Raw genomic sequence first — 72,089 nt, 5'->3', positions numbered from 1 at the left:
AGACAGTTACAGTCAGAACTGTAGTAGTTAATGAAATAAGAGATGATTAGACATAAAACTGAAGATTTTGAATTCTCTTTTAATTCATAAGAGCTTAATATATTACATGAATGTCCTGAGGCATCTTCTACACTGGTGCTTTGCTGTATATTTCATGCTTGAGTTGCAAGATAAAGAATTAACAGAAAATTGTAGCTATCCATTATTTAAATAGAAGTGATTCTACAACTCACCTGATAAATTAATTTATAGAATCAAAATAATGTCAATATGCCCTATAGATGCTTACTGTATATGACTGAGTATGTAGAATATCCACCCACTTCATTTCAGGAGGTATTTCTGGAAGAATATCCACCAACTGTTCATTTACAGGATCAGTATGATACTTCTTTCTTTTCAAAGTTATTTTTGCAGCTTGAGGGAAGTAACTGGGGAATGCACAAGGACAGCCCTCACTGTGACCAATATATATGCATAATATTTATAATTATACTTCTTTTTTTGTACCCTGTCTAAAAAATATGCAATGTTCAGGTCCGGAGGTTAACCCTCTGTAACACTCACTAGTGCAGAGTAAGCTTTCGAAGCACTGCCCAGAGATTTGACCAAGTAATTCCAATTTAATATATTACTTGCACAGCTTTAAAATTTGAACCCTAAAGGGCTAATGTGTTTTCTTGAATTTATTATTATTCTTATATCAACACGATGCGTAGAGTAGCATTCGTTCATCACTGCCACCACCTGGTAAAATTCCAAAACCCAATATGCATGGGCACAGGTGTAAAAAAAAGGTAGTGAAGGAGTTAAAGAAAGATCACATCTTGGGGATATTTGTCCTAAATTAATCCAATGGATGTGAATATCCACTTAATAATTTCCAGAGATCTGAGTAGCTTGGGTCTTGGGGGGTTCTTCTCAGGTGTTTGTAAATAGGAGACAAGGAGTGGCAAGTTGAGATAAACCCAGGTAGGGAAGATCAAACTACTATCCTTCAGATACTGGTTGGTCTGCCATRTGTGGCACTGCTCAGTGTTACCTCACTTGATTCACTCTTCATTCCTCCCCTACTTGTCAACCAAGATAATCCACTATAGATTTTTCTTACTTAACCTCAGACCTCTTCCCTCACTTCCTGATACCCAGATAAATCTATTCCTTCAACAAAACTCCTGGGAACACATGGGCTCCTCTTTTATCTTCTGCTTTATATCTTCATGTCACTAATTTTGTACACTCGTATTACAGTCCTTATTCCAACTACATATATACTGTTATTCAGCCAGTATAAGGAAATCATGAGCATCAGCTGGGATTATGAGGTGCCAGCAGCAATGTAGGAGCTGGCAGGTGGCATTGTCACACACAAGAGGGCATCTCCCACAGTCACAGTGGCTTCAGGCCAGTGTCCCCAGCAATACGAGTGTGCTTAAAGCTAGCTGACTGCAACATTGACATGGCATTGACAGACTGAGCAAAGAAGGCTTTGCTTAATCAAGTCTTCCTACAGCTAGACCTCTATTCATCCCACAGCTAGGAAGCTTAGAGTTAATTCAAGTACAATAAATGCATCAAATAAATTGTAGGATAACCTTACAGCTATTAGCATACAAACACCATGAATATATGTCATCACATTCTTCATTTTTTGATGTTTTCCTATAATTTTAATGAGGGAATTTCTGGTGAAAATGGGAAGAAACTATTTTAATGATGACTGAAAACTGACTATTAGCTTTTGYGCTGAGTTTCCCAAAAGAAGATTCTTTGGTGCAGACCCTTTCTGAGGTTCAACTAGCATAGAACATTTCATTCAATTTTAATAAGTGTTATTAAAAAAAATACCATGTTTCTGGTCAACGCCTTCTAATGGGAGGTTGCCATGCAAGATATCCTTCAAGCTCCTGGTCAGAATAGAAAGTAGTCACTATAAATATATTAAACTAGGAAAACTAATCTGGACAGCGAGAAGGTAGCTAAAGTCACTGTTCTGTTCGTGATTTTATTTTCTTTCCTGTTTTAGCTTGGCACTTTTTATATGACTTACATTATCACAACTGTCTCTGTGCCAGGAGGAGTGAAGCACATTTCAGTTCCAAGCTTCTGCTGCTCTAGATAAGCCAACAATAATTATTTCTGAGTGAAACAAAATTAACCCTCACAATGGAGCCTGAGTCCATAGCTATAGTCCAATCTAAGCTGTTTGTCTCAGGATACAATAGCCCAGATTCCAGATGGAAACATTCCCCATAGTACCAAACTGGGTACTTACAGGCTCAGAGTTACACTGCTAAACTAGAAGTCTTGGAACTAATACTATAAGTCTTATTAATATTCTGTGTTGCTATAGCTTCCTAATGAGCATTGTTCTGAATTCTGTCTCCCCATCAATTTGCAGACTAGAGGCACAGTAGTATGCTGTCATTACAGTCCGACGAACTACTTCTGTGAGGCAGGATTTCTTCCATGCTGTTTTGATACATGCAGTCCAAAGAAAGTCCAAGGAACAGAAAAAGCAAAAAAAAAGAAAGATGTAACAGATAACAAAAGATAGTGAAAAAGGCTAAAAGAAAGATAGTAGATGAAAAGTGCATGAAGGAAAAGACAACGGACTAGATGACGTCCTAAAGTTTCTTTAGCACAGTAGCCCACGATTCTGTACCAAATAATAGTGGTTCTTGTTTTGGCAACTCACATTTCCTAAAACATTTCCATTGCCTGTATTTTGACACTATTGTACTGTTAGAAAAGGTACAGCATAGCAGAAACAAGAGAATACCAAGTGAGCCTTATACTTTCAGGTTGACACAAGAAATAAATCTGTACCTAAGCAAGGCAGAAGCTGCCATTTAAAATCAGTATTAATTGAATCTCCTTACAGATTATGAAAACAGTCAAAATAACTGAGAAGGAAAAGAGCAGACAATTCTAAAAGAAAATAAACACTATATCTCAGATTTAAAGTGTCATGTGATGATTACATACACGAACAGATAGAGTGATATGTTTGTCAGTACATCTGGAACAGAGGTGACTGTGGAAGTCAAGCTATAGTACACTGATCTACACTACATATTCCACAGTGTATTAGTAAGTGCAGCTTCTCTGACTGATAAGAAAAAACATTTACTTTGACTCCTCCCACTGAGTAATTCACTAAAGCCACAGTGATAACCGAAAGCATATCCTCATGTGTTACGACAGAGATGTTTAGACAGCCAATAATCCACTGGAATCAGAAGATCTATGCAGAAAGGCGTATGCCCAGCAATAGTAAACCAGGCATCTGTTGACAGCAAGTCTGAATACACCACATAAATATATCTATCTAATCCTTCACACTCATGAGGAGGTCATGTTATACTGCTGCAGTGAGTCCAGCATGGCCCTCTTTGCAGTTATCCACGGGTATGCAATTAGAAGTGAAGTGGGCAGACAGATGTTGAGGAAGCACTGAGACATCACCATTCATCATCAGCTAGCAGATACTGAACTTGGCTGACTACCCCAGTTAGTCGGATAGTTTGGCAAACTGTCTCTCAGCACTAGGTTTTTCACTCATGATCTTAAATTGTACTAAAAATTCATTGTGTAAATCATGTTAGACTGGGGCATGCAATTGGCTTTATTTCTCTCTGGTGAGGAAAATCATTAGAAATTCAGGCCTTTTACAAGCAGTATTGCTGCTCTGTTTGAATCTCACCTTTCATCTCAAGATAGCATCACTGCCTATTTAAAAGAGAAAAGGGCAGTTGGCCAGCTATTAAATTGAATTCCTTTCCTCAATCCTGCATATGCTTAGTCTTGCATATGAAGCACAAAAGGCAAAGCCAAAGGTCTAATAGATGGGACCATAAGGATCTTCACATGCCATCTCTGAGTAAGACAGATCAAATAAAGCTTTTCAGGAGCTCAGAAACATGTCATCATATGTGGTATTTCCCTTGTCAGCAGCAAAGCTGTCTCTAATGCACAGCACACTTAGCAAATCAAGAATGCTTCAGGCCAAATTTGGGTAAAAGCGAAAGCTTTGCCTCCCACAGGTTTTATCTGCAGCTGCTGAAGCAAACATTTCTACCTTCCCTCCCTCACTGAATAGGAGATTGTGTTTCAGACCATTGTTTTCTGTAGACACTTATTAACCCTGTTGAATTTAGAGCAGGGGATTGAACTCAATATCTATTGATTAGCAGTCAGTGCTGCAGTAATCCTTAGGCCTTGATCAATTCAGGCTGTTGACTGTGCCTTGGTACACAGCAGTGCCCTTTTCAGCAGTCATTGATATGCATGCAAGGATGTGGGAGAGGCAGGAGGGAAGGTTAGTGTGAAGTCAAGTGTTTATACATTACAGGAAATTCCTGGTGAGGTGATGGCAGCTTTTATCATACCCTGACACAGTCCAGGGTTTAAATCATGCAAGCTTACATCAAATAAAAACATATCTTGAGACAATGTCAGAATACAGAATTCATTACGCCGTGATTGAAGACAATAATAAGCTTTGCCTAGGTGGAAAAAGGATCAGCAAATTCTCCCAAGCTCATCTCCTTCAATTAACAGCAAAATGATAAACCATCACGGATCATTTGTTTTCTCTCTTTGCTCATTCTTTCTGCTCAGAACTGAATGTGATTTGACATAACACCTATTTCCAGTAGGAAATTGCCTTCTCCAGATCATGATGCCTCTTGTACCAAACACAAAGATGCTTATTTTTTCAGACTAGAGTATGATAGTTCTTTTTTGACACACTGTTCATTTTGTCTTCCTGTTCGTTCTTTTTTTCAGCATAGACTCCAGTCTTTAATTCACAAGTAAAGGTGGAATACTTTGGGAAGACTCTAGAGTTTCTTGCCTCCAGCTGCCCACTGCATTCCCGTTTTAGCTCAGCTGCCTGCTTAGCAGCTACCAAATCATGACTTCCAAAAGCTAAACAAAAAAGCTGTGTGGCCTTTCTTATTTAATATTCCACACCAAAACCAATGGCAATTCAGAACTGCAGATTCAGGACCTGTCTTTCTGGTATGTGAGCATAGACCTCCAGGAGACATGTAAGGCAGACAGCTGAGAACAGGATTACCTACAGCTAACTCCAAATAAGTTTTAAGTTTTATCCCGGCATGAATAAGAGCCATCGAAAATAAAGATATCAGGATATGTAAAACTCCAGGCTTTGATCCTTGAATTTTCTAGAGTAGTCTAAAACACTGGAGATATGTAGTTTAGTATATCAATAATATGCAATTATGTCGGTGTGTTTCATGATGGTTTGCAGGGGGTGAGTCCAATGGATGACTGTGGTTAAATGTCAGTGGAAATAATAGAATCTTTGGTTATGCAATTGATTCCATGGTGACTAGATGTGACTAGAACAACCTGTCTTCTGGGATACCATACTTTTTTTGTTTGTTTGTTTGTTTTTCTATTAAGACTACTGTTTCTGTTTAGCATTAGAAGTCATTGTTTTAAATTCATTTTCTGTCTTACACCATTTTCTACATGTTTCAGTTTGTGTTGGAGGAGAGTCTGATCTCAAGGACCATCTGTAAAGGAAACAGTTTAAGGATAAGGAAGCATCTGCCTATGGATTCTCTTCCATTGGATGACTAGGGCCAAATGACTACACTATCCATACCTATTTACTAGGTAAGTCTTCTTTGGTTGTCGTTTGTTGATAATTGATAGGAGAGAGTCAGTCAGATTTCATTCCTTACCCACATTTCTTCTCTTCGTGACTTGTTTTCTCTGAAGTCTTCAAATCTCTGCTTCATCTAAAAACATGATGAACAAAATCCAAATTCAAAACAGACTGCAGAAAGACAGATGTTTGCTATATTTTCTAGGAAGCAACTCTGAATATAGTGACATAACTAACTGACAAACACGAAGATTCTGGTATGATTTAACCTACGTTTGCTAGACTCTAGCAAACGTGAGATAGTAGGTCAAAATCCATATAGTAAAAGAATGTACTAACAGTCAAGAAGAATAAAAGTGGTCATACAACTACAAACAAATTATATATGCTTATATATTTAATGTGTTTTTCTGAAGCCAAATGTGAACATATCCATTGCACTCTGGGAGGCATAATCTTTCATGTATGATCCAAGACTATATAATATATGTATTCTGTGAGAGATTTCTTGTCCTCCTGGGTCTTCAGAAACAGCTGATGTATTTGGATTTTTCATATAAAGCAAAGAAAAATAGGTACTTATAGAGAAATAAGTTAAAAGAACATAATAAATAAGAAAATTAGAACACAATAAATGCCCTAGTGGGTCACAATGGCCCATCTAGCACGGTTTTCGTTCAGTGGCAGTAGTATGTGATATTAAAGGAGAGAGTGTGATCCTGGCCACATCCTGCAGGCCATTTCTCTCATATTCTCTCAGCACCTCAAGCTGTTGCACTAGAGAAGTTAGAGCATTCATCCCTGCTTGGTTCTTTTTGTGTCTGTTTATGAACCTATTGTCCACAAATCTGTCTAATCCGTTCCTGGCCTTGCTGATACCATTTTGCTCACAATCTCCTGTAGCAACAAATTTCAAAAGATCTCTACCTACTGTGTAAAGTACTTTCCTTTTTGTTTTAAAATGATCTCTTTCTAATTTTATTTAGTGTCTCTGGTGTGTGCAGTGAGGAACTAAGTGAGTTACAGGTCTCCAGTTTACTCGCCACATCTTTCATTTTGAAAACTTTTCTCGTATTTTCCATGCAGTCTTCTCTCCAGATCATTGATTTGAAATTATTTTAGTTTCTCCTCAGAGGCAGCTGCTCTATCTCATTGGCAATTTTAGTTGTCCTTCCCCATGCTTTTTTGAACTCCACTACATTCTTCTTCAGATGAAGAGGCTGGAGCTGCACACCAAGACTTTGTTTAGAAGATAACTCATGTCTTCTAATGTGTTGTCACTACTCCACCTGATGATGCCAAGCATCGCCCTGACTTGCACTGAGATGGTGATTTCAGAGAAATACCAATGGTGACCATAAGGATTCTTTCCACAGACAAAATCATTGGTTCTGAGGTCTGAGGCACCTGATGAGCCAGACATGATTTAGAAGCAAGGCCTTCATTAAAAGAGAAAAAGAAAACAGCAAAAAAGGCCATTTGGATTGTCTTACTACTCAGGATTCCACTCCTCGCTGCTCTCTGTAGGTAGATTTGCCACCAAAGCACTGTGCTTAGCCACACTGAATCATGTGGTACCTGAATCATGCAACCAATCTCCTTCACATATCCAGTGGGAAGTTCACATATGAGCAGTAGAAAAATGGAAAGTTATATTTTAAATGTGCCAAAAAGCCAAAAAAGCAATTTCAGATTTCAGAGTTTTTTTTTCCCCTCATTTTTAATCTTAATTTATTGAAACTGCAGAGTTTACAGAGAGGTATTTTATTGATTCCCTGCTCAGACATGCAAAGCACAACTCTTTACACTTTCACTACAAAACAAATTATTTTCCATATCATATCAGCTTGTCTGTCCCTAAGACTGCATCTTTTTCATGCTACACAGTAGTAGTATCAGTGTGTGGGAAAAATAACATCTGACAATCAAATGTATATCTATTTTCAGAATAAACAAACAAAATCTATAATAAAGAAATCTACCAGAATTTCACAACATTTTCTATAGGAGTTGCAATGCAATCTACAGATCAGCCTTCTTAGACTTCTGTCAGCCAGTCACAGAGGAAGAAAGCCAACTACATGAAATAGTATGAATGTCCTTTTTACACACATAAAGTATATCATGTATCCTCTATTTAAGTAATTCGGACAAATTTTGAGTGCTCAAAGCTTTTCCTGCGTGTCCTTCTCACCAAATGTGAGATTTTCTGGATCACACAACAGTAAGGAAATTTTAAGGGTCTCAATAACCAAGTAAATAGAGTAACACTCTTTAGACTGGAATATACTGCCTCAAAGAAAGGCTGGCCTTTCTTTGAGACAAGATAGGGTAGTATCAGGTCGTTTATGCTCCATGAGGACTTTCCTTTTGATGATATTGATACCTTTAACGAGATAGAGAATGTATGTTCCTATGTAATCACCTTCCAGTTTATGCTTTTTTTTCTTTATTATCTTAATTATTATGCTGTATTTCACAAAAGTAAAATAATGTTCATGAAAGTAAAGATTGCATATATAGTCATCAACATTTGTTAAGAGATTGAATATCTTAGAGCTTATATTAGCATTACTAGTGCAAATTCAGCCAACTGCATATAGATTGAAAGCTATTTGCATCCAATACATTTTTAATGATTCCTGTATCAGTTTGATAATGATATCAGTTAATGAGCTGACTGAATACAGATCTAGTTCCCACCTCATAAATTTTTTACCCTCCTATGCGCTAATTGGCAAAGGTAACAGGTTATCCTAGGAACCTACATTGAATCTTGGTTTTGCTGAAGCTAAAACACCAGAAAAATCATGATAATACAGGAGATGATTGAATAAAATGTACTAAGGAACCTTTTTTTTTTTTTTTCCTAGCTTTGTTTGCTCTTTGGGCATTTGAGCACTTACTCATATCTGTAAGTTCTTCTCTGTAATAGATACATGAAACGAATCAGAAATCCACATCAGGTGTTAGGAACAGTGAGGTGCAAGGACCTCCTCACTTGAAAGGAAATAGGCAGAAGTGAGGCAGGGTAAGCCAGATTCTATAAAACAAAAGACCATGGCCTCCCTTGAGGGGAAGGAACCCCTCAACCTAAGATTTCCTAAGGAACCTAAGATTTCCCTTTTTTAAAAAATTTATTTTTTTATTTTTTTTTTAATTTTAAAGTAGTTATTTGATTCACTTAGTCTCATGAATATTTAGTTTTCTTCAACTTTTATCTTTCCCTTTTGTTTTAATGATAATTTTACATTCAGGTTATTATGGGCACATACATCTCTCGACATGCTCAAGTACTGCATATTTGCTACATCCATGTGATTTTTGCCTTATAAGTCTGTCTAATTTAAATTTATCTACACTTGTATTTTATTATTTGTATTTTATGTGGGGATATATTTAAAATATAAAGCCTTTTAAATAGTCAAACATATATTTTATCTTTTTCCAAGACTTATTGTTGCTACTTTGTAATAGATACCTAAATACCTAGAATCTTAAAAATAATTTCTTCAGTTTCATTGCTTCTTTAGAAATATTTCATATTTCTACTCAAAATATGTCATTTGGGCTTTACATTATTTTAACTACTGGTCAAAATTTTTAAGCATAATTATATATTAAAAAAATCTCTTAATCTAACTAGAATATTTACAACAGCATAATATTACATTTTAAATTGAATATGGACCTTTGCCAACTACAATGTGCAATTAACAGCTGCCACTTCTCTTACAGTCACTTACTGCTTTCTTGAAAATTCATCTTTTCTGGTAAAAATGGTCCTCTACTGATAAAAATTATCAACACACATAACAATCTGCCTTGAGTTTTGCTGCTAATACTTTATTAAAATAGATATGTAAATAATATGACACTGAACAATAAATAAGCAAAATATCTTGTTTTAAAAGAAGTGCCATTTGAAAAGTTTCATTTTGCAATGCAAAGCCTATCACTTTAATTATATCTCTATTATCAGGGGATATGAAAGTGTATATTAAATTAATGAAATGGATTACCTCAGTTACACAATGGTTATTAACAGGAAGAGCTCCCAGTTTCCATATTATGTACATCACTAGCTTTAATTGCATTAGGTTGAGCTAGGAGAGCTATTTTAGGAGATATTTCAGCAGCACAACAATTTCTGCTGGCTTTTTGCCCACTGTAGTTCAAATTCTGAGGGTTCCCTCATAAATGCTAACTTATTATTTCTGTCAGTCATGCTTTAGCAAACACTATCCCATTAAAACTACCCTAAAGTGGCTTCAGTTTTGAAAACTCTCTATTGATGTCTCCATGAGACAACTGGTGCTAGAGGGCTATTTCTCACACTGGGGTTAAGAGATAAGAGTGTTGCAGAGTACAGATTTGCAAAGGACTGATTTGGGGGCCAAATTCAGTAAAAATCATGGACTATGATGAGCTTAGGTTTCCTAAGATGGATGCAGAGCTGCCTGTAATATTAAAACTATTGAAGCAAATTAGCTTTTAAATTACAGTTTGCAAGCACTGATATACAAGTGTAAAATCAATTAGCTGTCAGCTATTGGTTAATAGTGACTCAGTGACCTGTCTTGTTCCTGCTGGGAGTTGTGAGCAGAGGTCTATAATGGGGAAGACGCAGTGTTTTTCCTCCTTCCTCAGAATGTATCACATGCTGAAGTCAATTTATCAGAACTGCCTGTAAAGGGAAGTAATATGCCTGAAATAAGTAGATATTGGAATTGTCAAAATAGTAGAAATTAAGTCCAAATCTACTTTTAGCGAGATGCCATATTATTATATTCAAGCTTCAGGTATTACACTGGTGAGAGATGGTCTGGATAAAATGATTTCCAAAGAGCTACTCTAAAAGCTACTCTGAGACAGGATCATCCCTCATGTTAAGTTTAGGGARGATACTTGTCTATAGTGCACATCTGCCTGCATACATGGAAAATATTTATTCCGATGTYTTTACTAATCTATTGCAATACAATRYAGGATATTGCTAAGTTTAAGAACATTTTCCTTAGATTCAAAGTTTAGAGATAAGATAAAATTCTCCACAAGATCAAGACATTAGGGAAGAGCATGGATAGAACAATGGAGAAATCCCAAAGGGACAGAAAGTGAATTGGTACACTTTCGTACCTCAAAGGACCTGAGTATATCATAGGAAGCCTGTAGGCATTTAAAGTATACAGAGGGAAAGCAACCTCAGCCCAAATCCCGTAGCAAACAGCAGTGTTTGCAGACAGTTATGTTAGCAAGCTGTTATCCTGCTAAGGGGTAAGGGAAGTCTATTGTCTCAGTAACAGTTTCATTTGTGCTCAGCACAACAAAATATATTTTGGCCCTAGGCCTGAAATGGTGTCAGGAAGGAATCAGTAACATGGGATGTTGCTTGAGAAACTGCACTCCYAACTGGAGAGGACACAAGAACTGAACTGCCTGTTTAATGTTCATTTTTATTTAGCCAGTTGCTTATATGCCCTATTTGCTATATCATTTCAGTCAGACGCAAGAATTAGAGCCACAGTCTCATTATTTATATCACGTTCAGTTGGGGAATTTGAACATAAAAGTCAGTTTCACAAAACATCCAAGGTGTCCGTTGTGGGAGATGGGGAAGAATTTAGCACTGAAACTGAAAACTGCAGAAGTGACAACTTCTCATTAACCTAAGTCTCTCAGTACTGCAGTTACCTGTAGTTATTCATTTTTTGTTATTAAGGTTCTGTACATAGCTTAAAGACAACAGCCTTCTGTGGATATACTCATCAATGCCCTCTGGCAGCACTGAATGTCTAAAATAGTAAGTGTACTTATATAGAGAAATAACATAGAAATACACTTTAAAAAAAATGAGGATACAGAAAATTCTTCACACTTCCTGCAGCTGTAAGGCTTTCTTTCTTCATATCTGTTTATACAAATATGTATATACAGTCCTAGTTATGAATGTAGAAGGGTGAGATCTGAGAGCACAGGACAAGTGCTGACCCATTTAGGAGGTGTTCAGGATACTGTGGTTTAAGCTGTGAGATCAAGTCGTTGCTGTGTACATGAGAATGATGAATTGTGTTAGGTGTGCATGACTAGTCTGTAGAAGAGGAAGGATCTATATGGGGAGAAGGATTAGAGGGCACAGATGGTRCTGCTCCAGTGGGAAAGAATGGTTAGAGATCTCTGCCTAAGGTATGATGAAAGAAGATAAATGAGCAAAAGTACACAGATGAAGAAAGATGAAAACACACTGAATGGGAGAAAGAGACAAAGCCAAGTGAGCTGAGYTGTGCAAGTAAAGTTGAATGTCCTTGTAGTGTACCACAGCATAGAGGTGACAAAACTTAGTGAAATCTGTTGAGAATACAAGAATACTTCTCACAAGAAGTCCTAGAAACTTTCAGGTTACTAATGTTCAAGAAAACTGTGTATAAAAATTGCTTTCCAAGATTGACTTGCACTGAGATTTCTGTTAGTTATGGTGATAGTTATTTCTGTTAACCACTCATCCGCTACCCAGCTGAGACCAATATGGCTTTTTGACATTTTTTGACAGATGATCAAAGGATTCCTTCTACTCCTCCCCTTCTATTTTTTCCTTTAAATGAACTCAGGGATTGTCTTTCTGAACTGCAAAGGATCTTTACCTGATATTGTTTCGGAACCCTCAAACTTCAGGCTTCTTTCTTCACTTTTCTTGCTTGCCTGTTCCCACTACTACTAATTTTCAGTGACATTTAAAATAAATTAAAAAATGACTGCTAAGAAATGCTTCCAGGGATTTGAGATGTTTCCACTGTCAGAGGTGACAGTATGAAAACATATCAAGTTTGCTTGTAAAGTATGTTCTTCAACATAAAAATTATTTGTGTTTTTAAGGGTCCAATTTCRGTAGTATTACAGCAATGCTAACATTTTTTATTCAGATTTACAATGTTTGCCACAGGTCACATGCCTCCGGAGCTTTCTCACAGCTTTTGATAATGCATATATTTGAATTCTTAAGCTCAAGACATGCAAAACATGCAACAGTACCACCCCTGAGAATTCATGTAATATGATAAATCTTTTTACTGATTTATCCACATATACATTGAAGGCAGCGGCCATTGGCTTCAGTAGGACCAGAAAAAGTCTCAATCTTGGTCTCTGCTCAGAAGATAAATACCAGTGTGCAGCTTATATCTACATAGCAAGGCATGTTTCTTTAAAAAGAAAAATGTGAGAAATAGTCTGAATGTTTCAGACAGTCATTTGGTAGCATCTTTGTGCATTTTTTTTTTTTTCATAATGCATCTAGTTAGGGGAAAAAAAGGAGACCAGAGTTCAGTGCAGCAGGTTCAAATCCAAAGCCTGGGAGAGATTTCACAGACTTTTTTTCTTCCTGTTCATTTGAGTASATAGATGCTTACATAGCTTTGCATTACTTAAAGAAAAGAACAAAATATGTGGTAAGGTCTATGCTCATCCTGATTACTTGTAGTGTGATTTGATCTTTTGTATGTACAAAATATGTCCTCTGGGTTGTAGCAGTTTATTTTACTGCAATAATCTCAGCAGTGTTTGCCTGCACCAAGGTATTTGACACATTTACCAAGCTTTTCCTTTTTATGTTTCATTTACTAATGCTTCAGGCAAAAATGTTTTGGCAAATCAGAGATACATGCAGAAAACCACTTATCACAAATGAGTCTGGGCTGATGGTTCTGTTTGTACATTCAAAATCCATGATCTACTGGAGTGATATATCATAAAGGGACAAATAGCAAGTCACATTTCCCCACTCTCCCCTTCCAGAAATACTGTTTATTTGGCAATGAGTGAGCCTCTGAGCCCATCCATTGTTTGTCTGATCAGATTCTAGACTGCTGCTGTCAACAATATTCATAATTTCTGTAAACATGGCCTTTTCTTTACTTTTGTGGCTATAAAATGAGACAGATTGATTATTGCACCCATGTGCCTTCACTCATACACTCAGATGCAAACATTGCTTTGCCTGGTGATTGCTCTGAACGTGACTGTGCAGTCAAAGAGGCTTTGCAAATCCACTTGCCTAAAACCATTCGATATGTTTGGCTTTTTAGCTTGACACAGCCATGACATTGAAAAGAGATTATTATTGGGGCCCAAATATCCTAAACTGGGAAACATCTTTTTGTGAAAAAGCATGCTCAGTAGTAATCATATTCTCATCTGATCAGGAAGAGGCCACCACAATGGCCGAAGAGTTAAAGAGCTTATTTTCTAAATCCCTTCATCCTCTCCTAGAACTGTGAGACACTGACAGCAAGTCACTTAACTCTGTCCAGCCACAGCTGTGTGGGTTTTGCATAATTAATTATTTATACCAAGGCAGACACAGTAATTAACTTCCAGATGAATATGATATTCTGATCAGAATTGCTTTGCATTTCAGCCGTCCCTCAAGTAAGTAACTGTCAAAGCCGGACTGTTTGACAGAGTGGGCCCTGCCAAAGAGCCCTCCCAGACATCTGTTCTTAAACAAAAAGAACAGATTCTCAAAGTAGTGCTTACAGACGTTGCCTCGTTTCAGCAGGCAAAGAATAACCAATTCACAAATTCTGGCTAATTTCACCTCATTTCAAGACACYGTGACGAACCTCGTGAAACACCAGGACTTGATTTTTCAGTCATGGACATCAGTGTAAATTGAGCGCTGCCTTAAATCAATAGCCTGCACTGATGTAAGGCAGSTGCGATGCAAGTTGGGAGTGAAGCCCAGGGGATTTGTTATGAGGAGGGTCTGAAGACAGCAGGCAATTTTTTGATTTTCTTTGTTGTGGTGAGCAGAAACGAACAGTATTCATCAGCATGACAATAACACTGAATGTTCTACATACTTAAGGCATCATGTGATTTTATCATTTACTCATTATTGCTGCTATCATCTGCAACATATTAATAATTCACTGAAATAAGAATTCATACCAAGGCAAATGAATGCATAAATTTATCCTACCTCTTCTTTTTAGCAGTAATTTGTAGTAATCATTAGGGATTCTGACTAAATACTCAAAACCGAAGATAAGGAGGAATAGATATCCTGAATGTACACAGTGCCAGTGCTGACTGTATACTGTGTTTCACTGTTGTGGCTTCCAATGCAGCACCCATTTAATCATAGTGCTATTATGATGTGTGCTGAGTGCAGTGGAAGACTTGATGATCACCACAATGAAGAGGTTATAGCACAGCAGAAGGATAAGAGACTGATGGACAGTAAATCTGTGTTATCTGCGTGCAGTTCACTGTCTGCACAGAGCAGGGAGGAAGGCTGCTGGTTTGACATGTCCTGGCTGCTGTGCTCTGGGCAGGTTGAATGCCCCAGAGTCCCGGGGAGATTGAACCTTCCCTGCAAAAGCTCAGCATCTGCTGTGGGAAGAAAGCTCTAAGATCAGGGAATGTCAGACAGCAGGTAAGAGACATGGTAGTCAGCAAGCCCAGGAGACCTGGGAAATTCTAGGTGTAGTTTTACCACATGGCTGAGCTGCTCTAGCAACAAAAGGAGTTCCCACTCCATCCCTGCCCCATGTATTCCTTGCGATGGAATWGGCATTCCCCAGACCTTCAGTGGCTTTGATCAGTGAACTAAACCTGGAGGAAAAGAAATAACCYTTACTTGTTGACGCGTTGCTTTTCTGTGTGTTTAGCTCCTTGGAAGAACTTGCTAAGAGAAATGGTAAGTACCAAAATGGGAAATACWGGGTATAAAAAGTGACATTTGTTGAATTGGCTTGGCTGTCTTGGAGCAGTCTTGAGGCTTGTGTGCTCCAAGAGAATCAAAGAACAGATACACCCAACTAAACTTCGAAAGTGATGAATATGATGAGCAGAAAGTACCTCTCCTAGGGTCCARAGGAGGCCAGAGGAAACAGAACTAGAGATGAAGTCATCAGTAATTTTTAAAGCTATTTCACATAGTGACTTCCATTTCTTTGTGCCTGTGATGCAAATACACATAAAAGGACTTCTTGCAGTACAACRCACTCATTGGAATGTCAGTCTGCACAAATGTGTAATGTTGCTATTACAGGCATAAGAGTGATCGAGCAGCTCACATTATCCATTYGCTCTGCAAACCTGCCTGGCTTCACAATGAGAGTATGTGATGATTTGTAGCTTTATTTCCTTCTTCGGGGAGGTCTGTAGCCTCCAGTGGCATCAGGTACAAAATCACCATTTCAACCTCCCTCCCAGAAAGTCTACTGATGAACCTGCTCTCCATTTGGTGTACACACTCCTCCTGCTGTGACCTCTCCTTTTTACACACCAGATGAGCTGTGGAGCTGCTGGAGAGAGTCCAGCGCAGGGCTACCAGGATGATCAGAGGCCTGGAACATCTGCCATATGAGCAAAGGCTGAGGGAGCTGGCCTGTTCAGCCTGGAGAAGAGAAGGCTGAGGGGGGACCTGATCAGTGTCTGTAAATACCTCAAGGGAGGCAGTGAGGAGGAAGGGGTGGCCTCTTTTCGGTGATGGGCAGGGATAGGACTAGAGGAAATGGCTTCAAACTGAAGCATCGGAAGTTCCACAGGAACTTAAGGAAGCATTTCTTCACTGTGAGGGTGACAAAGCACTGGAACAGGCTGCCCAGAGAGGTTGTGGAGTCTCCTTTTTTGGAGATCTTTAAAACCCGCTTGGATGCAGCCCTGTGCCACGTGCTSTAGGTGACCCTGCGTGAGCAGGGGGGTTGGACTCGATGACCTCTGAGGTCCCTTCCAACCTTGGGCATTCTATGATTCTACGATTCTATGATTCTATGAAGTACAGGGCAACTGTATGATCCTAATAACTCTGACTGGTTTATTAGCTGTACAACAAAACATGCATATGCACATTCCTTCTCTTCAGTTATCTGAAGAAACTGAGAATATTTAAGATACTCCAAAACATTTGGCAGTCCTTAATCAAATTGTTTCATGTCACAAGTCACCAATATTCAGTCTAACTTCTAACTCACTAATACCCTTATCAGAAAGGATCAGCTTATGAAGATAGACTTTATTTTTGAGTGTCCRGCTCATGTACTTGCAGTGATGAAATCTAAAATGGACTTATAAAACACTTGGCTTTTTGTGCRTGCATTTCCAATATATTTTCACAATATCTTCAATTATTCTTATTTTGGGGTAGCCAGTTGCCAAGGTCTTGTTTCTAGTGCATCTTGTTCATTCAGAGCTAATTTTGTGTGTCACTGTCCTGTATATGACATCACCCCCAAGTGCCTTATCAGGGYATTTTAATGGTAATGAAGATGGAATTATTTTAAATTTCATTACCTATATATTCTTTGGATAGGAAGGATCTGGACATGGAAATGTTTTTCTTACACTTTTCCCCAGTCTTTATGACTTTAACTAACCTTATTTTAGTGAGAACAGGAAAAGGAGAGTTTCCCAGAGTCACAAGTTTCTTCAACACTAAATGCTCCAGGACTATTGCTATTTCCACAAAACCTAGTAGATTGGAAGATCAAGCTTATAGTTTGAAGCTATAAAGAATTTTGCAAAGCCTGAATTTCAAATTATTATTATTAYTAATAATAATAATTAATTAATAAAAATGCCAGATTTCCAATAGTGAGGTCAATATAAGTTTTGCTTGATTCTATATTCAGTTTGGGAGAGCTAAAATAAGTATGCTTTTGCAATGAGACATTGTCCGAAATGTTATGTTACTGTAAGAGGATTCACTTAGCTAACATCTTATATGACATTTTGAAATATGTTTTCATATGCATTTTTTTCCAGAAAAGACGCAAAATCATACAAAACAGGAGAAGAGATATAAATCGTTGATTTCTTTTTTTTTTTTTTTTTCAAACTTCAGATTAGTTTCAGTTTACTGGCCAGGAAAGCTGAGGCAGCTCCAGAGAAGTAGATTGATGCTCCAGTGTGAGTTCTTTTCTTTTTTTTTAATAATATTTAAGGTACCTTACAACCATCCATCAGCTCAAATGCCCTCTGCTCTGGCCTTSTTTGCCGGCAAAGCTAAGTCAGCAATATCTCCTGCAAAACGCTCTGGAGATAACTGTGGTGCTTGCAGCCAGAGCTGAGCAGTCAGTGAAGTGTGGGAGAGAGACAAGCAGACAGGCAGCTCCTTTCACATTTTTTCTCAACACTGTGCAATTCTGGTGACCCCCCTGAAGTCATTCTGGATTTATGATAGCACATGAGTAGTGGATAATGTTCTTAGTGACCAACACATGCAGTTGAACAAAATGTTTATTTTCTTTTTCCACTGTAATTTTAACATCATACACACAATATGATCAACAAAACGAGAMATGGATGATCGTGAGGGATCAGTAACCATGCATCAGTAATAGCAGAAACTAGTAAKGCGTGCCAGGTAATTATCAGCATATCATATTCAGTGTGATGTCAAATATACCTCTTCTGTAAAGAACTAAGCACTCACTCTAAAGGAGCAAATCTTTGCACGAGAGAAGGGTGCCAGCTCCACTTTGGACAAAGAGTCTCTTTTCAGTACAGAGACTATTTTTTTTTCCCTGAGGAATATGAAAGCACATGAGAGGACAATTAATAGTGAAATCGCAGCAGGACTGCTGCATGTGAGTATGCACAGTTTGCTCCCCCGTTGCTTCTGGACTGGCACTAGCTTGTCAAATGCCTGGAAACGAAGCATTCTGGAGCCTTTATTAAGATTCATGGGAAARGCAGGCCCCAAAGCCACAGACAGCATCAGCATGAGGCAGCTCAGCCTCTTCTCTCCCAGAAGCACTGCCAGCACATCTGGCTCTGGCTCTGGAGGAGAATGAAGAAACTGGGAAGGAGTTTAAAGTGAATCTGTCAGCATTTGCTTGCATGACAATCTGCCATGCAGAATACGTGCCACGCACAATACAACACTCTCATGTGGCTGATCCCCTACTACACCCTGGCTGTAGGCTAGTGCACTCACATTTCTCCCATACATGCCAGAGAAGGACTACAAACCTTCGCACAGGGCTTCACAAAGACTAGTGATGCCCACATAGGGAGGAGATGACTTATTTTTCTTCCTTTTGTGCTCTTTTATAGGGGCCATAGCAGCATTAAATCCCATCTCTTCAGAGCAGCTTCTGAAAATCCCCTCAGGCAATCTGAACTCTGGGTTTTTTCAAAGTTTGCTCCCTCCTTCTGTTGCTTGACAATTTGATTATTTCTTAGTGGCTTCTATGATTATGTGTATGCGTGTGTGTGTGTGTGTATGTATGTGTATATATCTGCATGCATATATAAAAAACAACGTAAACCGCAATGGCTCATGTATATCAGTTCATTGTAGATATACAAACAAATACATACTGCCTTGTGACTCCAAAGTAATGTTTCTGATTCTCCTTTTTTCCTGCATCTTTGCATGGGCATGTACAGCATGTACAGCAGAACTTGTATGAAACAATATATTTGTTTTGCATTCATAGTAAAGCTACTTTTCACCATGTGCAGAATGATAAGTAGCACAAGCTATTATCTTGAATGGCCCCCTAAAAGCACACAAACTCTAGAATATACAAAAGATGCCCCTTCATGTGCTCCCTCTTTGAAGTAATGACAACAAACCCAACTCATTCTCCTCACCTAAATGGAACATACAACTTGAGTGACAGAGACAAATAAATGTTGCTTGCGGAGTGATTAGGAGAACAAGCAGTATTCCTACATATAAAAGGATCTATCATTCCACAAATTTCTCCTTGTGCCTTTCAAATCTGGATTCTTGGTTTTAAAAAAATCATTTGCAACTAATTTGGCAAATAATCTTGGTATCTAGGAGCTTCTGTGTCAAAAGAAGTATTTTCTGGGATCATAAGAAACAGAAAAATATATATTCTTATAAAGATAAGACATGAAGAATATGCATTAAGAGACAGAGACTCTATAGTCTGAGTTAAATTTCAGATTGAATGTCATAATAGCCACACCRGCTTAAGTTTGCCATTGTTAAATATGCAAACCTGAGTGTAGCCTCTGTAGCATTTACTTTTAATTTTTGAAAGAATATTAGGTGCTTGTAACTCTGCAGTCACCTCAGTCTAAGAAGAACCTGTAAATTTGATTTCCTACTTCCTGAGTGCACTCAGAATCCTCAGGGAATAGCCCTAAATCCTAACCAGCAAATCGGCATGCACATKGGTATTTAGCACCCTACACCGTGAGTATTCCTAAGTGTGCCCACTAACCAAGCGTARGGGCCAAAGGAGCTTGCAAGCTTACCAAGACTGTCTCCACAGTGTTCTAGACCTTTTCAGAGGATGGTGGAGCTTGACAAAAGGTTTTGGGTTCCTGGATCACCTGAATCTTGACTTATTGGGCAATATTTGGCTCAATGTTTTATCAACCATTGGTGTTCATGTCTAACGCAGGTTTTCCTGTCAAAATAATGCTCTGGAGAAAAATATTTCTTAATTGTTGTTTGCAGTGAAAATTGTTAAAATACTTCCTAAGGAAATCTAGCTTTCAATTAGAATTTCCACTATCTTGATAAAAATTGAATTTTTTTGAAAGCTGAAGTACTACTTCTTCTGAAATTAAAAAAAAAAATATTCCACAACCTTTCATTTTTATTAAGGAAATATTTCATTTTCATTATGTAAAAACAGCTCATTTCTATGTAATTTTTTTGACTACTACTAGAAAAATCTAGATGACAAAGCTGGAATGAAATGTTTTGCATTTGACCTTTTCAAAATGAAATAATTCAATAATTGCATGAAAAATATGCTGTTGAATTTGATATGCTATTAAAAACACACATTTTCCTTTGAACCAGCAGTTCCTCACAGAAAATCTACTATTGATAACTTGTTGACTAGCTCTGTCCTTAAATACCAGCACTAAAACAAGCCTGTACTGTTTCTCATATGACTATACTTTTTCTACTTGACTGTTCCAACTGAGACTTTTGACCTATTCAACACTCCAATTTATCCATTGCTGTCAGGAAAGCACAAGGTGGCACTTTCAAAAATAAATGCTACATATGTCATCTTATTCCTAAATGCTTTATATTTAATTGATGAAAAAAAAAAGGCAATGTTTTCAATAGTAAAACACTTGACTTGAAAATACATGCTTGCCATATTTGCCTTAGCTTAGACAAGAGTAATGATTCCTTTTTCATTTTTCTGATGTGTGAAAAGAAGTCTTTCAATTGATTTTTCTTCAGCATGGTGAAAATGGCTTGGCTGTATCATAAACTAAACACTTTGCCTTGCATGCAGATATGATCAACTTGCATCTAGAATTCAGATAGTCAAGAAGCAAAGATCATACAAATGAAAAATGATTTGTAATGCAGGGTTCATTTTTACAGATTTTTTTCAAATGTCAGGGGGCTCATCTTTTCACGATTTCCTCAAATTATATTTTAATTTAGAAAACAATTAATTATTAAAATTTAATATAAAATACAAATTTTAATAAGAATAATATAGAAGGGATGACCTCTACCATTTGCTAAGTATATCAACACCCTGCATTATTTCAGTGGTATATTTTAGTAAGATTTGATTAAATCTAAATCAGGTATTGAATGTGAACATCTTTCCATTCTAATACATTTYAATGAACTTCTCACAATGCCATGATACGAAATCAGGACCTTAAATTTATCCTATTGCTTACATCTTGTAAGACATGCCATTTGGGTATTGATATGAGTTTTGGAAGAACAGTTAGGAAAAACGTGGTTTTATACCTTAGTATGGATAAAGTGTCTTTACTAAAATTGTGTATGTGKTTTTTTTTTTAATTACAGATAAAAAGTGCAGGTGCCTAAAAGTAAGCTTTATTTAAAAAAAAAAAAAAAAAGTAATAATCCTAGAAAAATGGACATACTGTACAATTATCATTTAAAAAATAAAGACAGATGGTTTGAATAAGTGGCAAACTCATATTTTCATTGACTGCAAGTCTACATGTATTTAAGAAAATACTTTGAAATTAATTATTTGCCAAAAAATATGTCAATGTTCTGGAGCTCTGCCGCATCATAGCATCTTGTTGCTTGGATAAATGTATTAAGAGAAGGATGGACTCTATAATGATCTGTCATAATTTAGAACAGTGGGGTGGATTCAAAATAAAAGCCAGCTCCAAATACCCTAGAGGAGCTTGTTCTGCACTACAATGTGCCAACAGTTCAGGACTGTCACTTTCTTCATCTCTAACCTCATGTTCAGCCTCTCTCCTGGAAACCTAATGTTTTTCTTCCTGAAATGCTTATTTTTCAGGAACCCTCTGGGGAAGCCCATTAATTTGAAACATTTTGGTCTGGTGTAAAGAATTGGACAGCAATGCAAAGCTTGTGAGCTGAAGAGAGCAAGATCTGGGAACGAGAGCAGCTGAATGGGGCCTGGGCTCTGCTCCTGAGGTGTTCAACAAGCTCTGCCCTCCTCTTTTCCTTTTCTGTGAAATGGCAATAAAAACACCAGTGTCTATCCCAGGGTTCTCAGGAAGATGTCACTGTTATCTGCATATGTTTCCTAAAATGCCCAACATAGCATTAAGGCATTCAAATGGACAAAATAGTATTTTCCTCCTCTGCAAGAGATGCAGTCATCTGGCTTAATGCTCACAGAGTTTAAGCACCCCTACTGTACCAGATGGAGGCCTTTAAAAAGATTCTGGTATATTTCGCCAAAATAGAAGAATATGAGGGAATATGATATGCAATGTATGTTTTCCTTTTAAAAAGAAAATTAGCTCTGCAATTTTCCCATAGAGGGATGTGGGAAATAGGTTTCCTTTGGCTAATACATACTGGCTAATACATCTGAGTCTGGTAAAGTATATCCTGCTGCTACAAAATTATAAGCACATCATGCATAACTAAATATGAAGGAAAATATATTAAAATAGCAAAGAAATCATACATGTTMTGATTGAAGAGCACTGAATAATGTGTATTGTATATAGAATCATAGAATCATAGAATGTTTAAGGTTGGAAGGGACCTCAGAGGTCTTCGAGTCCAACCCCCCTGCTCACRCAGGGTCACCTAGAGCACGTGGCACAGGGCTGCATCCAAGCGGGTTTTAAAGATCTCCAAAGAAGGAGACTCCACAACCTCTCTGGGCAGCCTGTTCCAGTGCTTTGTCACCCTCACAGTGAAGAAATGCTTCCTTAAGTTCCTGTGGAACTTCCGATGCTTCAGTTTGAAGCCATTTCCTCTAGTCCTATCCCTGCCCACCACTGAAAAGAGGCCAGCCCCCTCCTCCTCACTGCCTCCTTGAGGTATTTATAGACACTGATCAGGTCCCCCCTCAGCCTTCTCTTCTCCAGGCTGAACAGGCCCAGCTCCCTCAGCGTTTGCTCATAGGGCAGATGTTCCAGGCCCCTGATAATCCTGGTAGCCCTGCACTGGACCCTCTCCAGCAGCTACACATCCCCCTTGTACTGGGGAGCCCACAACTGGACACAGGACTCCAGATGTGGCCTTACCAGGGCTGTGTATAGGGGGACGATCACCTCTCTCGACCTGCTGCAGATGCTTTTCTTAATGCACCCCAGGATCCCGTTGGCCTTCTTGGCCACCAGGGCACACTGCTGCCTCATGGTCATCTTGTCATCCACCATGACACCAAGTTCCCTCTCTGCGGGGCTGCTCTCCAGCAGGTCCACCCCTAATCTGTACTGGTGTCCAGGGTTATTCCTCCCCAAGCRCAGCACCCTGCACTTGCCCTTATTGAACTTCATATGTACAGTTTCTTTTAAATTGCTTTATCATTTAAATAGACAAAAATATGAGTGAAAACCAGTTTTATCTTCACAAACATCTGACATTTTGTTGGTTTAGCAATATTTCTGTATAAATAATAGAGGCTTTAGCATTAATTCTGTTGAAGATAGGGACTACAATAATTCCAAATCCATAGATGTCCCTGCCTCATTATCCTCCCAGCACTAAATGGTACATTGAAATTTTTAGTGACGTATTCAGCTTTTCTTTTGTAACAAGGAAAAATTGGGAAATTTGTGAGATGAAGGATGGCAAGTACAAGGTGTGATGCAAGCTAGMAAATGAAAGAAAAGGTGACAAATTTCTGGGGTTGTGCAGCTAATTCAGTAGCATATTTGAAATATTATGTGCATGGCCTGTCCCTAGAGCTTCTCTCAAGCTGTGTATTTGTAAATCCTCAAGTATAGAGGGGGTTAACTTATTTCTTCAACACAACTGCAGCATATATCTCAAAACAATAATCTCGTTGTAATGAGCAGCTGTTTCAGTTGATAATAAGGATTCTGAAATTACACATGCGTGACTCGTGAGGTGAATGAAAAAAACATATGAAGGAAAGAGAGGATTATATAGTAGGTGTTGCCAAACATACTACAAAGCACAATATCACAGTATTTGTTGGTGAATGACCACCAACCTTTTCCAAAATGTCAAGCGCTGATTGAAAAAAACTAATTTCATCTTCTTTAATTACATACATGCAAATCACTATTTTCATTTCCCCAGTTTACTTGGCTATTTGCTTCCAGTGTGACATTTCTTGTTGTGAGCATGGAAAGCCATGTGTTCTCTCTGACCTCATGCTTGAAGATAGATAGTTTGAGCTATTTCCTTGACCCTCCCCCTCAACTCTGGGGGTAACATCTCATTATCTCAGTGCATAAAACTGATTATTAAGTAGTCTTTGATGAAGCAAACAGGCTTCCACTTGTCCTTTTGAATTATCTCAATATCATTAATTGTTAAACTGACAACGAGGTCATTCAATTAGAGTATTCTCTATACTGTCTGTGGTTAAGGTCATGTTGATGTTGTCATCCAGAGCAGAATGGGTTAAATTATCAGTGTGCTGTTGCTGCTGTGATCCTAATGTAAATGAACATTTGGTGTGTTGTTTTTTTGTTTGGTTTTTTTTTTTCCCTTAGCTGCTGGTTACTACATTATTAGCATATTTGATGTATTTTGCAGTTCAGTTAATAAGCAGTTTTGAAGGCAAAAGATTGATGTTTTAGAAGAAGGTTTATAGACCATTCTCTCTTGTAGCAATATCTGGAACACGTCTGTGTTCTCTTATGAGTAACTGACTTTGCTTTTAGGCCATATGCACCACTGACAAAGCCTAATCTGTGTTCCTGTCTGCTGCCTAGGTGTTTTATAACTAGATTTTGGTCATCCAGTGAATTCCACATATCCTTTTTTTTTTCTTTTCTCTTTCTCTACTTTCTGCTAAAACTAAATTCTACCGTGATATTAAAGTTTATTAAAGCATTTTGCATAGTTTCAAATGCATTAAAGTTATCTGAATACCACTTCTTAATGTGTTCAGAGCCCTGAAGTGCATTCAAGTAATTTTGGTAAGAACTGTAATAAAATATCAAGGGGAAAATTATGTACATGGACTAGAGCCTCAGGAAACACAAACTGCTGTCTTCCTACTAGAATGAATGTATAGAATGTTATGGAAAGCAGATCTGTGTGATGTTCTATTATAAAATGTGCAATAAGCAAAGAAATGCAGCTGATACTAATGCAAATACAGGGAATGAGAWCTGCAGCTGATGGGAACTCAGATGGGAATTCTCTTGCTTCCTCAACTACTGGGCTTTCATACTTCAGCACAACACACTGCACTTTAGAGAGGTGTTCCTGTATTTGTCACAGGTGATGGTGGCAGCCAACAAGAGGGAAGGGAGTTGCTATGAGAGAATTGCTCTGTGACAGAAGGTGCCCCAGACCCGGGCTGCCAAGGAGTCCTTCCACTGCACCCCATTGCACTTCCATCTCCACCCCCCTTTCCTTGCCTGAGTTAGGAGCTCATCTGAGAAATTTAAACCTACTGTTTAGAAAAAAAAATAATAATTTTAGATCAAAAACTGCTATTCTYCTGGCTATTAAACTATAGGTGGTAGCACTGCTGCAGTGCTTGGTGTCCTCAATGGATTCCAATCCAGATCTGTATTTGAAACCTATTCCTTTGTCTGAGTAATGTCCCAGGTAATGTCATCAATAGAGCTAACATTAGAGCTGGCTAAATGATGGCAGTGCCATTTGTTCTTGCCTTAAGAGGTTTCAAAATCTGCTTTAAGAAATAAAATTCTTCAGATAGCTCTGTAAAAATATTGTTATGTTGAGAGAGCTCATCTTCAGGTTTTTCAAAACCAATCCCTCCTCTTCTCTCCCTCTTACCTTGACCTGTCTCTGCCTTTTCAGAAATAATCAGGAAATAGTGGTTCTTATTAAAATTTTTCAGGTGAAAAAAACATTGAAACTGTTATGTCTGTGCAAAATATTTTGGCTTTATCAGAGCAAAGTATTTTGACAGAATGACATTTTGTCTAAACTGTTTCAATCAGCTCAGTAGTAAGTTTTCCACAGACAAGAGGGTATATCCTTTTTTTTTTTTATTTTATTTTATTTTATTTTATTTTATTTTATTTTATTTTATTTTATTTTATTTTATTTATTTTTTTGCCAATCTGGTTGGAATACTACATGCATTTTGCCAAGCCTCTCAACAAATAATATTTTTGTTAAAATGTTTAGTACATCTGTCAGACTTGGGACAAAACCAGGTTTCCCACCCTGAACCTTTCAAGCAGAACCTTTTGTAGAGGACAAAATTCTGAATCTACCTTAAAGCATAAAGGATCCTCAGGGCATTGGAAGCTAATGTGCTGCTTTAATGCAAACATCTCTTGTGAGGGCTTTTGGTCCTTGTATGCTCTGAACAGCAGGAGGAAGAATACATGAATACAAATGAGCTTCACAGCAGTGTTCAGAAAATGGAGCTATAAGAGTTAATGAGATGGTGTCTTGCTGCCGGACGTCTGCATGTTAAAAATCCTGATGGTTTTATCTAGCAGCAYGTTTGAAAACCTGAGTAAAGCTTGTGACTGTGGAGCACCAGTCRCTACAGAATGGTGTCTCAGGCAAAGAGCTTTTAATATATCTTTGATACAGGCAAAGAGCTTAACAAAAATCTAGTCTAGTCTAATAAGAAGAAAGTCTAGTAAAGAAGAAAAAGAATGGATTTCAAGCAATGTTTGGCTTTGAAGTAACCTGTGGCACCAAGTAATTCTTAATAGCATCTTATAGTAGACTGAACATGGTTCAGGCATATACTAGCTGTGTGACTTTAAGATTCATTTGGTAGCAGCAGAATAACAGAATCACAGAATCACAGACTGGTTGAGGTTGGAAGGGACCTCTAGAGATCATCTGGTCCAACCTCACCCTGCTTAAGCAGGGGCACTTAGAGTACGTGGCACAGGGTGACATCCAGCCAGCTTTGGAAGATCTCCAAATCATGCTTTACCCTTACCCTACTCCCCTTCAGTAGATATTCAGGGGCGTACATGGCAAGGTCACTTACAATTTGACTTTTGTGTGACATTAAAGAATCTATGAGATTCTGCTAATATTGTCACTTGTAACCTGCCTTTTTAACCTCCATTTATGCTCAGTGATACTCCCCAAATTTATCCTCAGTCTACTCCTGATGTTTAGCCTCAGTCCTACTCCCGGTGTGTACGCTCAGTGGTACACCCCTAGTTTACTCTCAGAACTACTCCCAATATTTACCCTCCGGCCTACTCTGGATGTTTACTCTCAGTCCTACTCCTGATGTTTACCCTCTGTGGTATACTCTCTTTACCTTCAGTCGTACTCCCGGTGTTTACCCTTGGGATTACTCCAAATGTTTACCTTCAGTTTACCTTCAGAACTAGTCCYGATGTTTACCCTCAGTCATACTCCCAATATTTACCCTCAGGCCTACTTTGARTTCTTACACCCGGTGTTACACTCCCTGTTTACCCTCAGACCTACACCCAATATTTACCCTCCAGCCTACTCCAGATGTATACTTTCAGTGATACTGCCAGTGTTTACCCTCAGGCCCACTCCCRCTGTTTACCCTCAGGCCTACTCACAATGTTTTCCCTCTGTCATACTCCCGATGTTTACCCTCATTGATACACCCCATTTTAATCTCAGTCCTACTCCCGATGTTTTCTCTCAGGGCTACTCTGGATCTTTACTCTCAGACCTACTCCCAATGTTTACCCTCAGTGGTACTTCTCTGTTTACTCTCAGTTGTATTCCCGATGCTTTCCTCAGGCTTCCTACAATGTTTAAACTTAGTCGTACTCCCGTTGTTTACACTCAGTAGTACTCCCAATGTTTACCCTCAGTGGTACTTCTCTGTTTACTCTCAGTTGTATTCCCGATGCTTTCCTCAGGCTTCCTACAATGTTTAAACTTAGTCGTACTCCCGTTGTTTACACTCAGTAGTACTCCCAATGTTTACCCGCAGCCTAATGTTTGCCTTCAGACCTACTCCCGATGTTTACAATGAGTGGTACACTGCCTGTTTACACTAAGTTGTAATGCCTCTGTTTACTTTTCCTACTACTCCTAATGTTTACCCTCAGGCTTACTCCTGATATTTATCCTTAAGCATACTCTGAATGTTTACCCTCAGACGTACTCCTGATGTTTACTCTGAAGCATACTCCTGATGTTTACTCTCAGGCCTRMTCCCGATATTTACCCTCAGACCTATTCCAGATGTTTACGTTCAGTGCTACTTCCGTGTTTATCCTCTAGTGTACTCCCAATATTTAACCTCAGTCCTACTCCTGATGTTGAACCTCAGGACTACTCTGGAAGTTTACACTAATTCCAGTTCCACATTTTTACACAGCATGATACACTCCCTGTTTACCCTCAGACCTACTCCCAATATTTAACCTCACGCATACGCCCACCATTTTCCTTTAGTCATACTCTTGCTGTTTACACTCAGGCCTACTCCCTATGTTTACCTTCAGACGTACTCCCAGTGCTTACCCTCAGTTGTACTCCTGATATTTACCCTCAAGCCTACTCCAGATATTTACTCTCAGTCTTACTCCCAATGTTTACATTCAGTGGTACACCCGTTGTTTACCCACCAACCTAGAACCTTTATGTTCCCTCCGGTCTACATCCAAAGATTACCCTTGTTTGTACTCCTGATGTGTACTCWCATTGGTACAACCCCTGCTTACCCTCAGTCAAACTCTGATGTTTACCCTGAGTTCTACTCCCGATGTCTACCCTCAGACCTACTCCTGATGTTTACCTTCAGTACTACTTCTGTGTTTACCCTCAGACATACTCCCAACTTTTGTTTACATTCAGTCCTAATCTGGATGTTTACCCTCAGTGGTACTTCTGTGTTTACAAACAGGTGTATTGCCAATGTTTACCAACAGTCATACTCACGATATTTTACCTCAGGCCTACTCCCGATGTCTATGTTCAGTTGTACTCCCAGTGTTTAACCTCAGTCATACTCCCAATGTTTACTCTCAGGCCTACTGCGGATGTTTACCCTCAGTCCTACTCCTGATGTTTACACTTAGTCTTATACCCGATGTTTACATTCAGTGGTACACTCCCGGTTTACCCTCAGGCCTAGTCCTGATGTTTACCCTCATATCTACTCCCAATGTTTACCCTCAGTCCCACTCCCAACTTTTTCCCTCAGTTGTATTCTCGATATTTACCCTCAGGCCTACTCTGTGTGTTTACTCTTAGACCTACTCCCAGTGTTTTCTCACAATGGTACCCTCCCTGTTTACCCTCAGACCTACTCCCAATGTTTACCCTCAGTGGTACTTTCATGTTTACCATCAGTCTTACTCCCCATGTTTATACTCCCAATGTTTACCCTCATTCATACTCCAGATGTTTACCGCTAGTGGTATTCCCCCTGTTTAATCTCAGTATTAATACCAATGTTTACCCATACTCCTGATGAGAAGTACCCTCAGTGGTACTTCTATGTTTACCCTCAGTTCTTCTCCCCCTCCTCAACCTCAGTCCTACTCCCATTGTTTACCCTCAGTGGTATTTCTGTGTTTACCCTCAGGCGTACTCCCAATATTTACCCTCAGTGGTACTTCTGTCCTACTCCCCCTGTATAGCCTCAGTCCTCCTCCTGTTTATCCTTAGTGGTACTTCAATGTTTACCTTCAGTCCTGCTCCCRCTGTATACCCTCAGCAGTACATGCTTGTTTTCTCTCTTTCCTACTCATTCATTTTACCCTCAGTCCTACCCAACCTTTTTACCCTCAGTCCAACTCCTGGTGTTTACCCTCAATACTACTCCCAATGTTTACCTTCAGTGTTACTCCCAACTCCCCAATTCACAAGAAAGTTTCTCRTTTATTTTGCTGTTGGCTGTAATGGTGCTACCCTGCTCCGGGAAATCAATTCTTTCAACCAATGATATTTTTTCATATGCTGTATCTTTTTATGCTTGGATCCTAGTAACTACCATGAAAATTTCGTCTCAAGCTCTAGAATGTCTAGCACAGATCAATCTGTCCTACTGCTTCTATTCTATCCCATTAATTTAAGAATTATCAGGATGTGTTACAGGACAGTTATATGCCTTCTGCACAGTGGGGCAGTTCTCTACATTCTCTTCCTTGGTGTGTGTTAGCAGGATGCACAAGGGCAGAGAGATGCCCCTTTTAACCTATAAGAACAATCTGATCTTCTAAACATTATTTTAAAAGCCTAGGGCCTGTTACTAGCATCAGTGTGAAGATCAGTTTATCACAGAGCTCATTCATTCATATTCAGTGATTATCACCCAGCTGGTGCATTTTTCACTCTTGGTATTTGAGAATTAATAAATTTACCATGTGACAATTGTAACCTCATCTTTAATGAAATTAAATTCCCTGGCAGGAAATGATGAGCAGAGTTTTGACAGGAGTGACAAGATTTCACTCATATGTGTGAGTTCTCCACCAGGAGATAGCCAAGAGCTGCAGTCTTGCAGTTTTTTCCTGTGTCTTTGCCTCTCTRTGTTTTGCTTGTTTATGTTACCAAAGACAGCCTGATTCTTTAWTAGGATTCAGAAATCAAGCAGTGAGGTGGGTGGCTTCAATGCAGGTGCTAAGATGCATTGAAGGCTAAGGGCTAAGATGTATTTAGTGGAGAATACCAATATCTGGAGATTAATGTCGAACATCTATTGAAGTTTAAATTCCTATATTGGGTTATTTCTTAAGAGTTTCCCTATGGAGAAAAATCATAAGGGTGTAAGCATCATTCAGTCACAGAAGAAATGATACATTGCAGTTAGTTTCATGATTTAAATATTTTGCTTAGATGAGTTATTTTATCTTCCTAAAGTGATTCAACTTTCAGGACAGAACTGTTTCCCATATATATGCTGATACATTTTGGCTGAAATACCTGAAAGTGATAATTATTTAAAATGTTTTTTTGTGAGTACTCCTGCTTAAAAGTTGATGCCCCTATCTGTCAGGGTCATTAACGGACAAGTGGAAGCAGTAAACTGCTGATGGAACCAGACTGAAACRGATCATGAAGGAGGAACCAGCCCAAGAAGCAAACAAGAAACGAAACCAAGAAGGAAACAAAAAATGAAACTGTGAGGATTGGCCAAGTCACATAAGGCTGGTGATTGGGTGCTAGCCCCGAAAACAATGGCAAGATAGGGATGAGAGGAGAGAGTGTCAAATCATGATTGGACTAATGACGGGTCGGGGACGTGGTCCGGTCGAGTGTAATGGGATGAAAGAAAAGATCTTTCGACAGTAAAATTGGCTATTTGTCCACCCTGCAAATAGTCCCATGCATTTCATTGAGGCAACCGTCACCACAAATGGCACCCCAGATAGGACAGCTCTTTTAAGTGACCCAAAGGTGGTGATGGCGCACAGCAGAGCCTGGGGAAGGATCTCAGCCGAAAACGGAAGCTCTCACACGGATAAAGGCAAGTAAACGGATTTGAGCTGCACTGCTGTGAACTATGGGAAGCAGCATTACCAAGGAGCAGGAAAGGGTCCTCCAGGTTTTCCGGCATATTATTGATAAAGTGGACAAAAAAGGGGAAATCACTGAAGATCAGCTGAAAGATCTTCTCAAATCGGGGGTGGAAAAATGTAATGCTCTGAGTACAGCCATGGTTTATGATTTTAAAGTCTGAGATGGACTAGGAGTAGTATTGTGGGACTGGGCAACCCGAGGTGACGCAAGGGCTAAAAGCTTGCTGGAACCCTGGCACACGGCTTATGAAGCGCTACATAAATATATGGGAAAGGGAGAAAAACCCATACCATCAGCCCCTGAGTTGACCCTTCGCTGGTATGGCTGTGGAGTCACCCTACCCGTGAAGGGAAGGCAGATTTACGCCAGACCCCGATCTCTACCCAAAAGGATCATTCATGTACCCCCTGGATGAAGGAAAAGAGCAGGAGGTGCAAGCTCATCTTTTGAGTATGAAAAGGGAGGCGGAGAAAGGGAGACCAGGAGGCACTTAAGGCATACCTAGTCAGCATACCTAGTACAGCAGGGACCCGACGGGCAACYGAGGCATGTGCCGACAGATTATGTATTCCTGAAGGACCTAAAAAAGCCAGTAATGGACTATGGTCTCTGGTCACCTTACATGCAGCAATTGTTAAGAGGGACTGCTACAGACAATTGGTAGGCGCCTGGTGATTTTAAATTAGCTTTTTGCATAATCCTGACACCAATGCAGATGTCTGTGATGATGCAAGAGGCCAAGGAGCTTGCAAACTTGAAAGCACTAGACAATCTGCATGATCCGGAGCTACACAGGTTTAATGAAACAGCAATACTAGGGGAAGGGGCGTTCTCGGCCCCAGTGGTGCAAGCAAGGTTTGTACCTGATGCATTACAACAGGTCCGAGAGGTATTCCTCSAGGCTCTTCAAGTGGTACCAGAGGAGGGAAAACACAGTTTAGCTCCTTTCTCCAAGATCACACAGGGAGCCAAAGAATTGTTCCTTGACTTTCTGGAGCATCTGAAGGCGGCTGTAGATAAGCAAATTTTCGAACAATTAGCAGAGAAGAATGCAAATAAGGAACGCAGGGCGATCATACATGGAGTGAGAACATGAATAGGAGGAGCCCCAACCATAGCAGATATGGTCAAAGCGTGTGATCAATGGACACCCAAGGATCCAATGGAAACAGTTGCGAACGCATTCTCAGCACTGACCCTAGATAAACAGCGACAAACAAAAGGGGCTTGTTTTTTTGTGCGGGAAAGTTGGCCATTTCAAAAGAGAATGTCCAGAGCGTAGGGGCGCCAGAGGTAAAGCTGCTCCTGTGTCCAGAGTATGTCCGAGATGCCACAAAGGAAGACATTATGCGAGCCAGTGTCACTCTGCATTTGATGCGAAGGGGCGTCCTTTGTYGGGAAACCGCAAAGGGAGCGCGAAACGTGCACGCGTGCAGACACAAGTCATGCAGGTGCAAAGCCAAGAACCTCTGGAGGTGGAACGGCTCTCTTGGAAGTGGCCCTCTCCTCCACAGAGACAGTAGATTGGCAAGAAACAAAGGACACAAGAATGATTAGGTTAAAATCACCAGGTAAAGAGAAAGGGGAAAGTATCTTAATGGAGCACCATTTTCAGAGGTCGTGCTATTGCCGCAAATATCCCAAGGTGAAGGTATAAAAGTTGCAGTAGCACCGTTTGCGGCTGGAACTTGCATTCGGGAAGGTGACTTGATKGCCCAAGTGTTTTGGACAACCAGCCCTTAAGGCAGCACAGCCTAAATGGACTGCTACCATCCATGGACCCCGAGGGCAGGTAGTGTCCATCGAGGGACTTTTGGACAGCAGTGCAGATGTYTCGATCATAGTGCACGCATGCTGGCTGCCCAACTGTGAACTAAAATACAATGTGGGGAGCATTTCTGGGGTTGGTGGTCGAGTACTACCTAAGAKCAGCACTGGGTACATGAGTGTGATCGGGCCGGAAGGGCATATGGCGCAAGCACATCCCTACATTTTGCCCTTCCCTATTACCCTGTGGGGGCATGACATCCTCACCCAATGGGGAGGCAGTCTATCTGTTATGTAGGGGCTGCTGATGCACAGYTGACTCCGGCCCTCACCTGGAAAACGGATCGACTGATGTGGGTGGATCAGTGACCCCTAACCCAGGAGAAGCTGTAAGCCCTCTGGGAGTTAGTCTCGGAGCAGTTGAGACAGGGCCATTTACGGCCGTCCACCAGTCCCTGGAATACCCCGGTGTTCGTTATTAAAAAGAAGAGTGGCAAATGGTGACTGATCCATGATTTACGCCAAGTTAATTTGGTAATGGAAGACATGGGAGCTCTACAACCTGGACTACTGATGCCGACAGTGATACCGGAAGGCTGGAATATTTGCATAATCAATCTGAAAGACTGTTTTTACACTATTCCTCTCAATCTGCAAGACACTGAACATTTAGCATTTTCTGTTCCAAATATTAATGCCCAAGCACCAATGGAGCACTATGAATGGACAGTTTTACCCCAGTGGATGAAGAACAGTCTGACACTATGTCAGTGGTGTGTAGCAACGGCTTTGGCCTAAGTGAGGCAGTAATGCCCAAAGACTATTATATATCATTACATGGACAACATCCTTGTGGCRGCAAAAGAGGAACAGGATTTGGATGCCGCTATGCAAGTACTGGAGATTTGTGTCAGCAAGGTAGGCTTGGTAATAGCACCTGAGAAAATACAAAACATGACACCATGGCAATACCTGGGATGACAGATTACTAAAACAGAGATAAGACCACAGAATGTTGTTTTAAATGCAGAAGTTAAAAACTTAAACGATTTGCAGAGACTATTGAGCACGATTAATTGGCTGAGGAAGCTATTGGGAATCAGCACAGAAACATTACATCTATTATTTGAGTTTTTGAAAGGAGACCCGGACCCAGGCTCACCAAGATCCCTCAATCCTGCTGCGCTAGTGGTCTTAAGAGAAATCGACTCTAATAAACTGCTGATGGAACCAGATTGAAATGGATCATGAAGGAGGAACCAGCCCAAGAAGCAAACAAGAAGTGAAACCAAGAAGGAAACAAAAAACGAAACTGTGAGGATTGGCCAACATACATAAGGCTGGTGATCGGATGCCAGCCCCGGAGACAATGGCAAGATAGGGATGAGAGGAGAGAGTGTCAAATCATGATTGGACTAATGTTGGGTCAGGGGCGTGGTCTGGCCGAGTGTAATGGGATAAAAGAAAAGATCTTTCGACAGTAAAATTGGCTATTTGTCCACCCTGCAAATAGTCCCCTGCATTTCCTTGGGGCAGCCATTGCCACACCTATCCAACAAAGTAGCTGTCTCTATGCAGTTGTGACTAATGCATTATTTGGAAAATTTTATTTTAAGTAATTTGAGTGATGCTAAGTACAGCTTTATTACTGAATTAGAGATAACATCCAAAGCTTTCAATATTGAATGTTTCTTTCTAGATAAACAGAAAGTTTCTTATTTGTAATTCGAGTTTGAAAGAAAAAAAAAATGAAAAATGTTATGAACTTTGAATAGCCTGTTACATAGCAATTCTCTCAGGTTAAAAAAAAAAAAAAAAACATTTTGGGAGAAAAGGAAGAGAGGTTTTTTTTTTTTTTTTTTTTTTTTAAAGTTTGTCCTTCTAAGTAAAGAGCCAGCAACTCTTACAACATGCTGACAGACAAAGCCAGCAACAGCAGGGAAGGTTGCTCAGCCAAACATCACTGTCCAAATTCAACAAACACAAGAGGAGTAAGATCAAATTTTAGTGTCTGAGGTTAGAGTCTTGTAGAGTAGCATGGTTTTTTAAGAATAAACTCTCCACCATTATGATATTTTCTTGCTAAACTTCTGTTCTTTGTTTTTGAAGCCAGATGTTAAAACGATGCAGGAGCCAGAGAACTGCTATAGCAATGAGGCCCAAAGATAGCTGCAAACAGTCAGCTGCTTACATGTGGACATTATTAGCATTTAAGGTATCCTAGAGCCTTAGAGTGCCGGTGCAGAAGAAGGCATGGCTCTTGTAGATCCTGCATTGCATCAGTCATTTAAACACCTTGATGCTTCCCAAAAGGTCCTAAACAGCTATGTAAAAGCTACAGGATAAAGTCAGAACTTCCACTTCAAATGATTTTGAAAATTCTATAGCAAGGAGTGACAGAGGATTTTAGTAGCATGTAGGATGAAGCACTTAGGTCCCTTCAGAAAACAAATAAACAAACAAAGAAGCTAATTTCCCCACTCCCAATAGTTTTTCCAAAAGGCAAGACCCTACTCTGAATTCTACTGAGCAAGTTTCATCSCTCTCTAATTATGTCACCTATGTAATTTGAACAGCTCAGATACGCCTTTTAGTCAGCGGAGATAAACAGACAATTTTACCTGACTTTTTTTTTATATATATGTTTTAGGATGAAACAAGTTGTACTATAATGGAACCTCTTTCTTTTCACTTACTGTAAGCAGAATGTAAACAAACATCTCACGTCTGGAAGTCTGTGAAAATGTTTCCGTTCGGTTAGATGTCTTGCACCTCCACTATTGAAAGTAAGTGAATATCTCAGCTCAGAATCGTTGTTTTGTTTCTGAAATGAAAGGCAAAATAAATCTGTTCCTTCTCAGACCAGTGGCAAGATTCTTTTTAGGTAAACCTAAGCCCTATACACTTAAGGCCACCAAAGAATATGTTGCAAATGTAGAAGACATTCTTTGCAATTGGAGTTATACAATTAACTTTTTAAAAATTATTTGAATATACATTTTGTGAATAGCAACATTGCCCTGCAGAAGCCAGAACTGACAGGTTATTTTTTTTTTTTTTTTTATTTCTCACTGGCATTCAGATCTCTGCACAGAAGCATTTTATCTTATGAATCTCAGACATTTCAGGTACGAAAGATTCATTCAAAAATTCCTACTGGAATTATATTATTTCCACCTTGCTCTTCAGGTATCCAGCACAGAGAACAATATCAATTTGTCTTCTATACTAGGTAAACATTTGTACTGGTAAATAGCAAGTAGTGACAGAAAATTCATGAACGACTCATGGTTTTAAGGCAATTTATCTAAACTATTCAGCAAGCACTCATTTCAGCTGAGGATTTTTGAGAGCATTTCACAAATGAAATCTTGTCCAAGAAGAGAAAAAGTGGAAAATATTTTTATATCTGATACACAACTGGATTTGGTAAGCTCACAACCTTTGAACTCCGTGAAGCAACACAGATTGAGCAGCTCTACTACTGCCGAAACCAGCAAAATTTTGGGCACATGTGGAATGAGGAAGAAACTTTTGATTTTTCACCCTGATACTTCAACTGAATGTCAGAAGTCGATGATCCTAAATGGATGGTGACCCTGCGTGTGCAGGGGGGTTGGACTCGATGACCTCTGAGGTCCCTTCCAACCTTGGGCTATGATCCAACCTATGATTCTATGATTCTGTGATTCTAAATGCAGTATTTGGTCATAATTTCTTCTTTCTAGTGGTTGTACAGGAGTCTTGTCACATCATCCTTTGTTCACTGCTGGATATTGATTATCACCCAATACTTAGGCACTAAAATTAAATTAAAAATGAAACACTGGGATAAATAGATATGTTATTAGAATAGGATGGAGAGCTACTTGATATCTAAGGAAGCGTTTTTTCACCTTCAACATAGTGTAAATGAAATCACCTTAGGCAGATAATCTGGAGTGCCTGCTCACTGAAGCAAGATGGGATACCTTCCAATATATCATATACAATGTGACTGTGGAAAATAATCATTAAGATAAGGAAAACTGAATTTATTTTTCTTAAAGACATTTTAAACTGGAAAGTAAGGAATAAAATTCAGGTGGACCAGCATCATAAAACATATCTTTCCTCAACCCTCAGACCAAGGAAACCAGTTTTATTGTGTTCTGTGCAAACCAATTGTATTCAGAAAGGAGATACGGCAGTCTTCATCCCAGCTACCTTGAGACATATAAAATCTTTTGAAAGTAGACTTAATAACTCCTAAATCACTTTATGCAATAAAATAAAATAAAATAAAATAAAATAAAATAAAATAAAATAAAATAAAATAAAATAAAATAAATAAAATAAAATAAAATAAAATAAAATAAAATTTAGCCACTTGGGTCTTTGGGTAAAATAGTGTTTGGGTAAAAATGATTTCTGCCTGGGAATTCCTAGTCCCTTGATTACATGAAGATAGCAGAGTCACTTTCCTCAGTCTTTCTTATCCAAATTAGGTGAGATGAATCCCATCACAGAAATATGATGATTTAAATACACAGTTTATGCCAGTCCTTTCTARGAGGTATAGCACAAATAGCAACAAAATGCATTCCAGCTAGAYTGGAATACTTTCAAAAATGATTCTTTTGATGAAAAAAGTTATGGGAATGCAGATTCTATTCATAAAATCAGCAAGAAGTCAATGTTTTCTGCCTCAGCACATTATGATCTAATRGCTAGGCATGGTGAAGAGAATGTGAGGAGAATGTATAAAATTACTGCTCTGGATCTAAATTTGATTCTTTCCCCCATTAAACCAAATTTTAGTAGAACAATACCCATAATGATACTACTTTTTCATGACTATATGTATAACTTCATACCTTTTTCTTTTATTAAAAGAAAGTTTTTAASAAATTTTAACAAAATACACACAAAACAACTTTTTCAGGCTAAGCTAAAATCAAGCTTTTTTGTATGATTTTTTTTGTTTTGTATGATTTTTTTSTTTTGTTTTGTATGATCAGGCTAAGCATTTTTGTATGATTTCTTTTAAATTGTGTCACTGAAAAAGAATCCATGCTTTTTCCAAGGTATGCTTTATTAAAGAAATATGGGCAAGTGTAAAAGACTTCTCCCACTAGTCATTACTGTCACCCATAGTATGGGTATTTCTTAGAAAAGAGCATCACATTTCCCCAACACSAGTACATGCTGGGGAGTGACCTGCTGGAGAGCAGCCCCGCAGAGAGGGAMCTKGGYKTYRTGGTGGATGACAAGATGACCATGAGGCAGCAGTTTGCCCTCATGGCCAAGGAGGCCAACGGGATCCTGGAGTGCATTAAGAAAAGTGTCTCCAGCAGGTCGAGAGAGGTGATCGTCCCCTTATACACAGCCCTGGTAAGGCCACATCTGGAGCAGTGTGTCTAGTTTTGGGCTCCCCAGTACAAGAGGGATGTGGAGCTGCTGGAGAGAGTCCAGTGCAGGAATACAAAGATGATCAGGGGCCTGGAACATCTGCCCTRTGAGSAAAGGCTGAGAGACCTGGGCATGTTCAGCCTGGAGAAGAGRAGGCTGAGGGGGGACCTGATCAGTGTGTATAAATATCTCAAGGGAGGCAGTGAGGAGGAGGGGGCCGGCCTCTTTTCAGTGGTGGTCAGTGATAGGACTAGAGGAAACGGCCACAAACTGAAGCACCAAATATTCCACAGGAACTTAAGGAAACATTTTTTGACAGTGAGGGTGACAGAGCCCTGGAACAGGCTGCCCAGAGAGGTTGTGGAGTCTCCTCCTTTGGAGATCTTCAAAACCCTCTTGGATGCAGYCCTGTGCCACATGCTCTAGGTGACCCTGTGTGTGCATGGATGCTGAAGTAGAYGAWCTCTAAAGGTCCCTTCCAACTTTAAGGATTCTATGATGCTGCGATTCATAACATGCCTTGAGTTAAAACTATCGTAAGTGGAAAGCAAAAGATATGCTAGGCTGGCACTAAATAAATAAATACAGCTATATATGTGTGTTATATATATGTATATATGGTGCAGCAGCAGGAGTAACATGCCCTTTTTGGTGCAGCAAATTATGCTGATAGCACATAAATGATAAACATAGAGCATGTGCTCTTCACACTTCAGAACAGTCATCAAAAGATAGAGATAAGATATTGGTAAGAAAAGTATTAAATTGCAAACAGTCGGACTGCCCGGAGATATTGATGTCAGGTTCTGTCTTTTTATATCATATTCATTTATGACAGGAAGCAGAAGGACTAAATGACCCCTAAAGCGATTCTCTTATTTCAGAAGGATTTATAGAGTGGTCAGCTATGAGAAAGGGATGTGAGAGCTATGAGAAAGGTAACCTGTCTAATGAAACATTACAATGACATCTCTGAGATGAGTCCTGCTTACCTCTCAGCGTGTGAGAAATGCTGGGTCCATCACTTCTCATACTTGTAGGATACTTCCTGTCTCTGATTCCTGAGTCTGAGTGTTTTCTATAAGGAGATGACAAATTTTCTTCGGAAAAAAATAGTTATGACATTTTTTCATTACATATGAGGAATTAATATTTATTACAAAAAATACACTATTTTATTGAAGTATTTCAGGAAAGTTCTCCAATTATCTCAAGTATCAAAAGAGAGTTCTTGGGCAAACCTTACAGATACCTTAACCACAATTTTGCTGATGGGATTTGCATATACGCCCCTAGATGATGCTTATGATCAGGTTTACCTTATTTTAATTATGATCCTTTAACTATGGCTTTGGCTTTGGTAGCCGTTTCTTCTTTCTGAACAACACATGTTTTGCTCTCTTAAACCTTCAGAAAAAGCAATATATGCATGTATTTTCACAATTTATATTCACTTTACATACATGTAAATTGCTAGTTCTGGTAAAATCTACTCTAAAATGGTGGCTTACATTTCATTTTCTGTACCTGAAAAGTGGAATCATTAATTTTTCTCTGTTTACTTTAAAAGATGGAATGATTATTCACCAAATAATACTTCTAAATCTCTTAATGATTCTTAAGGAGTTTCTGATAGAAGAACATTGTTTACATCCAGTTCACAATTTCAAAATAGCTGAACATTCTTAAACTTTTCACAATATGAGATGAAAACACAATATGAGATGAAAAGTGTAAGTGACTGAGAAAGTATATATAATTTAAAATTATATTTATAGTGGAAAACTGTTCTTTCTATTTCTATTCAAAGAACAAACATTTATTGAAAAATGAGAATAATATTGTTCTCATAAAATTGCAAATTTCACTTTTAACATCCTCTATAAATCCAAGTTTGAGACTGATGCCAAGAGAAGTACTGTTTGCATYGATCAAATGTAAAGAATCAAAATACAATGCCCAGTTCTGAATCTTAATAAAAACTCATTAAAACCTCATTTCACCTTGTAAAATCAATCCCTTACTGTTCATCGACCCTAGTTCTGCAAGGTAAGTGCTCAGGTGCCCATCCTAAAACATTTCAAGTGCTTTAAGTACCTTAATCAAAATAAAGCCAGACACTCAGGGCCATATCATATGCAGAAATGGCATTCTCACATGCACGTGAATTTCCATTATTATTGGCAGTTCTTTACCAGGTGGTGCCCTAGCATTACTGCTTAGCACTTCAGTTCTGAAATCAGATAGGATGAGGGCTTCTCAGGGATGAATCGGGTGTGTTCCCTGGGAAGCTTCAGTGCACTATGCTAATCCCACTTCCCAGGCTAAAGTCATGTTCTTGAAGGAGTCCTATTGGTCTACACGGTGACGTGGAATTCCTTCTGGCTAAAATCTTCCCTGCAGCATTACGGAGTAGGTATGTGTAAACTGCCAACCGAGGTCCTATATATCAAGCTATCCATTCTGACAACCAGGTTAGGTTAATCATTAAAACTCTGCTTTTCTCTCTCCTGTGGTCTCTGGGGCTTTGTTTAATGCGACAGACAGATGGCACTGAGGAAATTCAGGTACTGCGTGATGAGATTTGGAGGGGGGGTTAATGTGGTTGCTAGAATTTTTCAAATAGATTAAGTTCAGTTGTAAATCACTACTGTTCCCAATGCTGGCGCCTTTATTAGCCCCCCAGTGCTTAGCCTCCATAAAACTGATCCTTCAGTGGAAAGCAGGCTTCATGGGGATAGGTAATACTTTTTGTTCTTACAGCAGRATCTATTAATGTGATGTTATATGGAGATGATTCAGTCAATGTAACCAGGTAAATTCCCAGCAAAAATATGTATCTTAGTTTATTTCACTATCAAGAGCAAAATTCTTATTTTAGTCATTCCTGATTTTCTTTAGCCATAGATGTAACTCTTGTCTTTACTCTAGATATCCTGAAAGCTGATCTGTCCTGTTTTAATTACTTCATCAAGATATGATTTTTTCCCTCTAATAATCAATAATTTCTGTTATTCTATTATTCTGCTATTCTGCCATATTAAACATAATTCTTAAATTAGTGAAATTGGATATAAAGAAAAAAGATATAAAATCTTCTCATACATATTGCAGGACAACTGAGTTCTTCCACTCTAAGTCAAAAACAACAAGAATACAGGTACAAAACACTTCTCTAGCTTCAAGCTCTTGTCATAGATTGATCCCTGCTGCCATYCATCAGTTTCTCACAGCATGGCTATTTATACTGGATGAGGCAAATAGAGAATGTTGTTTTAGGAGGTAGATACAACAATAAATTCATTCTGCAGAGAAGATCTGGCAGGGAAATTACTGCTCTGAAAGATCAGGATAAAAAATAACTCATTATTGGAGATAAAAGATTAAGTGTGAGCATAAACAAATATTATTTACAGACAAAATGGGCTCTGAAAATGTAAAGAAGAGAAAATGATAAACTGAAAGATTTCTGGGAATGAAACGCACTGCCTTCAAAAGCTCCGTATGAAACAGGTTTTATCCTCCCAAATGTATAAGAAGCATCTACAAGAATATTTTAGCAATTGGCGATGCTGTCTTAACAAAATGGTTTAAAAATCACTATTCTCATTTGTTAAAGCATTTAATAACCTTCTGCATTGGTGTTAATAATTTCTCTCTTTCAATCCAGAACAAATTAAATCTAACAACACGACATCAGTGTAAAYTAATGTGTTACAGTATATTTTATTTGACTAAGTGCATTTGTAAGAGAAAACCAATGGCTAAAACCTCAGTGCAGAAGGAATTTTTGGTATGAGAAAGTGCTAGCATAAAATCAATTGAAACTGAAGATTACTCTGTGACACAAAAAATAATGTCTTCTGGACAGTATTTTTTTTTTCAGGATAGTAGTAACCAGGTACTGGCTTCTACAATGTGTRTTTCAGTAAATATTTCTTTTGTTTGTTTGTTTTGTTTTCCTTGGTTTGAAGATTATATCCAAGTTGACAGTTTCCATAGTATATATTTTAACTCCAGGATATCAGTTTATGCAGGGTAGATCTTAACTCCAAGGCAGTGGCAAACTTTATACCTGAAACTGATTGTTTTATGCAGATAGATTGTGTCTTTAATTGCATTGCTTTATGCAGCTAGATTGTGTCTTTGTTTATCTTATCTTTTATATTTTAAATATCCTCTTTGTTTTATTTTGTCCTGTAATTGTTTCAAAATTTATTCTCATTTGCTTTCTTTGATGATAACTTATAAAAAGAGTAAAATAAACTTAAGTTTGTGCCGTCTGAGGCTTTATTAACACAGTCTAAAGAAAAAATGGTTTCTGCAGAACATTTTTGAATTGCTTTTTATATTTTATTGTTCTTTATTTTCATAATTTAAAACATATTTATCAATATGGYCATTATTAAATCTATGAAAAAACATATTGTGTCTTTTGAAAGTCATCAGAATGTGAAACTATATTTTTATAGTTTCATTTATCATTTATCAGTGTCATTTATCTTACTTATCCATTTTATCTATTTCAGATAAAGATTCWGCACTATACCTTGAACAACCTCATGTCTACTGAGTACTTTTTTTTCAGTTCCCATATAATCCAGTCTTGYTGCTATTTTTTTCTTCTTTTTTGACCTTCTCACCTCTTTGTTACAATTTTTTCTAAAAGGCAGATATCATTTGCTGGAGGAGCTTACAATGCTCATGAACAAACAAGCTTAACAAAACTGAGGGAATACCTACAAACAGCTTTCAAATACATAAAAAAAAAACTGATGAGGGAAAAAAAATAAAAAGGAGGCCTTTTTCCTTTGGCCTTCTTCCAAAAGGCAGTGATTAGGACAAGAAGTATTGGGAACAAATTGCATCAAGAGCTATTTGAGTCAAAAAATATTAAAAAAGTATGTAACTGTAGGACAGCTATATACTGGAATGGATCATTGCCATTGAAGCTCTTCCATAAGCAAGTTATAGCCATGAGAAGCAGCTAAGTATTTGCAATCCCACCTTGGGGCAGCAGGAAGGGTTAGATGACCTCTTCAGATGCCTTCCCACTCCATTTTCTGTATCAGGAGGAGCAGAATCCTGTTCTGCGAGGATATTTCTGTATTGCAGAAACTCAGCTGTTGTCAACACTGCCACTGACAACTGTGAAGGACTGACCAGCCCTGGAGACAGCCCAGCACACAAGCAGGGACGTGGCAGGGAGCCAAGCTAGGTAACACTGATAAGTAGCTGGGTTATGATTATACGAAGAATTTGACTAATTAGTGTTTCCTGTTTGACCTATACATATAAGTACAAAATGAAGGCAAAAATGAAGGACAGTGGCATTTGGTGGCAGGGGACAGAGAGGTAGCACTTTAAAGAGCCTCGTTTCAGAAATGCTCCAGTGTTCTCAGAATCTCTTTGAAATTGCCGCTAAATCGTGTTTTCTTTTAAATCGTGTTCTTGTTTCCTCAGTGTGATTTGCCAAAAGGGTACATTCAGCATTCAGCAGAAATGTCATGGGTAAACTATGTGGTGTGGAAAAAAATAAATAAAAAGCATAGGATTATTAACATCCTCTATAATATTCCAAATGTTCAAAGCATTTCTGTGACTAGAATTGCATCATTTTGCAGATGGCTCCTTCTTAAGGATAAAAGCAACGTAACTAAAATTTCATAAGTAGGCAGTAGGTCATGGACAGAAGGGAATTGGGTCCCAAAAAAGTTAGGCTAGCAGATCACACACATACAAGCAGCAAACTGTTTGTAGCAGTTGTTCTTATTATTTCTGTGATGACTTTAGCATTGTTCAGTGGTCCTTGTTCGTGCCTAAAATAGCAATGTGTGGATATTCTCCTGGCTATATTTTCTTCCCAGTTCTTATTCCTCTCATAAACCCCCTTGTGAGCCAGGGGGTCAGCCAGGCTTTCAGAAATCATGCTAACTATCTCCACCTCAAATAATTTGTTAGCAGGTTGGAACTTATGTCCGATGAGATTATAAATTAGCTCTTTTTTATATAGAAAATTCTCTGGCAAAGGCTACATGGCAATCGCATTTCTGAAATAGAGGTCTTTTCTGGACATTTAAGATATGTGAAACAGCTATTGTTTCTTAAATGTGTTTTTCCCTTATCCCTCAGATGTTGCCATGCCTCCAGCTGCTCTTTTTCACAGGCAAATCACATGGCTTATATGCAGACAGAGGGCAGGTCACATGGAAAGAATAAATTGGCTTTTTGTCAGGCTCCTGTAGAATTACAGGGAACAATTCCCTGCATTTACTGCAAAGCCTTTTGAAAATAAGAAAAAATAAATAAATAAGCAGATACACAACTACACTGCAGTTCTGTCTGTAAAAAAAAAAAAAAAAAAAAAAAAAAAAAAAAAAAAGTTTTTCTCCTATTTGTAAAAGAACAAAGAAGCACAAGAAAATGTCGATTTGGCCAAAACATATCACAAATGTCAACTCGCTTTGCTTTACTGTCATTTTGGACTGTCCTTCTTGACGTGACCTTTTTTTAATGGAATTTGATTCCACTGGAATTAGTGATTCTTTTTCTTTAAAGTAAGTAGGACAAAATTGCCAGAAGACTTCTATCCTCCCAAGCTTTGCTTCACGGAACAAAGGTGAGAATATGAAGCAGATGAAAATAGCATGGAAATAAACCTCTGCCCTGCTCTCTTCATCCTTTAGGAAGAGTGCTTGTGTTCAGACTTGCTTTGCAGTGCACAATATTTGGTGCAGTTGCAGTTACAGCAGCCTGCACGCTGTCTTCTCTGGCACTCTCCTCTTTCATCACCTCTGAGCTCAGCCTGTAGGTCCGTTCCTGCTGCTGCCTGGTGTCCAGCTGTGTCTACCCATCCCCTCTGCCCATAGGMACTCTCCCCAAGCATGCTCAGCTTCTTCCTGGGACAGCATGATCAGCACMATCTTCATCCCCTCCATACAGTCCTGATCTGACCCAGCTGAGTAAATGCCATGAACTGTTCTTTAGATATGGAAGAAATCAATGGCCAGTGGTTGGGATTAGGAGAAATAGGATTTACATCCTGGTGTGAAGAATTTAAAGTAAGGAAGAGACTGAAGCAGGAAAGCAGAGGAAGGAAGCTCCATGAAGTTAGAATCCTGAAGACGTATAAAGGAAAAGGTGGGGGGTAGGTGAAGAGAGGAACAGATGTGATGCTGATTTCCTAAATAGGGGAACTGGGATGTGCAGTGATAACCATGGATCCTATGTCCCAGGACAGAGAAATTGGAGTTGTAATAATGTGTTTATCTGTACTTTTATATTGAAAGCCCACATCATGAATTTCCTCAAGATATGCTAGCTGGAATATTTCCAACAGGATACAGCTACCAAATCTCAGATCTGCATTCCTATAAATTGGCTCTGAGATAATTTTTTTTTTGACCTCAGAAGAATTTTTCATGTTCACCTTTGGTTTATCTTGAAATTTATCAAATGACAGAATGATTTCTTCRTCTTTGAATGTCTCCCCTTTAGCAAAGTGCTCCATCCCTCTATTGCTCCATACTATCTGTCTCTATATAGGTATAAAATTTTCTGTTTCTCTCTGCTCACGACTCTTTTTTTCAGTGTTCATAAGACACAGTTTGTTCTTACTAATTCACCATTTAATTGTTTCCACTAAGGTGGTCATAAATGACATACCTAGACTTATTACATTTCAGAATCAACAGAAGTATTGTCAATTCATAACTATAAAAAAGTCCCTTGTTATCTTGAATAAATTGAAATGAAAAAAAAAAATGATAGAGGCAGTACATCCTCCACAAAACTTTGACAAATTTCATGTGTATGAGTCTGTAAATTCTGTAATATCCACATGCTATTTATGGAGTACGATTAAAAACAAGATAAAATTAAACATTAGGCAGTACGAGCCATAGATTTTCTTTCCAGGCTGCCTGCTTAGATTGGCTGTAGTGTAGGCACAAAGTATCAATGCGTTATACATGATAATCTGAATTTAAGATATTTGCTTGTGGCCCAAGAGGTCCAGTAGGATTTGATCCATCTAGCCTGTCTGTCCAGAGTGGATCTGAGATTCAAAGTTTCCAAATCAAAGTGTATATGAGATTTCTCTGTGGAAAGCTAGACTAAATCTTTGCCGGAGCACATGTTCGCATATAAACAGTACGGAATGCCCTTCAAAAGTGAATCAAAAGCATGCTTCTGAAAGCAAGGGTGCAAAACTGAGTGCTGCCTTCTCAGAAAATGTGGACTCAGCAGGGATGCCAAACAATTCAACATCTGCTGAAGGCACATGGCTCCAGGGGAACTCAGTACCCCTGATGGGGACCACACTTTATAAGAGAGTGCCTTCAGAGGGGCTGTAGAAGAGGAATCTCTATGTGCTGCCTGTCCTCTGTCCAACGTTCAGCCTCAAGGCCAGACTGGCACCATGCTCCCAACATCTACATGGTCATATGAAGTCCTATGAGAAGACCAGGATGAGTCACAGCATCGAATAAAAATAGCTTTTGTCTCTATTTATACGCAAACATTAATTTGACCTTTCTTTTATTCCCTTAGGCTTAGTGAATTTTTTTCTTCTTTTAATATAAAGAGGACAGATTATGAATAAGGGGGAAGCCTATACACTACCTTTTATCTTTCACAGTCAGCTATGGCATGCATATACATTCCCTGTCTTTTTCATTGTGATATATATTTTATCACCTGCTCAGGTTCTTTCTCACTCCRTCACACTCACATTCTTGGATCACTTATCTTCTTAATGTCCATTAGAATATGCAGCTGAAATCTGTATGTGAATTAGGGAAAAGAGTTATTTGTAATCAAGTGCTTTTGTGTGATGCTTTGGTGCACAACATTAGCATGACACCCTCCCCCTCTCCGATCTATTGCACATGGGGCATACTGTGTGCAAATGAAATTGCTGTACTGGAATATTGGAGAAATAACATTTGAACACAGAATAGTAACAGGATATTTTTGTTTCCTAAAACCTTGCCATATTGTAAAAAGATTTCCCAGAGATTTTTTTCTGGTGGAAATCTCCAGAGTTTTTAAAATTAAGCTGATGAGACATTTTTTATAAAGAAGTCTGGTGCCATAGAATTTTTAACATTATTTCACTCTRTGTTTATCTACCCAGTCATCCATCTATCTATTTATATGTGTATACAGCAGTCACAGAATCTGGTGACTGTTGATAGATCATAAATCAGTGTCTGCTCTCAACAAGATATGAATACAAATATGATTAAATATGATATCATGCTGATTCTTCAATTATCAGATTGCACAATATAGCTCTTTGAGTTCAGCTGTGCTTYCACATTTATTATCTCAACTCTCTGTGCATCAACTGCCTAAATATAACAGAATAACAGAATCRCAGAATGATTGAGTTTGGAAGGGACCTCTAGAGATCATCTAATCCACCCCGCCTGCTCCAGCAGGGACACCTAGAGCATGTGGCACAGACTGGTATCCAGACAAGTTTTGAAGATCTCCAGAGAAGATCTCCACAACCTCCCTGGGCAGCCTGTTCCAGTGCTTTGGCACACTTACAGTCAAGAAGTTCTTCACATGGAAATGGAATTTACTGTGTTTCAACTTATACCCATTACCCCTCGTCCTATCACCAGCCACCACCAAGAAGAGCTTGGCCCCAGCCTCCCTATGTTCTCCCCTCAGGTACTTAGCTATATTAGATATATACTTAGATATTATTAGGTATATGCTTACATACTTATATACTCAAATATATTGATCAGATCTCCTCTCAGTCTTCCCTAGGCTAAACAGGTCCAGTTCACTTACTCGTTCCTCATAAGATAGATGCTCTAGTCCCTTAATTTTCTTTGTCACTYTATGCTGGACCCTCTCTAGAAGTTCCATGTCCCTCCTGTACTTGGGAGCCCAGAACTGCACACAACACTCCAGGTACAGTCTCACCAGAGCTGAGTAGAAGGGAGGGATCACCTCCCTCGACCTGCTGGCAATACTATGACCTGCTGAGAACCCTMAGTACCCTGAAGAAAAAGAAAGAGGGAAATAGATTRAGAGAGAGAGAGAGAGAGAAMGTGAGAGAGAGAGAAGAGGAGAGGGGAAAGGAGAAGACAAAGAGGAAGGAAAGAACAATGTATCTAAAAAAAATCTCTATAAATGTGTATAAAAACACTCTCATAATATCAGCCAGTAAGTCATTTTATCTTTTAAAATAGACTAAATGCCACACAATAAATAAAGTACACTTGTGTGAGATGGCTAAATAGCTAAAATAACAGTGTAGAAGAAACTTTTAGTTTAATTTATTTAGAAATTTTACAGAATAAATTTACAGACTAAACTGCACACAATATTCCAAGTGCAGCTTCAACACAGCAGGGTAGAGGGGCAGGATCCCCTCCCTTGACCTGCTTACACTATTAAAGACCGAYCTTTTGGCTATTAAACTGATTTCCGTGACCTAAGGCCAACATGAAGTCTTTCTAAAAAACAARGCCCCAACAGGATTATCCTCTATACTATACCAAGAAAGTCCTCTATAGTGCAGTAGATTTTGATAACATGGTAAATATTTCAATATTTTTGATATTCAGTATCAGTCATATCTGTCAGCATTTAATGTTCTCATGTATCATGACAAAAACCATCTTCAGAAACAGATTGAGGAACATGAGTTACATGAGTTCCCAGCCTGGAGTGACCTATCACAGAATCACAGATGAGCTGAATTTGGGAGGGACCTCTGGAAATCACCTAGTCCAACTGCCTGGGGCAAGCAGAGTCATTTAGAGCATATTGTCAGGATTGTGTCCTGATAGCTTTTGGGTATTCTTCAAGGAAGGAGACTACACAAACTCTCTGGGCAACCACTACTTTATTACCTACAGAGTAAAGACATGTTAGCTGATGTTCAGATGGAACTGCCTGTGCTTCAGTTTGAGTCTGTGGCCGCCTATCTATCTTCCTCACCCAGCTGCATGTAGAGAAGGCATTGTATATAAGAATGAATCATCAGTTCAGTCCATGGATTGACTTAACCTAGTTTCCTCTTTCCAACAGTAGCCAATAATACTATTTCTTAGAAAGAATATTAAAAAAATAAATAAATAAAACAAGACAGAGCATATAGATTTGACTTATTCMTGAGATGTGTCAAAGCCTTAGATGATCACAGCATTCAAAAGCACAACTATAACTTGTGGGAAGTTAACATTAGATGACAAAGGGACATCTATGCATCTTCTTTGCTAGTGGGATGGTTCCTCCATGCCTTTGCAACCATTTAATGGTCTATTTGTATTTCTAGGTGCACCCGAATCAGTTTGGTGTCCACTGGCCTGTTAGATTAAGGCAGAGAGTGTTCCTTAACAAGGCTCATCTTTACTGCTATTCCAGGGCAACTTTTCAGTATAGTCCTGAAGCTGCAAAGGTCTTTACCAGAAATGAGTATTTAAAATTGCTAGGTTATAGGAGGAAAGGAGGAAAGAGGACAACATTGCTTTTTCAAGATACATTTGCTAACTGTGCTATGATCTGCTCAGCAGATTAATTCATGGATTCTTCATAGAAAAAAAGTTCTGCCACCATCAAAACTTTCCTAAAATGCTGTGGAAAATTTCAGACTATTGTTTAATAGTCATGACTTTTTGACAGGTTTTAGAAAACAAGAGTAAGAGAAATAGAAAGAAAATGGGAAATATAATTCTTACTCCTATAAACAGAATGAAAGGAACAGGCCATGTTTTTTTTCAATTTATGGTGGAACAAGTTAATAAACAATATACAGGCACAACAAAATAAGGAGAACTAGTTTTCCCAGYTAACCACTAGAAATATAAGGAAAGGACTTATGGAGAGTAAAGAATAGAATGACAAAATAACAAGATGTGTTAGCCTACCAGCTGTCTTTTTTTTCCTGCCTTTTAACAGATCATCTGGAACTTAAAAGTAAACCAATAGCTGTGACATATGGATGCAAGCTTCTCTGAGCCAGTGTGCAGTGAGTAGAAAGCTGTAGGTTGTTAATGCAAGTAAGTGTACATTTTCACGTCTATGTGAGTGACCTGGCAACTAATTAGAAGCTTTGTGTGTTTTTCTTAGCACATAAATACTCTCACACTTGAGACTCCAGAGCAAAGCTAAGTCCCTGYCAGCAGGTGCTGTCTTCTTGAGAAAAAGGCCATACACTTCTAAAAGATGCTTGTACTCTAAATGTAATGCTTAAATGCAGGGAAATGTCTCCTTGTTGCATATCTTTGGTTATAAATCTTTTGTGTTTGGAGGTTGGCTAGGAAATGAAATTGTTGTTTAGATAATCATAGCTTTCTTTGGATAGTAGTTCTGGATTCATGCTATTAACCCCCTGCAACTCTTTGGATGTATGATATCAAAATCAAAAAAGTTTCCTATTAATGGAGTGGACCAGCAATTGAATGCTTACAAATAAATGCTGGTATTACCCTGCACGGAGAGGTACAGAAAGATGAGATTTTCATTCTGAAGGTTCCTTTTCAGCAATATATACCTTTTTCATCATTCCATTCAAGTTTTTGCATATCTGAACCCAAATGAAAAAAAAAAAATGCCAGCAACTAGGGAAAGTGTCATGGAAATAATCCAGCTACTGGTATACTAGCAAAATACCTGAGAAAGCACTTCTACCATTATTGTTTTGGGGGGTTATTTTCAAACAATGTTATTTCCTAGGAAGGTTTTGTTGGAAATGTGAAATTTGACAAGCCTATAAAAAAACAGTTCAGTAGAACATTTAAACATGTATTTAATCGTACACTTATTCACATGCTCTAGGTGACCCTGTATGTGCAGGAGGGTTGGACTCGATGACTTCTGAGGTCCCTTCCAACCTTGGGCATTCTATGATTCTATGATTCTATGATTCTATTCTGCTAACCTCCTGGATATGTTGTAGGCCCATTGATGCTCCAGATATATTCTTAAAATACAGATACTTACACACTTCACTGAATAAGGATTAAATATTGTATTTGGAATATAGGGTTACATTCTGTTCACCCTATAGGTTCCTAATTTAAGTAATATAACAATTATTTTTAAAGTTAATTCTCCTTTGGTTTCTTCAGTCTTGGACTGCCAGACCATACATATGCTCGTTCCATGTGCATCATTTGACAGAAATAGTCATAATATATAGATTAGGAACTTAATCAGGGCAGTCTGAATCAGATATTTTGATTTTACGCTACAGAAATTCTGTTCTAATTTACATAAGTTTTAGAAAACTTTTTTTGTGCACTTTTGTGCTATAAAATAACATACAGAGGTGTTTATTTTACTTTATCTCTAACAAGGATGAAGGTAAGTGTTCAAAGTCTGTTGGAAGACTAAATGTAAATACCGTGGATGGTCTCTTCTGATTGAAAGTAAATGTGTACAGTGTACAAGCCCATGTCAGAACTAATCATTCTAGACTTTGTGTATAGAAATTGGGAAGAAATATGCAATAATTTATGAAATCTGGTTTACAAATTTTATTTAAGAGGAGAGGAGGTATTTTACTTGAAATCTTCCATCACTATAGCACTGTGTGTACACCAATTAAGTGAAATTGCACACGCCATACAAGAATTCTCAAATGTATACATGTGGGTGAAAAAAATTAGGCTGATTTTCCCCTTAAATGTATTATTATGTGTATTAGTGCATGAGATGTCCTCAGAAAGACTAAAGCACAACATGCTCTGTGATGCATCAATGACTTTACGATGCCTGTGCTGCAGTATGGTGTGCCCATACTCTCAGTGCAGCATGAGCTCAGGCATCTGAAATTCCCATTCTGTTGATAAAAGCATGATTTGGCTGCTTTGTGAGTGTCTTGTCTGATTATTTCAGGATTCTGTTGTTGCAACATGAAATTTACTAAAGTTTGGATCATATATATCTCAGACTGAAGGCTGGGTTTCAAATTTAAAAAATTAAAACCTACTTTAAAATATTGTAGTTTATCATGGGCCTATGTCTACAAAATGTGGATCTTCAGTGAATCTGGGCTCAAAAGCAGGTCTGCTTTTTTTCGTGTGGCATTTATCAGCAGAAGATTGACCAAGTTTGCTTTCCTGTCTGCTTTCCTATATCTAGAAGAGACTGCACTCACTCACCTCATTCTAATATTGATCCCAGTTTCTCTAGAGACATTAAATCAGCTTAGTCTTCAAAACTCTGAGTCTTAGAAAAACAATGCCAACAACTGAGAGATAGCAGGACACTGACCGGGTGATATAYGCCCACTACTATCATGCGGTAGGAGTCCCAAGCTGCACATATCGGCACAGATCCCAAATGTCCCTCCTAATCTGAATGGGAAAGACAATTCTTTCCTCAAATACAAAGAAAGTTCGATTGTGAGTTTCTGGCCAAGATATGCTCCATACTTCCAAAGAATTTTCCATTCTATCTGAAAACTATAGTGCACTCTGTTTCACTGCTTTGACCAATCTTTAATTCTTCAAAGAAAGTCAAAAATAAGCTACCCTTGAACATGCCTAGACAGCTTGCATTGGAATTAAATTAGGATTAATGAAAATATTTTCTTGTCATTCTTGTTGATGACCTAGACCTGTTGATGGCCCTGAAGCTAGATATTTGCTCAGAGTCATTGTTTTAATTGAAAATTAAAAGCGTAAGGAAGGTTTTGAATGTAATAGACCATTGTTCTCCTTCAAACCTAAGAAGGAAGACTATGGATAGGGAAATGTTAATGGAATAAATGAACTTTATTCAGCTAATACTAGTATTTCAGAAGATCTTGTCTTCTTGTTTGTGAATATCTCCATATTGTCAATGTGGAATATCTTGGGATTCAGGAAATCAGGTTTTAATTGCCATCCAAGCAATAAACACTCCACAATCTACCATGTACTTAGTTTGTCATATGGATAACATGGAGATGCCTTCTTATTTTACTGGGGTTGTAAAAGGATAACATGAATTCATATGTGTGAAATATTTAGGTATTAAAATTCTGTGAGCCTCCAAAATACCAGCTAGAGAGAATCCGAAGCAGAAGAACAAAATAGATGGCATGGTAAAAGCTCTTGCTGTTCCTACAATTCAAATTCTCAGCAGGACATCTTTATCCAGTGAATTTCCACTTCTTTGTCTCTGCAGGTGTTTAGAACCATGCCATTTTCCTCTTGCTCTCACATGCTTTCTATTTCTCATGTAGAAGGTAATAATATTTAAGCTGCAAAAGCCCTACATAACAAATGCACAAAGGAATCATGAGCAAAATAAAGATAAAAATAAAAGTCAATGTTATCCTAACTCTGTTGAAATTTTGATAAGGATTAGTAAATGCATGAAGAGGAGTGGGGAGTACTAAATAACCAAAATGGTTGTTTTTTAACAAGCTGATGCATGTATTATCTGTGATAAAAACTGTATCACAAATACAGTCCTCTAATAAGGCCAAGGTTCTTCAGAAAAAAAAAAAAGAAACAAAACAAAAATCTAAATTATTTAAAGATTACCTCAAGCAATACACAAAAGAGAAAAAGACAAATGCATGGGCATTATTTTTGCTTTAGCATTTTTCAGTTTGAGTCCATTAATGACTTTATTTATGCACTTTCAGTTAAATAAAGCTTAAGAGTAAATACCCACATTCCTAGCCTCATATCCCTAACCTCTGCAAGAATTTCCATAGGCAACTCTGTATTGTGGGATATAAAAGTAAAATTTCTAAATAAATTAAACTAAAAATTTCTTCTACACTGAGATTTTAGCCATTGATTATCTCACACAAGTGCACTTAATTATTTATTATGTGGCATTTAGTCTATTCTAAAGGATAAAATGACTTACTGGCAGGTATTCTGAGAGTATTTTAACACTGTTCTTTCCTCTCTCTTTGCCTTCTCCTTTCCCCTCTCCTCTTTTCTCTCTCTCACTTTCTCTCTCTCTCTCTCTCTCTCTCTCTCTCACTCTCAGTCTGCTGCTCTGGAGATCTTCAAAACCTGCTTGGATGCCACCCTGTGCCCCATGCTCTAGCTGACCCTATGTGTTCAGGGAGGTTGGACTAGATGATCTCTAGAGGTCCCTTCCAACCTTAAATATATTGTGATTCCATGATTCTATGATTCTATGATTCTATGAATGAGTAAGTGAACTGGGCCTCTTTAGCCTAGAGAAGACTGAGAGGAGATCTGATCAATATGTCTAAGTACCTGAGAGGAGAATGTAGGGAGGTTGGGGCCAAACTCTTCTCAGTGGTGGCCAAGGGGAAATGGTTGCAAACTGAAACACAGGAATTTCCATCTCCATGTGAAGAAGTTCCTGACTGAAAGAATGCCAAAGCACTGGAACAGGCTACCCAGAGAGGTTGTGGATTCTCGTTCTCCTTCTCTGGAGATTTTCAAAACCTGCCTGCATGCTGCCCTGTGCCCTGTGCTCTAGGTGTCCCTGCTGGAGCAGGGGGGTTGSATTAGATGATCTTTAGAGGTCTCTTCCAACCTCAGTCATTCCATGATTCTGTTATTCTGTGATCTTAATGCTCATGAATACATGAATATCTTAGTTCATCTAGATTGTTAAATGTAGAAAGCAAAACTATATCAAGCATGATCTGGAGATTCTGAAGTTGGTGCCAGCCCAAAGTCATGACCTCCCATGGTGAGGAGAAAAGCCATTCAGATAAATCAAATCAAWTCCAGAAGCAGGACAGTCTTGAGTTGTGAACCCTGCCAAAAGGCAGATTAGCTTGGGCACAGCACCAAAATGTATTACTTCTAAGTTCAAAGTAGCTCACACAATATCAGCCATAAGAGGCAAATACTGAATTTCCGTTTATGGTATCAATATGGTTTTAGTCTTATAATATATGACCTTTTTAATAACTTTTGCTTAATGTAGCTCTTTCCAAGTGCCAGGAGACTGTATTATGCTCACAGTGTAAAATAAATTGGCAACTTAGCCTCAAGAAGTCATTTACAGCCGGACTAGCAAACTCTTTCTGCCATCAGCAGTTGCAGTAATTGTAGGTACTTTCATCAGCAGTAGTGTTAAATGTGAACACCACCCACAGCACTGATGTGTAGCAGGGGTAGGAAGAGCAGCAGTTGGGAATACCAGCATCATCACCACCCGTAGCTGCCAGCTCTCTGCCACTGAACTTGCCCGTAGCTGAGATTGCACTAATGATGCACACACTTGTTTGGGAACCTTTGACTTGCCGTGCCATCATCAGAATTTAACTCCAGCTTCACAGCTTCTATAAAACAGCTTTTTCATGTGCARTGTTCTAAAGTCAAACTCCCTTATCTGTGCAAGTTGTGTAGAGAATTTCATGGTATTTTATTCCAAGATATGGTTTATTGAGCCATCATATTTCAATATCTTTATTTTTAAATGGTATTTTAAAATATTTTTTATTTTTTTAAATATATATTGATAGTGCTATAGAATAGGAAATCATCATTTTTATCCTGAATAACAAGCTTCCAGCTTCCTTTCCAGAATTTTCTTTGTTTTATACTCTCTCTCTTCCACTCCCTCTTTTTCCCAGTTAATCCCCTGTCCCTTTAAAACAACCAATAGAGAGGAGTCAGGAGGCTCATGGTTTGACAATGGGAAGGTTAGGAGATGACAGAAATGTGGCGTCACATTGCCTAAGCACAGAGCCCTGGTCATGTCAGAATGAAAAGCATCTCAAATTGTCCAGTTTGTCCTCTATTCCTACATCATCCCTGTAGTTGGTTTATCAGGTCAGATGATAAAATATTTGGGTTTTTTATTGAATCTCTAAAGTCATTCTGAATTTACTTAAAATTTTAGAGCACTTGTGAGGATATACTTAAAACAATATGTCTCTGCTTTTCCTCTTTAAGATACACTATAACCATCCAAAATCAAAGTGTAATGTTTCATCTGAGGTCAAAATATTAGACATTCAGCTCTCCTCTTCAGATTTTGTCTTGTTTAAAAAAAAACATACAGCTTTCTGGTATCAATCAAATATCAACAATAAAATTAAATACTTTCCATGTCAAGAAATGCATCAAGAAATCAAAAAAAAAGTCACATCTTCTCTAAAAACTTGCAACAGCAAGTAAATTTGTGGACTGAAATACCTTATGGATCCAGTCCAACATCTTACAGATCTCTCAGTGTCTTGATTGTTGTCATCATAGCAGAGAACCATTAAAGTGAAAAATAGTTAGTTCAAGTGGTTTTCCATTATGAGCTCTTTCCTGTAGTCACTGATCATCAAACAGAGATGTTTAGGCTCACCTTAATGTCAAGAGTTCACAGAATTTAAGGTAAAGTTTGAGTCAGATTTACCAAATATTTTGCATTTTCCCYGTTTCAGGTAGAATTCTAAGTTGCGGAAAGTGTCTTCTATCATACTACAGAGGAGACTTCTTGAGCTCATTTCTCACAGCATGTTGACAAATTTCAGGCAAAACTTTTGCTTTTTTTGTTAAAAGCAAATACCTCCAGGAGAAGGTCTCCATTTCTGATTCAAACTCTCGTTACTAGACAATTTTGCAAACTTTGCAGCTGTCTTCTCTCCTTGACTGTGCAGGAAAGTACTGGCTTTGGGCTGAGGCTCCCAYGACCCATGGCTCTGTATAAAAGCTGTGAAAGGGTAAGTGGATTCAACATTTCATAATCTCCAGGACAACCATCTCAGGATGATTTGTCTAGAAAAATGACTATATTGAACCTGGCTTCCAAGWCTTTCCAGCTCTGATGCCTCTTGGCACAGTAGACTTTTCAAATCAGGACAGTTTTACCAGTGTGTGTTTGGTGAATCAAACAGCAACTTGTAGAAGATATGATRGTTTCATTTTGCAAGTGTGATTGACAAGAATATATCTCATTCTGGAAAAAAACAAGAATCAGTCTTTGACACAGGACCAATTAACTCAGAGCAATTTTTAGTCACCAGCAATTTATTTTTGCTTCTTCAAAATCAGAAACAGGAAAATCAAAATCAAATCAGGTTTTCTGTACAACTCAAGCTGTTAGAAAAGTGAGAAGAACTCAGAGAAAAGCAAATTAAAATACTAATGCAAAAAGAACCCTTTACCGCTGCATGTCAGTCACTAGAAAAYTGTATCTGCAGGGAACTGAAAATACTGCGGGGAAAGAAATGAGAAATATTTTGTCCAGCAAACCACATTTATCACACACTTCCCTGTATCTCAGCTTTATCTCTTCAAGAGGTCTTCACATTAGGATCCATGCAGGATTGAGTATTTCTTTAAAAACACTGGGCTTACTGCTAATGCTTAGGCTACTGCTAAAGACAAGACAGAAGATTCATTCCCTGAGTGATGAGAATGTGTTTTATGGTTAAAAGAGCTAAGCTTTCCTTACCACCTGTCTAAGAAAGCAATASGGAAAAATTACAGATTACATTACACTACAGGAATTACATAGATGAGTGGCTAACTACAGGTAGTGAGACTTTTTTTGCTGATATTATGTTTTTAAAAATAGAAAAATGTAGGACAAATATTAGAAAGAAAATTTACATCAGAATAAAAAGAAAAAAAAAACATGTCCCATGAGACATGGAAAATAAGCACTAGGTATTGCAAAAAAATCAAACTTGCAGCAGTAAAATTCTTGACTGGAGGACATACCACTGCTTATATTGTAAGTAGCTCTAAACATCTGTGCTGTGTTTATTATAACAATGTCTTTACTATTGGACTGGGKCCCCTGAGGACTACTTTTTCATGACTATGATTCTGTGTCACTGAAATGACATCAAGAAGTCAACTCTACTATAATAAGTTTCTAATACTCTTTTTCATAAATCCAGTAATATTTGTGCAGCAAACTTGTAGTGTTCTTGTCAGGCTGAGCGACACAGTAACTCCCAAAATTCCCCACTAATATTGGGGTGCTGCTCTGTGGAGAGGTAYACTGAGTTATTTTGTCCAACCATAATTTTTATGTATACCAAAATTACTCATTTGCTAAATATTCTTTCTTCCATTTCAAAACCTGGCCTAATAAACTAATTTCTGTAGATGCCAGGTTTATGGCCAACCATCTGATACTTGTGTCCTGCCATACCGCTACCCATATGTAACCATATTAATGGCAATAAAAATAAARATGAAAACAACAACAAGAACAACAAAAAGTAAAACATTTGGGCTATTAGACACTAAGGTAGTTCAGCTTATTCTTCAAATGAATCCTGTTTCAGGGAAACCTATATGGTGTGAGCCAGTGGAGTATACAGGTTTCATTTGCTGTCTAGGTCTAATGAAGGGTTAGATTTTGCCACTTGACTTGGTCATTATCAGCAATGGAAATATGAGTCTGTTTTATTTTATGAGGTTCACATGCTTCTTACAAATCTGTGCAATATAACTAAGTARTAGCCTTGTGAAAGACTTGCTGAATAGAGTAATTTCTGTCAATCAAGAGTTGTTGGATTTTCCAGGGTTTGCTATCTATAACATGGCAAGAAATTTGGAAAAAATAAAATAAAATTGTATATACTGATCACTCTAKAACTAGATAAGATTGGCATACATTTAAACTACCTTTGGTATATAAATTACCAGAAGCAAATTGGCACATATAAATAGTACAACCACTAGTACATGACAATAAGGAGGAATTGTTTCTGTATGCACTACATGTTGGGATTTTCGTATTGACTAGACAGATTATGAGCTACACCTCAATTGTTTATGATTAGGGCTGCTTCTCTTTTAAGTGGTGTACACTATAAAATTCATGGGATTTAAAATGCTATCTGTGTTCTGTCTCATGTAAGGGGTGATAGACACCCTTAATTTGTAAGCATTAGCAAAATGAGATGCAGTTGCAGAAAATGTAATTGGATCATCTTTGTATTTTATGTCAGCATGCCTAAGTGCTGTTAAAAGATGCACAATGCATACAATGCAATCTGACAGCAGAGTAGCTGTTGTAGGCATGACAAATAATAGCAGTCTTCACTTTTCATTGTCATTTTTTTTCATAGGCAATATTCAATAAACAAGAAAGCTATAATACTGCCTAAAACATAATGGTTTTAAAACCTTTCTTACATTATGTCCATAATCACAGTTACATTAGGAAAACATAGAAGACTGTCTGTTTACAGCTAGAGAAACTCTATTTTAACCATTATCTCATCTTCCCTCATTACCTTGAAACTTTGTAACACACATTGTGAAAAGATAGGAAGACTCTTTTAAATCACCGTATAATTTTCAGCTCAGTATTAGGCAGTCAGTAACAAAATTSAATTCCTATTTGTGTTTTTAAGGAGCTAATCTGCATCTTCACCACTGCATAGTTGGAAGATTGCATCAATCTTTTGTCGGGGGACAGAGTGAATTCTCTTTCCTTCTTTCACTCAATTTCCCACCTTCAAAATAACTGATGTGAGGCAGATCTATTTCGGAGGCTTCTTGCAAAGATCATGCTTCCAGCTTACTGTTAAGGAACAGACTGTGGAAAGTGACGTGTCTTGTGTCATGGTTTGTGCAGTTGTGAAATCCTTCAAGTTCCAGAGATGAAGCTGCTTTGTAAAGAGCTGCTGCTGACAATCATCCTGAACCTGGAGTCCATCCATTACATTGCTGCTGGACAGTGCAACAATCAGCTTCCCAGAGAAGCCTCTGCTTTCTTAGCATTTTTAGTGTCAAGAAAAAAATGAAGAAATTTTGATTATATTCCTATTTCTTATTACATTTCAGGACACATGGGTATGTCGGTGGAAGGCATAGAAATGGATGAATGATGATATTCATAACAGTTGCATTAAGAATGGAGGAGGCCTCTCCAAGGAAAACTTCTTTCTTTTCAGGCCTCTGTTCTGCAGTCCTCTTTGTCACTTGCAATAAATTTACTTGATTTTAGGATTAATTTTGTGTTTAATGAATAGCTATTGTTTTCATGTAAGTTTCTGTATGTTTGTTTGTTTTTTCACTTCCCATCAAACAGATTCAAAACCCACATAAACAGGGTTGAACGTTTGGGGAGGTCCTTTCTCTTCCCCATATAAATATTCATTTCTTCCTTAAGGGTATGAGGCAAAGTAAAGCAATGCTTCTAGAGAGAATGAGTGATTGATAGATGGATAGARTGATAGTATGGAGAGAAATAGAGGGAAGACAGAGGGTTGAGTAAGATGAAAAGARCAGAGAAAGCAATAGGCCTGTGATGCCTTGCAATATTGAAGTCCTCCGTTTATCTAGTCTCTCCTCTTCAAGTATTTGCAGTGARGTTCCAAGATTGTTCTCCCGCAGCCAGGCACAGCTGGTCAGGGGGTCTGCAGAGCATAAAAGCTYGTGACATTGCAATAGCTGTAGTCTGTCACTGCATTCTTATTTTGTTTTTTGTTTTTTTTTCTCACTGCACGATGATTTTTAACATGGGCCATCAATGAAGGTATTTACTTTGAAATCAGGATACCTGAGGGTCTAATTYGAGCAACTGTTACTTATCTGCTTAGGGTGATCTTTGAAAGACAGTCATTAAAACTGATTTTTTTTTGTTAAWTTAACACCCAAGATTTTTGATCAAGGGTTGTCTCCCAGCACAGAGTACTAAACTACCTAACTCATGAATAAAAGTGTTTGAAATGTCTATGGGTGTTATCCTTGTTTAGTGGCAATACCAAAACTGTCCCGCTTGTTGTTGATAAAGGACATATGGGCACTGCTTACCATAATGCAATCAATGCCAAAAATTCCCTCTGTATCCATGCAGTGGGTAGCATTCTCATAGCAGGAGATATTTGTACCGAAGGCTGACTTGCAGATCAATGAATAAAGTACAGAAAGAAATCTAAGAAACTGTATGCTCAGTTTACCATATTTAATTTATGAACATGGCAACATACAAAAGCATTGTAAAGTAGTTTGTGAGCAAATTTCTTTTGAGAAGGCACAAGCAAATTACAYTAATATACATATTCTATCACAATTTTACAAGATGATGAATTACAAGCAGAAAAGGAAGCAGGTAGGGAAGAAATACTGAATAGTTTTATCTGAATACTATTTAAATGCACAATATTTATAATTGATAAATTTAATTTTTGGATGCCCTTGAGGATTCAAAAATTTCTGAGCCTTGCAGAACTGAGTCAGTGGTTATAAACTGTCTCATGGAAGGCAGTCCCAGAACTYGGGCAGCTGTTTTTTATTTCAGATGCCACAAAAGAAAAGACTTTTTTCATTCTGCTGATAAGTAACTAAACATTTATATATAAAGCACTTACAGAAGGAATTTCAATCATCCAACCTTGTATTTACAGCTACAGTATACAAACTCTCAATGCAGCCTACTTAAAACTGCTTATAAGAGAATTCATTACAATTCTGTGCATTAACCTCTTTTTGACTGTTATAATTCTCTTCAGTTGCTATGGTTGAGGGATGTTGGGTCTGTATCTTTTTACTTGGAACCAAGTTATTTTCTTCTGCCTGCAATCTGTACTTATTGCAGAGAATAACTGTGCTCCAAACAAAAAAAAAAAAAAAAAAAAAAAAAAAAGGTAGGAACTCATCACATATTCAAACATTCTTATTTTAATCCTTAAAATTGGAAATGAAGACCTGAATTACCATCATTTTACTTTGATTAAACCACAGAGAGGTAGAGAAGAATTCTGTGCAGGTTCCTGAAACACGTAGCAACCCTGGATTTAAATGAAGTCAAGAATTCCTCTGTGGGTAAACATATTCAGAGTCAGATAACAGCACGAACTGGAATTCTTCTCCCTTGGGAAAGTCTGAAACTTGAAAAAAGTTTCCAGAACATCTTTTAAGAAAAAAGAAAAAGAAAAAGAAAAAGAAAAAGAAAAAGAAAAAGAAAAAGAAAAAGAAAAAGAAAAAGAAAAAGAAAAAGAAAAAGAGGGCATAGAATTCACCAGGAAGATCTGAAAGCTTTAGTAACAGCATTGTCCTCCAACAGGTTTCCTCTATCAACACTGAAAATACCATGATTTACNGGGCATAGAATTCACCAGGAAGATCTGAAAGCTTTAGTAACAGCATTGTCCTCCAACAGGTTTCCTCTATCAACACTGAAAATACCATGATTTACTTTCTTGGACATGCAGTGGTAGAAAAGAGTGTTGACAGGGAACTGGTCTATTTTCTCAAAATGCTATAGAATAACTGTCATAGAATAACTGAGAGAACTTTCTTATCAGACCTTGAAAAGCTCTGAAATTATCCAGCATGCCTTAAAAACAGGAAGTAGGTTTTCATCACAAGATTGTTCAGGAAATAGTTCTTTAAACTGATTCCTAGTATATTTTTATCAGATAATCCACTYTTGATTGTGATGCTAATAGCATTTCCAAAATTTAGGTTTAACAATTAAACTTTAAATCCTCTTGTAAAATAACCAAGTGAAACTGTCAAGGTTCGAAAAAAAAAAAAAAATGACCAAAGGATGAGTCAATTCATAAAAGGTCTGAATTTTTTTCATTTAATGTGAAAAGTGACTGATTAAAAATATAAATCCTTTTAAGAAAAGATTATCTTTGCAGTGATCACATCTTGTACTTTCAACAATARCAATGGCTTTCTTAGTGCATAAATTAATATCAAATTATAATTATGTCCAATTTCATATAAATTAATTACATTAATAAATTATTGCAAGATTCTAAATAGGGTTATCATATGTAAGCACCATTTTGCAAGCCTCACAGAAGAGCAGAATATTTAGGGGAAAAAGTAGCGAGGATGCCATTCTGCCATACAGACACCTGGGCAGAAGACTTCCACAGAAAGAAAGAAAATTCCAGAATAACTCGGCAATGTGTCCCAATCCCGGATTTCCCTTGACCTCCACATTAACACAAGAMTGTTCATTTCATAATCCTAAGTAATGACAGAAAAGTCCAAATTGAACATCCTACCATTGCATCTACCTGTGCATCAGAAGCTTGGTGAGTGTGTGATGAGGAGGAGGAGGAAAAACTGGATACAAGGAAGATTTAGTGCTAGGAAACATGTGATATATCTTCTACCAGAATGTTCAGAGGTATCTATATGTTAATGAAGTTTGAAATTAAAGACTGCATTTATTTTTTGTATTATGTCCTCCCTGAATTGAAAAAATCTTTTTTCCAAACCAGCTGAGAAGAACTAACGATCAAGGAAGGGGAGCACAGTTCCCGAAATATGGGAGAGATGGAAGGCAGATAGAGCTGCTTTTGAATCACTGCCTATGCTTTTCTAGGACAATATTTTTCTAGTTCTAGGACAAGATCCCTTAATGTATCCTTTTGGGCAAATGTCACATCTGCTCTGACAGAATGAATTGAGGAAAAYTTTGGCTGCTTACAAAGGGTAGCACATCTAATCCAGTAAAGGTTTTTTCTTTTTTCAGGAAAGAACATAAATTCTTTCTTTCCTTTGCTCTATCTGCATGTACATAGCAAAATACTAATGTTAGTGTTAGTAATTCCTTCCTGACTTGACACAAAAAAAAAAGGGGGAAAAAAGGGGGGTAAGAGAGAGAAAACGACATGTTAATGTTTCATCACACTGAGAAATWAGGCAAAATTCATGTTTATATGGGTTTGAAAATTCTCAGAGAGGAGACTTCCAAACTTATTACTAATAATATCCTCTTAAGCTCTTTTCTTCAACCAATTTAAGGGCCTTGAAAATCCATGGTACCTTAGAGCTTTAGGACCTTTTCTTCCTAGATCACCCAAACTGACACAAGTACCCTGAGGGTCAACACAACCAAAGCTACTCTGCTGTGGAGTCTTTACAACCAAATAAAGAATCAGTCTCAGTGACAGAGGTTGGAATGGATCCCCAATGAAAAAGAAACTTTAGGAGTTGAGTGAACCATGAAACTGCCCCAATGTATACATTAGATCATATGAAACACTAACATCTCTTTTGGCTAGTAATTGGACAGCTTTAAGTCTGATACTTAAACCTGATGTTTTTATTGTTTGGATATGAAAAAATATTCATTGAAATGGATGGCTAGAGAGTTTTTCTGTACTGGAAACAGACTTCCATTGCAAGTGGAAGACTTCTATTGCAAGTGGAAGACTTCCATTGGCTGAATCTCCAGGAGAAGCTAAGAAAGAGAGATCTCAATCAAGTGCTATCTCCCAATTTCATTGGACACGAAGCAGATTCAATACTTCAGAATCAAACCTTCTGGAATTAGGTTTGGCATAATAAAAAGCAAATATAGTCAAAATTCCAAAACTCAAAGTAACAATTTAGATTCAAGTTTATCAGTTTCACTTATTTCTCATTTACTGTTAATATTTACCTTGCAAAAAAGGTAAATAGGAAAAGTAGGGTAAAAAAGTAGGTTAAAAAGTAGGTAAAAAGGAAAAGTCAGTAGTATGGTATACACATRCCTTCTATATCTACACCTTTTCTTATCATTTAAGATTATTTCAAATGAGGCTTAACATAAGGTGGATAAGTCAGAATTTTATTGATATATGCAGGAAGAGGGAATTCTTAAGTAAAACACAAATAAAAGGGACAGAGGTACACGATGGACATCAAATGGAGGATGTCTTTCAGGCCCTCGATATCTTATTCAGAACATCAGATAGATTTGTTTTATACTACATTATCTTTAATAATGTAGTATTATATGATAATTTTGGAGAAAAAAAATAAGATTTCTCTTTCACCCAGCAAACCAAAATAAAATTAAAGATTTACTAATTTCTAAAAAAATTAAGGACACTGGCTCTACTAGTTTCACRGAGAGCTCAATGAGTCTAAGCTTAGTGTTTTTAATGTTATTGAGACGGACAGAGTACACTGCAGGACAGACCTATCTTTTTGCTTTGTCCTGAAGAGGGGTCAAAAGATAGCTAGAATGAAGAGATGTGGTACTTAGTGAAGACACGGGTTTGGGTAGTCATTTTGATTGGAAAGCATGAAGACATTTGGTTGGAAAGCGTGGTGACTAGCCATTCTGATTGCAAAGTGTAGCTAGAAAAAATATGCGTTTTTAAGCTCTTACATGTTATTTGGTTTGGATGTCCTGTATTAAAAATAAATAAATTTTAATCAGTAAAACATAATTAGGGTTTAAGGAGATTAAGAATATATGTTTGTATTAAAGGTAACAACTTCCTTATCACACCATCTGCTCACCACCATTTTTCTAGAGCAATTGGAAATGGCCAGAAAACTGAAGTCATTAATTTTATGCTACTGCCTGAGCATGTAGATAGATAAAAAAAAAATCAATAAAATGTTAATTAAAGTTCAGCTTTTAGAGATGCTGAGCAGGCAAAGTTCTTACTAGTTTCAGCAGGAACTGCTGTTTCTCAGCACCTCTGAAAATTCACAAAACCCTTTTTAGATAACTGAGTAGTCAGCATATTTGCAAAATTTGCCCCAATTACTTTATATATAGTAGACAATGGACTGTTGGCTAGAAAACGTATGTTTGGATAAACTTTATATGCAATAAATTCACAATAATCACATGGAAAAATGATAGAGCAAAAAGAACTTGTAGGGAATGAAAAAAAAATCAAGTGATGCAAAGTGGGAAAAGAGAAGCTGAAGAGCTGAAGTGTTCCAACAGCTAGAATAATAGAATATGTTCTCCCCATCTGACATTTGGGCAAAACATGACCTATTCATTCATCTAAAGTTTTACTATAGCATCTRTGTGATAGATGTGCCTATGTAGAATACTAGTGACAGCAAAACTGATAGCTATGTTGTTTATAAGAATCTGGAATTAGTACAAGACAGAACTATATACCTATATAACTCTATTAAGATACTGATTTCTTCTCAAAGCCTCTTGGGGCTTTTATAAGATATAATCTTACTAGTTAAAGTATGCTATAATGTGATTTGGCCTTTCTCCAATCTGAAACAAAGAAGCCATAGTTTTGCTTGGGTCTACAGGTTAATCTGATTTCACTTTGCTCCACAAAATTAATTTTGAAAACATAAGAAATGAATTTTCCTGATCAGTTGTGCAAATATGATTAATAACAGACACTTTTTTTTTTTTTTATGTTTAAACATTATAGTGCCTTAAATATCTCTCTTAGTAGCCTGGAGACAAATTTTTGGCAACAGTGCACAATGTGCATCTGAGTGGTTCTGAACCATTGCAGAGATCAAACTGTACTTGCATAAACCAAGTTCCCAGGGAAAGCTGTTTGACATTATCTGTCTCTTTACGATCAGTGTAGGATGGATGTGTCAGCAAAGGAATCAGAATTACAGCCTAAACGCTGTAAGGGAGTTTGGAGAGAAAAAAAAAAGTAAAAAAAAAAAAAAAAAGTAAAAAATGCTATTCAGCGGTAAAGGAGTACTACAGAAAATGGGAATTGAATTTCATTGAGTACCTGGGTCTTGTTAGAGCTGTCAGTAATATGGTTTTTCCTTCCATGTAATGTCTATACACACACAAAAAAAAAACATGTTACACAGCAAGAGGTCATTGCCACAAATTAAATGATGTGATTCCAGTTAGTGAAATGTCTCATTCTGTAGTATACACTTTAAAATACTTAGACATATATAGTACATTACATGCTACGCCACAAGAGCTCTCATAAATGTATTTTGTCCAGGCCAGATTTTAAAGATTCAGCTAACTTTTCTATCTGTTCAGATCATCTTTCAGATCTGTTCAGATCAAAATTGCCTCTGTATACCTAACTAGAGCCCTGTAAAGATAAGATTTTCTAAAATATGTGGCATCAGTTTGAGATTGCTTACACTGACAACAAAGATGGTATATAAATGCACTCCATGGGAACAAAACAAGATGAAGGAGGAACACTTCTAATAAAGTCAGTCTTCATTAATATTCAGTGTTAAATGAAAGAGGATACTGGGAAGAGAGCTTGTTTGGTCAATGGAACATAAAAGTGATTAGAAACATGGCATTTCATAGTGCTTAATAGTTTTCAAAAGAGTGGAAGAGAAACAAACCACAGTTTGCTCATGTTTCAACATATGATGTCTTCTTGTGGGGGGAGGACAAAAGAAGAAGGGAAAAGCATTTTTGCATCAAAGAAGATGGATGAGATGGGAAAACCATATGTAGAAGAAAGGGTCAGAAATGTCCTGAAGGGTGGTATTTTTTGAAGGTAGCTAGAGCTTACATATGCTTTATGTAAGGCAAGATTATTACTTTTTCTTTGGTATAAAGTCTCAATGTTGGCAGCTTTTCATCCCAGATGATCTAATCTCTTTCCAGTCCAGGTTTTTCCCCCCTTAGCTCATTTGTCATATACTGTAAATATGACAAATACTGATACAGTTGAAATGCTAAGAGATCCCAGAGGGCCCATATCATTCCTTATAATGGGTTCATCATACTTCCCTGAAGAAAATTCTTCAAGATCTTGTTAACTTGTGTTCAGCTGAACGTCTGCATCTGACATTTTGTTCTTTGTGTCCTGTTACCTGGGAGAGAAAACTATTGCACTTTGTAAAGTATATGAATTGCTTCATTCTCCTCCAGGTAAAATGCATCCATATGTGTAAAAACACAGTTTGCAAAGCCTTGTATGGGAGTTACCCTCGAAGTAGCATGCAGCCCATCAAGTTCAAGCAAAAGGTCTGTGTTATTCATGCTGCAAATATGGGTCAGCAGGAATACCTAATAGAAGTTAGATCTGCAAAGTCAACAGGAATGAGGAAAAGCATTGAATCTGAAATCGTGATGAATTCTTGTTTCTATAAACTATATAGCTTAGATATACTTCTTTAAAGGGTGCAAATCCTTCACCATCTCCTCTATGAAGAGTTATAAAAGAACCACAAACATAATCTGTTTTTACAGAGACTGCAGATTTCTGTGCCCATCATTCTCAAATTCTTGCTCACAGTCTTCATTTTGAATGTATTCCAGGTTGAAGCAGGAGACAGTAGCAGTAGCAGAAGTCATATTTCTAATCTTCTGTATTTGGAATATGAATTTGACATCAAATATATTGGTTTCTTTTTCATTATTTACTGAATACTGAGTAGATTTGGACAACATTATAACTGATCACAATGTTTTCATTAAATGACTTTTCCACTAAATAAATGGTTTCTTAACTGGTAGAAATTAAGGATCAACAGGAAACTCACTGAGAAACTTTTCAGTTTTTGATTAAGAGTATTCTAAATGTTACGGAGTGAGGGGGAGGTTACTGGGACATTRCTTGAAAAAAATAATGATTGCCAAAACCATTCTGGCTGGTAAACGATACAGCATAAAAACATTTTCTCTGTTTAGTTTTGATACTTTTCAATAACACAGAAAATTCTTATTCTCACAGAAATCCTTTTATTATTTACACTCATTTTATAGATATTTAGGAAAATATCATTAAACAACCATCCTTTGGATTATTACAGTAAAACTGTGTGAAGATTTTAGTCATATACCAATAACTTCCTATGTAGTATGTCAACCTGATAAGGACAGGGAATCAGACAGTTGACTGATGACTGCTTAGTTTTCAAATCTATGAATGTTCATGGTCTATCTGAAGGTTTGCCAAGCTTATAGTTTATGAGGTTTTCTTTGTTTGTTTGTTTCTGAAGGCTTCCATAGTAAGTTGTAAATTCATTTACATTGTAATAGTAAATTCATGTCATGTTTTTCACCTGTCCTCCAGGTGAAAAAGTTACTGTATCKCTTCCTTTGACAGCCCACATGATTTCATAAAATCAATTACTTGTCAGGATTGAATAAACTGAAAGCTCAATCATCTGCAGAGAAACTGAATGAGATTCAAAAGTCATTGTGATACTGGAGAAGAGGAAGAACAGRCAAGTAGGCTGTGTGTCATGACACAGGAAATCATTTACAAAGGGGAATATCATGTAGATGGCAATGGGATTACACTGTAGCATAAACTGAGAGTTCTCAACTATATTGCCCAATTCTGTATCTGGATTCATCCCTTCTAATTGTTCAGAGGCATTGTTCAGATGCACAGTTTAGGTATTTCAACTATGTGTGAAATATTTAAGTTTAAAGATGGACACATGCAAGTAAAGTATACTCTTCTTTTGACTCTGGGGCATCTGAGATATTTATTTTCTTAGCATGGATGCCCCTCTTACAGATCTCTAGTTTGGTGGAATAAATTCCTACTGGTGCCTATACATTACAAATATGGGTGGATGTTCACTGGAGAGTCAGATGTAAGGCTTATGGAACTTAGTGTACTCAGCTAATTGAAGAGAAGATGGAATATTGACTTGGCCTTGGTATGGTTATAATAGCTGGACATCCTGAACAAGGTGATCGCTAACTTAATTTTGCAATTTACATCTTAACTGCAGTGCCTAATATCCATCTACATACAGTGGCCCTGATATATCCCTGATACGACCCACAGTATAGTTGACAGGAGTTAAATCTGAGGTAAATTAGCTTCTGCTCCAGGTCAGCAGGYAGTAGATAGAAAATGAATGGGTTTTGGAGCTCAGGGGACATTAGCARTGCTGCACTGAGTGAGGCACTGAAAAATAAATATAGCTAAATGAAAGAAAGGRTATTTATTTTAGTTCCCCTAAATTTTGCTTTCAGGCAGAAATAGAAGTGAAATTGGAGAAAAGGAGGAATCCAGGTCAGCAAATGATGCCCCCAGAGTCACACAAGATATGAAGTCGAGCCTAAGTAAAATTTGGCTCCTGCATTTAACCATGCTACTCCAATAAAACATTTTTATTACAATACACAGAGCAGTTTGCTTTTTATTACAATACACAGAGCAGTTTGCTTTCGTTACATTTACTCAAGGTCATTAATTTCTTTTTTAAATGTAATGTACTCCTCCCTGAAAAAAAAATCATGAAACATAAATTTTAAATTTAGAGAGATGTAGTTACAAAGGAACATTTAAAAGTAATATCCACTATTATTCACTTTTTTGGCACTATTTCATACAACATTTCAACACATATTTTTAAATGTTTTAATAAAGCCAAAGAATTAGAAACTTTTTTTTTTTTTTTTTTTTCAGCTGACTTCCCTTAAACATTTCTAAAAGCCAGCATTTGGAAAAATGTGGGGGGGGTCATGTCAGCAAAATGTATGCTTTGTTTCAATAAATTCATTAGCAGGTGGGTAGCTTATTCTGATGCAAAGTCTCAAGTTATAGAGGTCAATGGATTTATAAGGTTCAAGRAGGTGAATATACAACCCCAGTGGGAGCTAGCTGGCATGAGGAATTGCTAGCACGACTGTAAGCAGTTAGAGTGGGACCAACAAAAACTTGTCTGGCACCAAGAAACTTTATTTAAGAAAGCTGTAGTCCGTAACCACAGCTCCCATATATTGTATGGGAGGCTATTCTTGTTATTGCCATTTATTTACATCATAGAGGTACCCAGWAGCCCCACAGGGAATCTTGGTCCAGCTGTGAACTATATGATCACAAAGATACCTTCAACATACTTTAAGTCTTCAGAAAAATTATATGCAAAGAAATAAAGATAAGAAATAAAAATGAAAACAAATTCATCGAGGTGTATATATATATATATAAGATATGTTTAAAATTGCCCTCACGATTTGTCCTTTCTTATGGAGACTAGTYGAGAGACAAGATCTGAGGGTGGAGGAGTTAGTAGCCTTCTGTTGAGGGCAGAAAGGGTGTTTCTCACTTCAGAAGCAGTGTTGAAGACAGGCACAGAAAACCAAAGAAATGCCTTGAGCAGAACTGTGGGATGATGAGAACTCTGCAAAGCCTTTGCAATGAAAAGAAAATCAATTTCTCAGGTCTGAGGTTTGGTTACAAACCAAGAAGCTGGATTCTCCTCAAGGTTTACTGAGCTCTCCAAATCCCCTCACAATACTAGGAGAGGTTTTCAGGGAAAATAAGTTGACATATAGTTTACAACAATTAAGGTTAGTCTACATCCAGGTCTTAAAATTTGAGATGAAATTCCCATTGGGCTTTGAGGTTTATTCAAATTCAAATGATGGGTAGGTAGTGTAGCCACTCAAGCTTGTTAAAAACGAACTCTGCAAGCTAAAATCAGATAGCTTCACAATAAAGCTTTCAGAAATTTTTGAGCCATTGAAATCAATAGGACTTCTGATGACTAACCTGAATTTGAGTAGCAGTATATATAAATCTAGACTTTTAACTTTGTAACATGCAGGAAATTCAAGCATCACTSAAAGAACAAAGAGAATGCAAAAGCRGAGAAGGCTTTTTCTGGCAACTGCTGTTAATGCTTCAGTTTACACTAGCTACACAGCAGTTTTCACTAGGGTGTTAAAAGGGTGGATGGTCTATTCTTTTCAGATTCTTTTGTACCATTCAGCACTCTGATACCTCCYAAAGTCAAGCCTTAACATAACTTTAATATTTGAACTTTCATATGACTCCTACTGGACTGCCACAGTGAAAGTTTCCAGCTACAAGAAAATTGAACAAAATACTAATGTTATTATTAGAAAAAAAATGCAGGATTTACTTGAAATTTCATTATCCTC

This window comes from Nothoprocta perdicaria, unplaced genomic scaffold (assembly GCF_003342845.1).
Source record: "Nothoprocta perdicaria isolate Ctin4 unplaced genomic scaffold, notPer1 scaffold_19, whole genome shotgun sequence".
Classification (NCBI taxonomy): Eukaryota; Metazoa; Chordata; class Aves; order Tinamiformes; family Tinamidae; genus Nothoprocta; species Nothoprocta perdicaria.
This window is presented reverse-complemented; position numbering follows the sequence as displayed.